Below are 72,089 nucleotides of genomic sequence, written 5' to 3'. Positions count from 1 at the left end.
CAATTGAAATAATTCCAACGAAAGTGGATAACTAGGAACAGCCCAAAGTGGCCAATTCGTCTTCTGACAAATAGGATCACGTCTCAACTGAATTGTTCTCGGGCTCGGCATCACTCTCTAATTCTTGGGCCGACTCATCAGCTAACCTTTCATCTCTAGGGTTTTACTATTAATGAAATAGTAAGCTAGGCAAGCTGACACAGGGGATGAACGTGATGAAATTGATCACCGTCTTCCTCAAGGATAACTACTCTAAATTCACGGAGTTTCTCTAGACTTTTCACGTAGACTTCTCGAATCCACGAGAAAAGAAAGTAAGAAAATAGAAATAAATTCTTATAAATTCGAAATTTAATTGATTGATCCCAAGAAAATAAAAATCAGAAGTAAATTATAACTAAAACTCTCTAAATTTTGTAACTTACTATAAATAGTAAATTTACTTTTATAATTAGTGTCTCACGTGGCTTAACGTAAAAATGGAACTAAACATGGAATTTGGCCGTCGATAGGATGGAATCCCGCAAATTCAGCGTAATTCATTCCGGTTTGCGAGATATGTTTGTTTTAAGGTTCTGATGGTCTTGATGACTTTTGACTTTGATCGGGCCTTCTCTAGTCCATCTTGGACATGAAAGTGTCTGTGACCCGTTCTATATCAGTCCCCTCTACTTCAAAAGAACTCATTCTCGAGTTCTCGTGTTGCTTCGGTTCATGATACTTCGTCTGGTGCGCCGTAATAATACCCAGATCAAAAGTTATGCTCAATTTATGGTCCACCTTCTTTTGGTCTAACCATGCTAGGAATGTATCTGTGACACGTTCTACATTACAAGCTTAGTGAAAAAATTCAACATAATTCATGCACATTAAAATTTAATTATTAAATTGGTGGAAATTTATTGGACGGTTAAGAAAATATACATTAGTGACTCTATACACCACAAAGAAGTATTTATAAATCACATGTTTGGATTGGTAAACCAATCTGACTCTTGGGACGCGATCTACTAACTATATATTATTCAATTTAGTCGGTTTAAAAGTATCTCTTATGAAAAAATGGAACATTGATATATGCCACATGTACAATTTGGTAGGGAACCTAGCCGTTTACAGAGTTGTGCTAAGCAATGCGTAAAACACTCAAGATCGGATGGGCTAAACCAATGGGAATAATGTAAAGTTTCTATGAAAACAGCTAAGTTCACACCGTGGGGCCCGCATGAGTTTTGTATTAGGTTGATTTCTGTATCTTATCTTCGTCATGGTATCTTATAAGGGTGCACATCGAACTGGTAGAATCGTGGAATTGGACCGGAACCGACCAAACGGTCCGGTTCTAAAGTGCACTGGTTTCGGTTCTGGTTCCAAAAGTTAAAGAACAGTTTAGTTTGGTTCAGTTCTCGGTTTGGGGGTATGTATAACTGAACTGAACCATGAATCGATCCATAGAACCGAACCATGGATTCGAACTACGAAACTGAACCTATATTTAAAAAAAAAAAAAAAAACTTAAACCCTAAGTCCCTAACCCCTGTTCACGCTGACTTGACCCTTGTTGCGGTTGCCCTCTCTCTGTCGCTAGTCCTCTCTCTCTCTCTCTGCTCCTCTCTCTCGTCGCCGCCGGTCCTCTCTCTCTCTCTCTCTCTCTCTCTCTCTCTCTCTCTCTCTCTCCGAACCATGGAACTGATTCGGAACCGAACCGGTTTTAACGGTCCGGTTTCGGTTCCCAAAATCCTAGAACCGTTATGAACAGTTCGGTTCCGATTTCACCCCAAAAATCGGACCGAACCGACCCGTGTGCACCCCTAGTATCTTACACCTAATTAATAGTTTGATGAAGATACCATGGTGGCCTCACCACACAAGCCTATGGTTGGCATTGTGGCCCATCTGAGTTGTTGCTCTAATTGATTTTTGGCATTTGAATCTAAAAGTGAAGATAACACTTGATAGACCGAGTGGATTGCATGATGGGCCCCACAATCTTAGGTGTTTTACGCCCTGTGTGAAGCAAGTGTTGCAGACGATTTCAATCCATTTCAGAGTGTTGTATATGAAGTGGCATAGTCCGGGGAGGGCCTCACCCTACGACCAAGGACTAGGGCTGTACACGAGCAGAGTTAGCTCGGTTAGCTCGCTTGACTTGACTTGAACAAGCTAAATTCGACTCGGTTCGAAATTGAGTTCAAGCCAAGTCAAGCTGATTTTTTGAGCTCGAAAATTTTTTGAACCGAGTTTGAGCTTGGCCGAGCTCGACTCGACTCGAATTGAACCCGGCTCGAATCGAACCAGTTTAGTGACTCAGTTACTTTGATATTGATGTTGCTCACAAACAGTGTGATGAAATGACCCAACCAGGAGTTGGCTAGTGGCAAGGAAGGTATGTATGTGAAACAAATACCTCTTTTTCTTGATTTTCATGTTACCAACAAGGTGTTTGCTGCTGTTTTACAAATAGTGAGAACTTGAGATGCAGTCCATCATCGAACTGAGCCAAGCTGGCCAGTCAGGCTTAAGGACCGAACCAAGCCGAGTTCGAACTGGTGTCGCCAAGGGGTCTACTCATGTACACCTCTACCAGGAGCCAAGCCCGTCCTCTCATCGCCAGGAACAAGCCGTTCCTTTTGGACGCAGATTGTGTGTAGGGCTCACCATAATGTATGTGTTTTATCCATGCCATCCATCGGTTTTTTGAGATCACTTTGGTCTATGATCTAAAAAATGAGACAGATTCAAAGTTCAAGTGGGCCACACCACACCAAAACAGTGGGGATAATGACGTCCGTTGAAATCTTGCTGGGGCAGACAGTGATGTTCCAACATGTTCGTAAGGTCACGTTGAACCGGAAGAAGGGAAAACACAAATATCAGCTTGATCCAAAACTTATGTGGCTCAGGAAGTTTTCAACGGTAGCCATTCAATTCCCACTGTTTCCTGTGCCATGGTCCACTTGAGCTTTGGATATGCCTCGTTTCTGGGCTCATGCCCAAAAATCATTTGCAAAAGTGTACGGACAGCCTGGATAAAACACATAAATCACAGTGGACCCACAGATTCGGGTCATCAGGGATATCCATGCTAATCTGGTCTCCAGGCAATCCGCATCCGTTCTTTTTGCTCAAGTGCGGCCCACCTCATGACCTGAATGGTCCGGATTCTTGGGAAGGTCATTTCAACGGTGGGACTTCCCCCGATGAAGGGCTCCAATAAGAACACGTTTCCACGTTCCCATCTCTAACAGCTCTCCATCTGGTCGGATTTCCTGCCAAAGCCTCTCTGGTTGTGTAAGGATTCTGGTTGGGCCTACCGTGATGTTTATGATAAATCTAACCCGTCCATCTGTCTTTCGATATCATTTTAGATCATGAGACAAAAAATAATGAGGATCCAATAATGAAATGGGCCACACGAGAGGAAACAGTGGGGAAAAGAATTCCTATAGTTGAAACCTTCCTAGACTCCACCTTGATGTTTATATGCCATCCAAACCGTTTATAATGTCATTTTCACTGGGATGAAGTGACCCAGAAACTTAGACCGATGCAAAACTTTTGTGGCCATATAAATATTTCAACGGTGGTCACTAAATCCCAACTGTTTCCTCTCGTGTGGCCCATTTGAGTTTTAGATCCACATTATTTTTTGTATCATGGCCTAAAATGATCTCGAAAAACGGATGAACGGGTGGGATTTATCACAAACATCACAGTGGCCCCAGCCAGAATCCTTGTGCAGGAGCTTCCTGCGAAGGGCTTCGGCAGAAAATCCGGGTCCTCTCCATCTGGCCCGTTATTGTCGCTTCAAAAGAACAAAAAAAACTTAAAAAGAGTCAACGAAGTCGGCCAGAAACTCCCACTGCGTACGAAGGGCCAGAAATCCCACTCAGCACGAAGGCAAAACGGTGGGCCCCACAACCGCCTTATAACGCCAGCCTTCTTCTTATACTTCGAATATCACCCATCCAAAGCAAATCCGCTCGACTCCGTTCCGACATTTCACATTCGAAATGTCGGCTCCCGATACTCCCCGACACGTTACTACCCTCCTCTATCTCCTTCTCCTCTTCGCCTCCATCTCCACCGTCCGATCCGACACCGACCTCCAGATCCTCCTCAACATCAAATCCCAGCTCTCCAACCCTCCATCTCTCCAATCCTGGCAATCAAACCTCCCCCTCTGCAACTTCACCGGCATCTCCTGCGATCCAACCGGATCCGTCGCCGAGATCGACCTCACCAGCCAAAATCTCTTCGGACCGCTCCCCCTCGATTCGATCTGCACCCTTCCATCGCTTCGAAAGCTCGCAATCGGGTCGAATTCCCTATCGGGTCCCATAAAACCCGATCTCCGTAACTGCGCCAAGTTACAGTACTTGGATCTGGCCTCTAATCACTTCTCCGGGCCGCTACCCGATTTCTCCAATCTCATCCAATTACAGGTCTTGAATCTCTCTTCTAACAAATTCTCCGGCCCGCTTCCGTCCAATTCGCTCCGGAATCTTTCGAATCTCATCTCGCTCCTCCTCGGCGACAATCCAACATTCGATATCAGTCCGTTTCCGACCGAAGTTCTAAGTCTTGGCAAGCTTTCATGGCTGTACCTGTCGAATTGCAGCATCGAAGGCGAAATCCCACGGTCGATCGGCAACCTGACGGGCCTCATCAACCTTGAACTCTCTTGCAATCATCTTACCGGCGTGATCCCGTCAGAGATTGTGAAACTCAACAACCTCTGGCAGCTGCAATTGTGGAGGAATAATCTCGTCGGAAAGATTCCCGACGGGTTCCGAAATCTCTCCAAATTGGAATATTTTGATGTATCCGACAACAAACTCGAAGGTGATCTCAGAGAATTGAAGTTCCTGACGAATCTCATCTCGCTACAACTCTTCGATAATGGATTTGAGGGTGGAATTCCAGCAGAATTTGGGAATTTCAAGCGCCTCGTTAACCTTTCTCTGTATTCGAATAAGCTATCGGGGCCGCTTCCACCGGAGCTTGGAAGCTGGGCTGAATTCAATTTCATTGACGTCACTGATAACATCTTGGAAGGCCCCATCCCACCCGATATGTGCAAGCAGGGCAAGATGAAGAAGCTCCTCATCTTAAACAACCGACTCTCCGGCGAGATTCCGGCAAGCTATGCAGCCTGCAAGACAATGATCCGTTTCCGGGTCACCAACAATTCGCTTTCAGGGAGAGTACCTTCTGGATTGTGGGGCCTACCGAATGCAGAGATCATCGATCTCGAATTCAACAGCTTCGATGGCCCCGTGACCTCTGACATCGCGAGTGCTGGGAATCTCGGGCAGCTGTTCATCTCGAACAATAAATTCTCCGGTGGATTGCCACAGGAGATCTCGAAAGCCACGTCATTGGTTTCAATTGAAGCTAGCTACAACGAATTCTCCGGCGAGATTCCGTCCGGCATCGGGGAATTAAAGAAGCTAAACAACTTGTTGTTACAGGGGAATGCATTTTCCGGGGACATTCCGGACTCATTAGCTTCTTGTGATTCGCTCCACGTAATCAACTTCGCCGGAAACTCACTCTCGGGTCAGATTCCAGCGAGCTTGGGGTCCATGCAATCCCTCAATTCATTGAATCTCTCAGAAAACAGACTTGTGGGTCAGATTCCGGCGAGCTTCTCGTCTTTGAAGCTTAGCCTTCTAGACCTATCAGAAAACAGACTAACAGGCCGCATACCGGACACTCTTTCCATCGCGGCCTATAACAGCAGCTTCATCGGAAATCCCGGCCTGTGTAGTCAGAACATTCAGAATTTCCGGCGATGTTCGTCTGATTATGATAAGAGCAGCAAACTCAAAACACTGATTTCATGCTTCCTTGCCGGAGCGTCTGTCCTGATTGTCGCTCTGGGCTGTTATCTCTTTGTGAAGAAAGGGAGAAGAGATCGTGACCGTCCAATCAAAGAATCGTGGGACATGAAGTCGTTTCGGATTGTCAGCTTCACTGAGCAAGAGATCTTGGATTCGATCAAGCAGGATAATCTGATTGGGAAGGGTGGGTCGGGGAACGTGTATCGGGTCCCTTTAGATAATGGGAAAGAGCTTGCTGTGAAGCACATATGGAATTTAGATTCCGGCAGCAGCGGCCGGAGGAGCAGCTCGGCGATGCTGATGAAACGATTGGAAATTTCGCCAGAATTTGATGCTGAGGTGGCGACGCTGAGCTCGATCCGGCATGTGAATGTGGTGAAGCTGTATTGCAGCATCACCAGTGAGGATTCAAACCTCTTGGTGTATGAGTACTTGCCTAATGGGAGCTTGTGGGACCGGCTCCACACATGCCAGAAGATGGAGCTTGATTGGGGGACCCGGTACGAGATCGCGGTGGGGTCCGCCAAGGGGCTAGAGTATCTCCACCATGGATGCGACCGGCCGATCATACACCGCGATGTGAAGTCGAGCAACATTCTCTTGGATGAGTTCTTCAAGCCCCGGATTGCTGATTTTGGGCTTGCAAAGATCATGCAGGTGAGTGGGGCCAAGGATTCGACGCATGTGATCGCCGGGACTCACGGATACATTGCCCCAGGTGAGAATTCAGTTACAGATTTCACTTCTTGAATGGACCAAAACGCACAAACTGCAACAATCAAACTATATCATAACCATTTAACCACAGTCCTGATAACTTCTGCGGACTACCCAAAGCCAGATTATCATTGGAAATACAATCCTTGCAGTTTTGGGCTATGTATGGTCCACCAATTGAACATTTTAGATTGATTGATATGATATCTGCATCAACTGATATGTTTTTCTTGTAATTTTTTGTGCTGAAGAATACGCGTACACTTGCAAAGTGACTGAGAAGAGTGATGTATACAGCTTCGGTGTCGTTCTAATGGAACTAGTGACCGGAAAGCGGCCCATCGAGCCCGAATTCGGCAACAACAAGGACATTGTGTACTGGGTTTCATCACAGATGATGAGCAGGGAGAGTGTGATTGGCTTGGTCGATGCGAGGATACCGGAAGCGTCGAAGGAAGACGTCATTCGGGTGCTGCGGATTGCCATTCTCTGCACTGCCCGCCTTCCGGCATTGAGGCCAACGATGAGAACTGTGGTGCAGTTGTTGGAGGATGTAGAGCCTTGCAGGTATATTGCCATTGGTATTAAGGATGAGAAGAAGGGAGGGAATGATGGGTTCAAAACAGAGAAGCTCAATCCCAGCCTTTAATCAATCTAAAGTTCATTGGTGGGGCGATGTCACGTTTGATCATCGATGGGCCGCTGGTACCATTAGCTCAATAGGCCCCTTTCATGTGTTGGTTTTGGTGTCTTTAACCGTAGCTTGTATGTAAACATAGGCCTGCTAAGGCTAATGGCGGGAGTTTTATTTTGAATCCCACGCAGGACGACCTGGGCTGTTCATTTGATGGGCCCCATTAGGAATGCTCGACGGCCCAAAAATAAGGCCCTGTCATGAATGTGGTCGAGCCTTATTAACTGCCCATTTTCTCTGAACCCAAGTGGTCCATCTGATGACTGGACTAGACTAATTTCTAGGCTAGTCATATACACACTGGGCCAGCCTCAAGAACGGCCTGAGTAGCTCACACGTGGGGGAGAGAAGATTCGATTCAAAATCCTACTCTGGCAAGTAGCCTTAGCATGTATCGTGTATATATATCAGTTAGGCGATACTGAATAATGTTGGTAGGGATGAAGATCCAAGGTTCATGAAGCAGACCGGGCCACTTTAGTGGGCCATGGATAGACCTGAAATGTGTTCAACAGATCCAAGTGTGAGAAAGTAGTATAGATTCGGAAATAAAACACAGTTTTCTAGTTTTAAAACGTCCTCCAAGCTGTATCATGTAGCATGGACAATGTAGCGAAATCAGACGGTCTATGTTTCGTGGGTTTAATTTTCCTTTTTGATATTTCTTCTTTGCTATTGAGATCCATCAGTCCATCCATTGCTTCTCATAAAACATTGCACAAACTATGATTAGAAGATTGCAAGTGGGCCACCAACAAACAGTAAAAAATCTTCACGTATTATAGAGTAAACCAAAATATCTAAGGCTGACAATGGGCCTGCTGGCCTAGCAAAATTAGAATTTTGAACAGTCCAACCAGTTCAAAATCCAGGCCCACGCCAGACTGATGTAGAGCGGGTCGTGGACACTTTCATGTCGAGGATGGAGAGAAGGTCTGATTGGAGGCGGAGGTGATTCGGACCGGCAAAACCTTACAATGGGCGTATCTCGCAAACCAAAACGAGTTACTCAATGTACCATATATGATTTTGGGTAGGAGAAGCTACTTTAGCCAACCAACTCAGCTATGCCGGGTTGCCCACATCGAATTTGCGAGATTCCATCATTTCGATAGTCAAAAATCCTTTTGCATCTGTTTTTACTATTTATGGTAAGTTTTAGTTTGATTATATTTCTTCGTCATTTGAGCTTTAGGAGTTGTGTCCAACATGAAAAGTGCTTAGAAAAATTAGGAGAATAACGTGGTTAAGCGAAATAGAACAGACACTATAAATAATTAAATTTACTATTTATATTAGGTTACAAATTTTAGGGCCTGTTTGATTTTCCAAATCCTTACTTCTCCACCCCGTTTGAAAATGCAATTACATTTTAGTTTTGAAAACCGAATAAAAAAGATTAGTTAAAATTTTTGGGCTCCACCCTATTATATAAGATATATCTGCGCTATCCATCCATTTTAGCGTAACATTTTGAGGCATGAGCTAAAAAATGAGGCTGATCCAACACTCAAGTGGCCCACACTAAAGGAAATAGTGGCACTGATAAGTTTTTAACGGTAGATGTTCGATTCCCTAAATCCTGTGATGTGGTCCACTTGAGCTTTGTATCAACCTCATTTTTTTGGTCAAGCATAAATTTAGCTGGCATAACAAATGGACGGTGTGGATAGGCCACATACATCAAGGTAGGCCCCAAATATATTTCGTAGTGTCCTCGGTTTTTAGCTCAAAAAATAACCGCCAAATCAAACATAGGTAACAATGCCGCAATTACGAAAAGAAATAATCATTATTCCTATTTGCAGTATATTTACAATTGGTTTAGAAAATCAAACACACGCTTAAGGAGTTTGAGTTGGAGTTTGATTATGAAACTTATTCCTAGGTTTGGTATCACTATTTAAAGGTTGTAAATTCTTCCTAGTTTTGGTATCACTGTTTAAAGGTTGTAAATTCATTTTTATAATCTATCAATTAAATTTCGCATACACACACACACACACACACACACACGTTGATGCAAAAATCTGGTCCACTTTCCTTAGACCTTTGAATACCTGCACAAGAAGAGGACAAAGGAGACCTTGGCTAGAACAGGGGACCCTCCGATGCCAAAGTCAGGCTAGGAATTTGGGTCTTATAGTATTGAGGGGGTTTGGGAGAGAGTTTTTGCGTACCTTTCACCCTTGAAGTGTCTCTCATTTGTAGGAGAGGGAGGATCCCGCTGTACGGGGATTCTCTCCTCGATTTCTAGGAAATTTGATTTAACCGTAATCTACTTACGGACGCTTCTCGATCCCGAGATCCTCGGGATCGAGAATCCTTTCCCATGATTTTTGGAACGGTATTTAAGCTTACACCATCTCTTCCTCGCTCAGCTCGGTCTTGACCGACTCAAGTAACAGACGAGTCTCGGCCGGCTATAAGGATAAAGCTTTTTGCCTCCTATCAGAAGGAACAGGATCGGTTTACGGCCGACGTTCTTCCTCAATTGGATAACTGACACTTAACCGGCCTTGTATGGGTCGGTTTTATGGTCGGTCGGGTTGCTTTTAGCTTCAAGGGATCAGTTGGCCCCTTTAGACATTGCTGCCTCGTTAACCAAGCCAACTTTATGTGTCTTACTTTGGCTATCGCTCCTAACTCTTAAGGTCTCGGTCGGGATTCGTTTCCCAAGAATCCGAGCTAAGTCTCTCCTCTAGGCTTTGTCTCATACGTTACCTCGAACTCTCGGACAGTGCCGATAGGGTTGGTCCATTCCATAACCGGGTCTCCGGACTTGGTGTTTTTTCCCCAACAATATATATATATATATATATATATATAGGAAAAGGTACTATGTGCTCACCTCACGAGTCCGTCCCATGAGGTCGAGCTATGTGGGCCCCACCGTGATGCGGTTTGAACATCTAACCCATCAGTCAGATGCACCATTCCATCGTGGGCCTAGGTCTCAAAAATCAAGTCAATTCGTGACTTGTGTGGGCCACACCACATACAGAAGCGGGGAGGGGCTGTGCACCATTAAAACATTCATAATCAATTTTTTGGGCCCAACGAGATGTGATTTGCAAATCCAGCCCATCCATTATGTGTGTTACACTTGCATGAGGGTTTAGACCAAGTTTTAGCAGCATTCAAAACTTAGGTGGGCCCTACCAAGTGCTTTTATATGTTTTAACAATGTTTCACATGATTTTAGATGGTATGGCCCACCTGAGTTCCGTATACGGCCGATTTTTGAGATATCCCATAATTTAGAGGGTACGCATCAAATGCACGGTATTGATGGTAGACATGCATCACGGTGGGGCCCACACAGCTCGATCTCATGGGAGCTAATCGTGAGGTCAAGTGCATAGTACCTTTTCCCTATATATATATATATATATATATAAAAGGGATCTATCTGAGGAGTCCAGAAAACTAATTGTTCCTGAGGAAGCCGGTAGTCAACATCATCACGTTCATCCTTGCATCACAGGCCTATGGTTAGAGATAGAAATAATTGCAAAGCCATCCTTAGGGTCGTCAATGGCCGGGATGGCCCAGCAAGCTTCTGGGCCTGGGTCTAAAATTAAGTAAGTTTAAAGCGAAATGGGGTCGGCCATGTCTAAGAGAGCCCGTTGGTCCATACCAGCCCGTTTAGGGTTTTAAGATCATCTTCCCCACATATCAGTCTTGATGGGGCACACTTAATGGACAGACTAGATATTGCACAAAAATGGCTGGCCAGGATCACTTAAATAACTCTAGATCCAATAGTATCACTTTCAAGAACAATCCCAAAATGAGTTCATTAATAAGATGTCTCTTGCACGGAACTCTCTTAAAATGACCCATTTGATTGTTTGAATTTTGTCATTTTCCTCATGCATGGCTACAGTGACAAATCTCCATCATACTAATTACTCAATCTAGAAATTTCTTGAAAGTTGAAAAGTAAAGCTACAGGACGCAGATTAGATACCGACAGGTTGAGTAGCGAGAGATACTGCTGAAGTGGCGTCACCAAGTTCTGTGACCCTCGTCATGTATGCGGTGTATCAACAGCGTCCATTCATTTGGATATATTATTTTAAGGCATGACTCGGAGAACTAGGCAGATCCTAGCTTTAGTAGACGCACAGAGCTGAGCAGTCCTGCTACTCTAACTTGTCGGTAGCCAATCTGCGCCCAAAGCTATGCATGGCTACAGACAAATCTTGGACGCGGATTAGCTACTGAAAGGTTGAGTAGCCAGACTGGCTGCTGAAGTGATGCCAACAACCTCCGTGGCCCTATCATGATGTATGTTTTGTATTCACCTCGTTCATTCAATTAGGGAGTTCATATCAGGGTAAGAATGAGTAAGATCCAAAGCTCGAGAGGACCCACTACACAAAACAGTGGGCAGAGTGACACTCATCGTTAAAAACTTTGAAAGGCCACCGAAGTTTTTTTATCAAGCTGATATTTGTGTTTTCCCTTCTTTTATGTCTTCGTTAACATATGAATAGGTTGGATTTCAAATAAACATCATAGTAGAGCTTGGGTGGATTTAAATGGTGCACATCACTCTTCCCACTGTTTTCTATGGTGGTGTCCACTCCAGATTTGGATCCACCTCATTCTTTGTATCATAGCCTAAAATGATATCTCCTGGTGTCCACTCCAAATTTGGATCCACCTCATTCTTTGTATCATAGCCTAAAATGATATCTCCAAATGGATGAACGGTGTGGATACAACACATGCATTATGGTGAGTTCACCGAACTTAGTGACTTCAGCAGGTCGAGTCTTGCTACTCAACCTGTGCTAATCCACGTCCACAAATGGCCTTTCGAGTAATTACTCAACCCGGAAATTTCTTGGAAGTTGAAAAGTTTTGAGGTTTCTTTTGAGGATATTATTAGGGAAAGCTGGCTGAAATAAAAATATTTATAGTAAAATTAATAAAAATATTTAAAATTTATTATTTAGATTTATAGATTATAACTCATATAAATCAATCTATCCCTGTTAAAGTCCCTCAACAAACATTGATACACCTTCTTCTAATTACTCGAGCAGCAAATATGCCTCAATAATATATTCTCCCAGTCCAATCTGTGAACCCCAGAAATCAAGCCCACTCTGCATGTAAGGAGACTGTTAAAAGTCCCTCAATGTACATTGATACACACTATCCTCTAACTGCGAGAGCTTTTAGAGAAATTAGTTATTTGACAAACCTTATAGATATTTATAATATGTAAAAGTTATATATACATTCCGTATATTCTAATAAAATTTACATATGCCTATGTGGAATGTTTTATTTTTTTAAAATATTTTAAAAGTATTTTTCATTGATTAATACCGTGATATCTCAAAATCTGCCAAGATCTTGAAGTTTCTGATATTATTTTGAGATTTTTAAAGTCCCGCTGATATTTGTCACATTGCTTATGGCTATTGTAAAGCTGCGTGCAGGTCTATGGGCCTCAGGATCTCCTTGCAACATCGGTTGCTTCTGATGTCTAATTTGCTATAAATGGGGAAGTGGATGGCGGAAGTCTACGGGAAACGTGGGTTTCGATAGACCCAACATAAACTTTAAGATGGGTTGGGTTGGGTTGGGCTCAACTAGAGCCTGATTGGCCCAACCTAGACTTTAGGTTATGTTGCCTTGAATTTGGGTTGGGTTTGTGTTAAGGCCTAGGTGATTGACGCTGGGAAGGACATGTAGAGATCAAGCACCGCCTTCCTCTAGGATAACCACTCCGAATCCATGGAGTTTCTATGAACTCCTCATAGAGATTTCTCATATCCATGAGAAAAGAAACAATAAAATAGAAATAAATTCTAAAAAATTCGTTATTTGATTGATATTTGAATAAACGAGTTTACACCCATTTAAATAAGAGTACTAAGCCATTGAAGAAGTTTCGGAGCTAAGCTACAAATAAAACTCTTAGAATTTGCGACTTACTATAAATAGTAAACTACTAGTGCACATGGTTTTCGGCCAAAAACACTAAGTGTCCTATTTGGCTTCACCATGTTGTTCTCCTAATTATTTTAAGCATTTTTCATATTGGATGCAACTCCTAAAGTTCAACGGATGAAGAGTTATACTCAAACTAAAACTTGTTATAAATAGTAAAAATGAAATTAAAACAGGATTCCAACTGTCTGACGGTATTTTGCAATTCGGCGTTGGCAACCCGGCGGAGGAGTTGGGTGGCTAAAGTAGCTCGTCCTATCCTAAAATCATAAATGGTACGTCCGATAGCTCATTTTGATTTGCGAGATATATCCGTTTTAAGTTCTCCTAATTATTTTAAGCAATTTTCATATTGGGTGCAACTCCTAAAGTTCAACAGATGAAGAGTTATACTCAAACTAAAACTTGTTATAAATAGTAAAAAGGATTTCAACTGTCTGATGACATTTTGCAAATTCGGCGTGGGCAACCCGGCGGAGGGGTTGGGTGGCTAAAGTAGCTCGTCCTACCCCAAAATCATAAATGGTACGTCCAATAGCTCATTTTGATTTGCGAGATACATCCGTTTTAAGTTTTGATGGGCCGGATCAATTCTGTCATTGACTGGGCCTTTTTTATCCATCATAGCCATGAAACTGTCAGCGACCCACTCTACATCAGTGATCTAAACCCAACTTCACAGGTTGGGTTTGGGTTAAGGCTTAGGCGACCTAAACCCAACTTTATGCAGAGAGATTTTGCCAATGTCCCCACCTTCATGGGACATTAGCAACGTCTCCAAATCTATTAAATGATACTTGGGATGATCTATCATCGATCCAAAGCATTCCTTCATCCGTACAGCTAGGGGCAAGCGATGGTGCAAAAATTACACCAATCATATGATCTTAAACTTCCGACCAATAGAACAGTTATGGGTGATTAAGATTTCCAACGAGAAATAAAATAGGTCCAATTGTCGTCTTGAAACATATTTTGATACATCTCACTTTATATTGCTTATGATTCATAAGTGATACTTTGGTTTGGTAATTCTAATTCCATTTATGGTTCATAAACAAACGGGTGGAAGTAACAAGTTGAGCCTCAGTTAAAGGGTTAGGGTCATCTGAGCAGGTTGATTCTTTTACCATAGCTTACTCCCAATAATACTATTGAATAACCATCCCATCGATGACTGGGCTTCCCACATGTCATTCAAATGATTTGGGGATGTTGCTATTGTCCCATAATTCTTGTACCATGGCTTGTTATTGTCCCAAGTAAAATCTATATGTATATTTTGTGTATGTGTACTTTTTAAAAAAAAAAAAAATAATAATAATAATTTAACTAGGCACATAAACACTATGGAGTATAGCATGCTGTGAGAGAGAGAGAGAGAGAGAGAGAGAGAGAGAGGGTGTAGCTAGGCTACATGAAGAGAGAATGATATAGGAGTGGTTTAAATACTAGGCATCCCCCTCCTACTGTTTTCAGTGCTTTGATATACTTTAGCTTTAGACTCGTTTCTCTCTCTTTTTTCCATTGTAGATACTTCACCAAAAAAATAATGATAATAAAAATATTATCACTGCTTTTCGACTTCAGTTAAGCTTTGATAAAAATGCCTCCGTAGAAGTCGACACCCATCAAATGACTATGCGAGTTGGGCATTATACGCTTCAGGTAGGTCCCAGGAATAGTTGTCAGACCAGATCAACAGATCAAATGACCAACCAATTCGATTCCGACCAAATCACTAAGATCCTCTGAGAACTTGAAACATTTATCATTCTAATGAGTCTACCTTTAGCTGCTTCAAAAGGCTTTAAAACTCTAGATGGACGGCTCAAAAGGATACTTAGTGCAAACTAGAGATGATCAATGGATTGGATTGATGGGTCCAGAACTTGTTTAAATCAGATATCGACCGATTGTCCAAGGCGTTGAGGAGTTATGTGTCAATCAAAAAGCGTTTACCTAGCGCTGGGAACGGGATGACTCGACTCGAATAACTCGACTTATCCAACTCGATTCGAACTGAATGGGTGAATCGGTACGAACCGAGTAGGCTTCGCCTAACTGAACTCAAACCGAGTCGAGTTACCTAGTAACTCGATCCGGTTAGAGTCGACTTGATCTGAAACTGACTCGACTCGGATTTGGGTATATATATAATAAAAAAATTCTAATTTTTAAGTATCTCTAACCCTATATGCTGCACTCGACCCTACCCTGACCCGATCCAGAGAGAGAGAGAGAGACAGAGACAGAGAGAGAGAGAGAGAGAGAGAGAGGAGGGTGGTGGTGGGCTTGCAAGAGGAAATACCATTTAATTACATTCCGTAAGGAAATACCATTTAATTCATTGGATATACCATTTAAATACATTCCATAAGGAAATACCATTTAATTACATTCCATAAGGAAATACCATTTAATTCTAAGGCAAGGACTTCTTGCATAACATAAAGAAAACAGAGTAATGCATTGGATATATGTGCCTTAACAGTGAACCCTTCAAATTCAGAGTGTCCGGATCACTAGTCCAGGCATCATAGCATCAATGAACGACTAGCCTTAGCATTTTCCCCTTCTAGTTAGATAACAGGCATGCATGTTGCCTCGACGACAAGCATAGGGTCTCCTAAGAGCATACAAGAGTCAAACTATCATCTGAATAAGTAGAAGGGTAAGTTCATACGACTTCCCTTATGACTAACTAGTATCAGGGTATCGAATGCATGACTAAACTTGAATTAGCACAGGGTCATATGGAGATGAGAGTGAAGAGTATTTGTAGAAGTTGAAGTAGCCGACCTTGAACCACCATCAAACCACCATTAGGCTGCCATCGAACTGCCACTAGACTGCCATTGAGTGGTGTTGTACTAATGTGGGATGTTGTGGCCATACCGTCGTTAGGTAGCGTTGCACTATTATAGGCGACCATCATCTGATAGTCGTCAGATGATTCTGCAGTACCATGAGGCTGTGCCTAGATCACCACTGGTGGTGGAGCGCCATTGTCGAGCAGCGACAAGGTTGCCATTAGACCGCCACGGGGAGACTTTAAGCTACTATGGTGCCACAATGGCGATGTTGTTCTACCACCGGGGGTGGTGACGTCGAGGTAATGCCAGTGGATCGCTGTTGAGCCGTCGCTAGACTGTCGTTGCCGAGGTGCGACTAAACCGCTATTAAGCAATCATCAAGCCGTCGCTAAGCGACACTGGACTCAAATATAATATAACTGGCTAGACACTTTGAGTGCTCCTTACAACTGAGTGGAAATTTCTCCCGTCTAACTTAGGGGTAGCTGGCCGATGCCAGGCCACTGCCTCCATGCCACTCTGGGTTGAGGCCGCACTTGCACCATGGTACCTCAAGGCTGTTGTGATTCTAGGTGTGGTATCCTAACATATGTTTACAGATGTATCCTAAGCATCTATGCTGATCATGACTCATTTGTATACTATCATCCATGGAACACAACTCTTCTAGGTGAGTGACTATTGTACTTAATCTTGAATTCCCTATACCAGAGGATATAGTTATTACTACTCATACACCCTCATAACTGTACACTAAACATATTTAAGACTTATAACACATCCGCAAACGACTCATGGTCATCTAGATAAACAGCTGAGATTAACCTATCACGTCCATATGGCCAATGGATCAAGGTGCACACTAATTTTCCTAGGAACTAACTCCAACATTCATAAACCATGTCTATAGCTTAGCCTCAAAATGAAACCAATTAGTAAATGGATTGAGCCTAAGCTGACCCGGCCTTTACTCAACCCAACCAAACTACATACATCATGGACGGCCCACCCTAATGCGGACCAAGTAGCTAGCCGAAAAATAAAAAGTTGGAGATGGCGCGGAGAGTCCAGATGATGTAATGCACTTTTGGGCCATGTTGGGCTTGGACCCATCGATTTAAGACTTGGTTACTCGGGTTTGACTCGTTGGGTCTTGAGTCTAATTGCAACTCAATATATATAATTTATATTACAATATATATTATATTTTTATATATATTAAAAACTATAAAACATAATCTCGCTAATAGGGTTGAACTCGAACTCAACTCGAAAGATTGAGGTTGAGCTGGGCTTTGGTTTCAACTAGTCCAGCTGGGTTAGCTCGAATGATTCGACTGTCAGATTTGTAAAACAATGCACCAGAAGGCCAACATGTGCCATGTAATGAGGTTTTTCTTTTCAAATCTCTATATGCTCTATTCAAAGGGCAAGATCTAAGGGTCAGATAAAGTACCTGAGTGGGCCTGCGATGATGAAGATAATCAACGTGTCTTCTGCTCCATCTCACTGTCCATTCGATGGGGTTTTTCAGTAGCCTGAGTTGGGTGAGTGAAAAGGGACCAAAGCTCTATTTCTATTTTCGGATGGGCGGTGGAGAAGTCCCACCCAGCACAGACTCCTTACCCAACTGCTTATGAGGGAGATACAGTACTCTGGAATGAATGGTGACTATACTCGCCACCCTTTTGTGGACCCCACCTAATGCCACTTTAAACGATTCAAACCGTCTATTTCACTGTGGGGACAGCTAACATGCCATAAACTGCCTGGTCGGAACAGCATGGCCCAGGTTTTAAAACATCGAGTTCAACGGTGTTTTTGGCAAAGGCATCGTGAGAACCAGATGCACCTGATGGACGGCATAGTTCCTGCTCCCACGTGCAACATTGGTACGTGTGGCTGGGTGCAAATGGACTGCCTTATGCACACGTTTGAGATTAGGTAACCTCAGAAGTCCATGTATGTACTAAAACTGAGCCATTCATCAAGTGGGACATCATGAACATGTTGTCATGTTGGTAGACTCTCGGGAGTTTCAACTCCCGGTCAAGGGTTCGAATACCCAAGGTGGTGAAATTTCACTAGCGTGAGTGTGTGGGTGTGTGCGCGCGTGTGTTAAAAAAAAAAAAAAAAAAAAAGAGTCCCAGGCCCACGTACATTCTGAGCAGAATCCAGATCCTCTATTTGTAACGGATGGGCTACTCCCCCTGACACCAGCACATGGCTGGTCGTCGGTGTTATGTGGGCCCCACCATGATGTATGTGTTTCATCCATGCCATCCATCTTTTTTTACATATCATTTTACAGTATGAGTCCAAAAATAAGTTATATCCAAATCTCAAGTGGGCCATATTATGGTTCAGGAAACATATCCAAATCTCAAGTGGACCATTCAGGAAACAGTGTTCAACTAGGGTTGACCATTAAAAACATTTTGGAGGCATAAAAGTTTTGGATCAAGCTGATATTTGTTTTTTCTCTTCATCTGGGCCTGTATGACCTAATCAACAGATTGGATGTCAAATAAACAGAATAGTGGGCCTTAGGAGGATTTTAATGGTTGATATCCAATCACTATTGTTATCATGTGGTGTGGTCCATATGAGATTTATATCCCCATAATTTTTGGGATGAAGCAATAAAATGATCTGTAAAAATGGATGAACGGATTGGATGAAACACATACATCATAGTGGGGCCCATAGAGCACCGACCACGACGGAGGTGGTGTAAGGGGAAGTAGCCAATCCGTTTCCGTTTGTGGCTGTTTTCTTAAGTTATGATTGGTCCACGCCATTACCGATATTGGTAGCACTGCCTCCGAGAGATGATGTGACCCAATAAAATTACAACCAAAGAAGCTCGTTGACTTTTCGAATTTTGGGGCTAACGGGCAACGGGAAACAGATCGGCTACTCCCCCTGCACCAGCTAATGGCTGGTGGTCGGTGCTAGGTGAGCTCCATTATGATATATGTGTTTAATCCGTGCTGTTTGTCTATTTTTCTAGATCATTTTAAGGTATAAAAACAAAAATGAGGTATATGCTAATCTCAAGTGAACCACATTACGGGAAACAGCATTGAATGAATTTCAACCATTAAAAACCTTTTGGGGGCCATAAAAGTTTTGGTTCAAGATGATCTTTGATTTTTCTCTTCATCTAGGCCTGTATGACCTAATCAACAGATTGGATGTCAAATAAACAATATAGCGGGCCTTAGGAGGATTTTAATGATGGATATCTAATCACTATTGTTTTCATGTGGTGTGGCTCATCTGAGATTTATATCCCTATCATCTTTTAGATCAAACATAAAATGATATGTAAAAATGGATGAATGGAATGGATGAAACACATACATCATGGTGGGGCCCGTAGAGCACGACAACCAGCCATAGAGCTGGTGGCATGGGGAGTAGCCAATCCGTTTCCATATCCATGTATGTATTTTATATCCACACCGCCAATCTATTTTTCTAACTCATTTTCACGGTATGCTAAAAAATAAAGCAAATCCAAAGCTCAAGTGTATCACACCATAGGAAACGGTGGAGGTAATGACATCCACCATTAAAACCTTCCTAGGCCCACCATAATGTTTATTTTGTCATCTAAACTGTTGGCAAGGTCACAAAAAAATCTGGACAAAGGGAAAACACAAATATGAAATTGATCCAAAACTCCCATGGTCCTAAGGATAGACAAAAAGGGAAGAAGGGAAGACAAATATTAGCTTGATTCAAAACTTTTGTGGTTCTCAGAAGTTTTTAATCAATCTCCACTTTCCTATGGTGTGATCCACTTGACCTTTTGATCTGCGTCATTTTATTTTATTTTTTATCTCATGCCCTAAGACGAGGTGGAAAAACAAATGAACGGCGTGGATAAAACACATACATCACCAGTTACTCCGGTTCCTTGTATGGGTAGGACTCCGAATGTGATGGTTTCAGCAGAATCTCAATGAGGAGATGCTATGGAATTAATGGGGCCAAAAAAGATGGAATCAGAACCACCTTTGATTTACACGTTTCCATATCATTAAAGTGACATCGGGACCATTTATCTAATGTACAGTACAGATCGAATTTCAATGGGCCTGGATGAAGAATCAAAATAGTGCAAGTGGTGAGCCTTTAAGCAATCGCAATCTCGGATTCGTGTAATAAAGGCTCTGAGGTACACATAAAAGTCAGAATTAAAGGAGATTCTAGCCTTAATTGTTCATGTGGCCGATCTGAAGGACCAAAGAATTTTCTAGTCCAATCCATAACCAATGACCTGAGTCTATGTTCACCCCAGCCCATGAGCTAATCAAGCTAGCTCATCCGTGATGGGGGGGAATCTTCAATGGGATTGAGCAGCTGTTGGATGGCATCGAGCAGCGCTTGATGGTATGGAACAGCCGTTCGATTGAGCAATTATTCGATGGCATCGACCATCGCTTGATGATATGACTTGTGCATTCATGGCATCGACAGACACTGTTGCTGAATTGATTTAAGACATCCAACAACATTGCAATTGTTTTCCATTAGTTTGTTTCGATTTTTAGGCTAGGTCCGTTTAATTCATGTCTTGGGCCATTGATAACCTAGATGGTCGGGTTGAACCCAAGCCGTACACATTTGGTTAAATGAGACAGGTTTTCTAGCCCGAACTGCTACACATTTAGTTTGGCGTAGGCCTTCTTTAGAACTGGGTCGGGCTTGTTGACCCACTGGTCAACCTGTGGGGGTGGCAGTCGTTCTAACTCAACCCATACAGAAGGCCCAAGGACTGATACAGGTCCTAGCACATCAGGCCCAGACCAAGCCCAAAAATTAGTTGGGCTTAATAAGGCTCAAAAATAGATAAAATTTCCATTTCTCACCTTTAAAGTCTCACAATCTATCAAGTGGGTAACACATGCAGAAAGAAATAGGGACTTTTAGAGTAACAAATTCAACACATTCAAAATGAATGGATTACTTAATTAGGGATTAAATGACATATTTGTAGGACAGGCTAAGACGGGTTAGCCAGACCCTGTCAGGCTAAAATGACTAGAGCCTAAGCCTGGCCTAGATGTTGATCGAGCCATGCATGCCAAGCCCAAGCCAAGCACATTGACCAAGCTCTGTCCAAAGCTGGGTCAGAGCCGGAGCAGGGGCTACTTGTCCGGCTTAGTTTATCTTTCGGGTCTAAAATCAAGTTCGGGTCCCACCTGAGACTGTCTTGGGCCAGATAAGCCAATTTGAGACGAGTGCCCATCATCTAAACGGTTTGGATTACTGAATCATATCCCTAAATGTACGGAATCCTGCGTTCTTCGGTATATAGCCCAAGATATATAATGCCCATCGTTTGTTGATCCGAACCGTCGATCTGACGGCAAGGATAAGTGATATCGCCCACAGATCCGAAAGTCCCAACCGTCCACATTCGGTGAGAAATTGATAAAGGTTAGAAACTTCCAATGTGGGATATGTCAAGGGCAGCCGTCATCCATGGTCTGGCATATCAAATGAATGGTTTGGATTATCGAACATGCGACCCGCTTTTGGGAGAACGGATTGGCTACTCCCCCTGCCACCAGCCAGTCGGTGATCTGTGGGCCTCACCATGATGTATGTGTTTCATCCATTCCGTTCATCCATTTTTACATATCATTTTCGTGCTTAATCCCAAAAAAGAGAGAGATATAAATCTCAGGCGGACCATACCATAGGAAACCAATAGTGATTGGATATCCACCATTAAAATCTTCCTAAGGCCCACTGTAATGTTTTTTTGACATCCAATCTGTTGATTAGGTCATACAGACCCAGATGAAGGGAAAAAATAAATATAAGCTTGATCCAAAACTTTTATGTCCCCCAAAAAATTTTTAATGGTCGACGTGCATTCAACACTGTTTCCTGTAATCTGGTCCGCTTAAGATTAGGATATACCTCATTTTTTGTCTCATATCATAAAATGATCTATAAAAATATATCGACGGCATGGATGAAAAACATACATCATGGTGGGGCCCACAGAGCACCGACCACCAGCCATTGGCTGGTGGCAGGGGAAGTAGCCAATCCGTTTCCCTTTTTGGGACAAATGCTTGTGCTGATGAGCAGATCCTCAGCTAGGGGCCCACCGAATCCCTTTTTTGAATAATTAAAAAAGATTTAGAAAATTGGCATACGCCATTTCCACGTCAGTAGAGCCCACATAAGGCAACCTATTTATCATACAAGGAATTATTTGATACTCTGGCAGAACACAACGCTTAATACACAGGCACTTAGAAATTGAACACATGGCATGCTCTAACTTAATTGTGGAACAATCCTAATCACTGATTGACTACACTTGTTTGCCCACCAATCTGATAATCAGATCATCAAATAGAAATTAGGTTTCGTTAATGATCCATCTAAGCTGGGACTTGTAATCTGGACAGTTTAATTTGAATTACTTATTTTATAAGTGCCTGCATATCATCGCCCCACTTTACCAGAGCATCAAAGTTTTTCTTTAATAATATTTCCTCATCATAAAATATGATTAATCAATAAAAGAACAGCACCAGAATATGTTAGAACCATCTCTCCACAGCAAAAGTTGCAGAGTAACATATCAATCAGGACCGTTCATCTAGTTTCCCATGCTGTGGATGGAAAGTGGTTTAAAACAAACTTCCATCAGACAATCACATCAATCTGATCAGTGACATTGAAATCAACGGTGGAAAACAAAAAATAGCTTACAGTCAACGTATAGTTCGGAAATTGAAAAGGAAAATGATGCATAGGAGTACTGAAAGATAGGCCATCCATGATACATATGGATGGCTCTGATCTGTCCAATGCATCAGCCTGACACGTGTCAAGAGATGGCAGTACTATATCAGGATCCTTCCTATGTAACGATGATTTGTCCTTGATGACAAGATTTCCACCGTTGTTAGCATCTAATGATCAATGGAAGTGGGCCATCAAAAAGAAAAGGCACTAAGATGATGGAGCGACCACATCGAGTTTCCAATTCCCAAAATACCCCCATCAGCACCGTTACTTTATTCGGCATCTTGCTTTGCATAACAAGGATACGGTATTCGAACCTTGAAGTGGAATGGCGTGTGTACTCGCTCAAGTGCACTCACCTCACACGTGTAGGAAATGCAAACGTGTGTATCATCGGGTCCGCTTATCAGGCGATTCCTACTGTAAGTTAAATATTGGGCGGGTTTCGATTATCAGGTGGGCCACCATGTGCATCAAATTTGGACCGTTGGTCAATTTCTATTGACCGTTTAATTGTTGTGCACGTTTCCTGCCTGATGATTCTGCTCTCCTGATTTTGTAGATGAGGTAAGTAAATAACGGGAATTTACTGATGGTGGATCTGAGATCACACGTGTGCTTCAGTCTCCGCGTGTGAGGAGAGTGCAATTAACCGTGCTCTGCAAAGCTAGCCATGGTCACGTGCCATTTCGAATTTCGTACTCGCGGAGTACCAACTGCCCTGATTGGCTACGGAACGAACAAAACATTCATACACCGGTGGGGGATGGAATGTCCACATCATACACCCAGAAAAATATACACTTCGTAGAAGTAGCTCAATCCAAACCGTTCGAATCGTGCAATCTAATGTAGATGGGCTATACTGCAGAATTCACAATGTAAATATGGCCCTAATTGTCTGAATTACAGTCATGAAACTGATCGTTAAAATGAAAAGTAGTGAACGGTAGGGATTCAACAAAATTTTCCATTATTCAGAGATCAGATGGGTCCAATCAATCAAAATTTGTCTTTATAATCAATAGTGGGGCCCACCATTTGGACAGTTTGGGAACAGATGCTGTGTGCCGGCAAGCACATACATGTTCTATTTTACATATATGGCAATTCAATCATCAATTGGCAACTCATCACAGTCACAGCATCTTGCTGATAGACCTTTGGGTTTTATATTTTCAATATTCTAAAAATGTCGTTTTATTTTTTTCATGCCCATGTAACGAAGGAATGGCTTTGGAATGCTCTTGCTGGCAAATAGAGTGTCTTGACCTATTTTTGGTTTGAGTGAGGTCGAGTCCAGCCCTAGGATGTCTTTTTTGGCTAACATGTCTTTTTTGGCTTGGTTTGCCATGCTCTGGATAGACAGGGCTCCAATAGACTTGAGCCTAGGCTTTTTTGGGCTCAGTTTATAACTCTTAAATTGTCTTTAGGTTGGAACCTTCCTCTTGCTCCGGTGGTAGACTCTCAGGGGTTTCAGGTTTCAACACCCGGTCAAGGGGTCGAGTATCCATAGGTGGTGAAATCCCACTTCGGCATGTGTGTGCATGTGTAAGAAAAAAATAATAATAATAATTGTCTTTAGATAACACTTTCGTGGCAAGGATGGTACGGACTTTAAATTAGTCGTATCTTGCAAACTGAAATAAGCTACCAACCCTGCTACACCGAGTTGCCCGTGCCGGATTTGTATTGACGGTCAAATGTCCCATTTGATTTTATTTTTTCTATAACTAATAAGTTTTAGTTTGATTATAACTTTTGATCATTTAAGTTGTAGGAGTGGTGCCGGACATGAAAAGGGCTTAGAAAAGTTAGGAGAATAACATGATTAGGCCAAATTGGAGACTTACTATTTTTGGCCGAAAACCATGAAGTTTAGTAGGAATGGAGGTTGTTTATAAATAGTAAGTTTACTATTTATAGTAAGTCATGCTTTTAGGGTGTTTGAGTTGGAGTTTAAGTTTAAAATTTTGTCATAGGTTTGAGCTCATTATTTAAAGAGTTGTATTTATTTATTTATTTATTTATTTTATTATCAATCAAATTATTTCGAATTTATTAAGAATTATTTCTGCTTTTATTCCTCGTGGATTCAAGAAAGCTCTATGAGAAGTCCAGAGAGCTCCATAAATTCAGAGTAGTTATTCACTAAGGAAGACAGTGATCGACCTCATCATGTCACTCCCTGCATTAAGGGTGCAATCGAATGCAAGTGTGAGCTATGTGCTGAGAGAAAAAGCAAAGGGCACTATTGTTAAGTCCCTTGATATATATTGATACACTATCTTCTAAAGGCTCGAGCTTTTAGAGCAAGTAGTTGTTTGACATGGTATTAAAGCGAAATACCCTTTGTTGAAAATCACTTGACATCAATTTTCTTTTAATTTGAAATTTTTTTTATCAACTAACGGTAGGGTATTATGTGAAAAATGACCAAGACCATCGATTTTATCAAAAATCGACGGACATTGGGGTCGAAAACAACCGTCGAAAATGAAATTTAATGGTTCTAAATTGCCTTCTATTTTTCATCGGTTCAGTAGAGCAGTCAAATACGAATTTTGACGAAGAATAAATTTGGTGCATATGAACCGTTGACCAACACGCCAATTGTTTTTGATGGTTCTAAGCCATCGTTTTGGAAAATTATTTGGCAACACGGAATTGTCATTTTGGCCTCAGATTTTTATGCATTCAATGACAAATGCGGTTAATTTGATTTTGATATAGAAAAAAATAGCTAAAATTTGGAGCTTTAGTCTATAATTATGCCCGTACACTCGATAAACACATTTTATATTATCTATAATCACAATAATTCACCATACACTTAATAAACACATTTTATACAATCTAAATTCACTGTTTTTTCTTTTCAAATTAAATAAAATATGATACAAATTACATGTGATATGAGAACCAAATTACAAAAGTAAATAATTATGACCCATTTACAACTGTTTACGATTGTAATTAGAAAATCATACAAGCCCTAAATGTAAAGAGTCCAATAATGAGAATGCTTAAAGAATTATAGTTTAGCCAATTTCATAAATTAATTAATGCAATTCAATCCAAATAATGCATCCAAATGCAACTGAAAAGATTGACGGTTTCACTGTAACTAGTTCATAATGAGGCTTTTAAGTTTTTGTTTTTTATTTTGACCGAACTCTCTGTAACCGACAAGAGAGTTTCCTACATACTTATCATCGTGATAAAATTAGGTTATTGTAGTTCATTTTTTCCTTTTTCGGATGTTCCTACAGATTTTTTTATTACCGTTTTAAAGACGGATTTAGTTTGTGGCGACGTTGGTCACCTTCTAGTAATGATAAGCACTATTATCATGCAGGCCGTTAGTGGAAGATGATCAATATCATTAACCATACATTTATTAACAAAATACATTATACCCGACTTCGAAATGATGGCTTAAAACTCAAAGACACATTTGGTAAAAGAAAAAGTAAAAATTGAAAAAGTATCTAATCAGAAAATCATTAATCTATAATCTATTATATAGTTGATAAACACATTTTATATAATCTAAAATCACCATAATTCATTATTTTTTTTCTTTTTCAAATCAAATAAAATACAATATAATTAAAGCATATCAAAATTATGATAGGCTTTTTTTTTTCTTCAACGGACTTAAAGGTGCATGTGTATGGTGTTCTTTCTGAACCATCTTTGGTCCATTCATATAGGTCAATATTCATTGGACAAGGTCCAATAGACTCGAAGATGCCGTGAAGTAATCCTTCAGTGACTGATTGAGCAAAATCAGCAACGAATTATATATATTGTTTTCCGATCTTCCTAGCCCTGACAATGAACAACCATATTATGTTATTAATGGCTTGAATTATCATAACATTAAACACAAATATATAAAATTTCATATAATCAAGGTGATGCAGGACATGAAATTTAAATATGATATGCAAGAATTCAGGCTTAGATCAAACTAATGCAGAACAATCACATAATAATTTCACATCCCACACAAAAGTTCAAATATTCAAGTAAAGGAAAATTTTCACGGGTCTAGGCCTACACAGGCTAGGACTGGATCAATAAAAATTATGGACCAAACAATGCTCAAAGGGAAATAGAAATCAACCACACAAGCATAATAATCAGCCCAAACCCAATGAATTCACTAATTCCAATTCAGAGAACCCTAGAGTGAGAAAAGGGATAGAAATTAGAGATTTAGGACAACATAAGGTTAGGGTTTACGAAAAACAAGTATGAGAGAGTAATAAAAGAAGAGAACTTGAACCAGAGGCAGCTTTTGCATACGGATAGCAAGCCAGGGCCTGGTGCACATGCGCTGGTGGCCGGCCGCACGTGTGTGGGGCCCAGTTCCCAAAAATCGCCTTCTTGGGGTTGGTCAGCTAGGCCTGGGCTGTAAAACCCAAAAGTGCACGCACACCACCCCCCCTATGCACAAACATATGAAGAAGGAGGGCCCCACCATCGATCTGGCTCCATGACGATGTCCAGGGAGGACCTCTTATTTAGAAGACAAAGTTTTGATTTAAAAGAGAGGGCCCGATAGTCAAGAAATGCCCATCATGGGATCTCATGATCGTGACCAACTAATCGCATTAAGGTCATATTTTAGATTTTGCTTATTTATGTTATTTAGAACATTATGAACGCTTTAGATTTCTTTTATTAGTTTTTATTTTGGTTTACTTCATCGCCAAGTAATAGGTTGTGCACAAGGCATGAGTTTTAGGGGTATATGGTGTTCCTATAAATAGGCACCCCTTGTAGTTCTTTTGATTCATTGAAGTTGAATAAAAATTCATGCATGTTTTTTTGCTCTCTGAGTTCTGAGTTGTGGAAAAATTAAAGTGGGTGAGAAGCCCTCCCTTTTTGAAGGGCTAACTACCGTAATGCGAAGCTACATTTATCCCAACTCGCCCCTCCATCTTATTTCATCTATCCTACGATTATCTTCGCTTCAAATTTGTTTGTTTTGCAGTTGTTCATCTCTCTACAATCAGTTTCAAAAATCCGGCCCTGCAGGAGGGCTGAAACTTCGGAGGAGCACCACGCACAGCCTGTAGTTCTGATCGACGCGCCACTTTGGGGTTTTGCAGCCTAGGCTTGACTGAATAATTCTAAGAAGGCAATTTTTGGGAACATAGGCCCCACACACGTGTAGCCGGCCACCAGTACACGTGAGCGAGGCCCTGGCCTGCTGTCCGCACGCAGAAGCTGCCTCTGGTTCAGGTTCTCTTCTTCTTTTACTCTCTTATACTTATTTTTCATAAACCCTAACCCTATGTTGTCTTAAATCCCCAATTTCTATCTCTTTTCTCACTCTAGGGTTTTCTGAATTGGAATTAGTGAATTCCTTGGGTTAGGGCTGATTGTTTTGTTTGTGTGGTTAATTTCTATTTCCCTTTGAGTATTGTTTGGTCCATAATTTTTAATGATATAGTCCTAGCCTATGTAGGCCTAGACTTGTGCAGATTTCTCTTTACTTGAATGTTTGAACTTTTGTATGGGATGTGGAATTATTATATGATTGTTCTGCATTAGTTTGATCTAAGCCTAAATTCTTTCATATCATATTTACATTTCATGTTCTGCATCAAAAGATCTAATAAAGTACAATTGAACTTACTCTCCAAGATTGTTGTTGCAACAAAAGTGAACAGAAAATAATAACATCAGCTTTTTCGAGTTTATTTTTTCTAATGCCACTCATTCCAAATAATTTTCTTTAAAAAAAAAGAAAAAATCTTTAGAATCGTTTTATGTATAAACAATAAAAATAAGTAGATAAGACATGTATTCATATCAATAATATATGAATTAATATAATGATTCAAGTAGTAATGGTCTAAGTTTTTTTTTTTTTTTTTTAATGGGACTCTTCGTAACCAATAAGAGAGCTACCAACATACTTATAACCGTGATAAGATTAGGTTATTGTATTTCATCTTCATTCCTCTATCCCTCTTTTATCTAAATTCTATAACTCTTTTGATGCAATACACTACATTTCATTATTGTCTTATATGATATCTTCTCATAATGCTGATATTAAAGGGTTTGCAGTCACCATTACCACAAAAACTAACGGATCTTTTTAAGCATCGACATCCCAGTTCAATTTTTTTAGAGCTTCTAAACTACATGCCAACCAATTGCAGGCTTACTATGATCTTTGCAATAGAAGATTTGAGTTGCTTGCGATGCAAGAATAAAAGGTTTGTCATCTTTTTTATTGTTTCTCATTAACCTCTCTATGTTAACATGTATTAGATTCATGGTTGGATCAACAAAACACCAATTCAAGTCTTCTATACGTACCCAATCACAATACATGACCATCCCTTTGAAGTAAATGTAGTCCAACTCAAGTATTTATTTGACAATTCCATAATAAGTGACTTTTTCATTCACCATATTGGTATCCCTAACTGTAACATCCCATCCAACCAGCATAGTATCCTGGAGCGTCCACGTAGGATTTTTCGCATGACCATTCGTTTAAACCACTCGCGGTGGGGTACCATGAGTTAAATTAATCTAGGATTATCCCATTAGAGTAGACCAGACAGGTCATGATAGGGCCTAGTGCAGGCCACCAAGCCAGATGGCCGGATACACTTAGCATCAGCCCATATGGGCTATACCGCGACGCAGGAAGGTCGAAAAATTATAAAAGTTTAGGGAACCATATATCTCACAGGGCTTGTGGTCCATCGCGGACCACAAACTCATCAGACACCCAGAAGTTAATTATTCATGCGGTTCCATCAGCACTTGTCAACCCACCCAAGGCCAGAGTTGAAATCTGGCACTGGTAAATGAAACTGAGACTCCAAGCTTTTCAGCCATCAGTTTTCTTTTAAATTTTTGGTGAAGGCCTAATGTACTGTCCTTCGCCCATCCACAAAATCTGGGACCCGATCGTGGTACGGTGACCGTTGATTACAAATCAGACCTGTGCGACCAAACCCCATATTCGATCGTTCCCAAATTTTGCATGGCCCTTCATCAAGCCATGGAGCACCTATCCTATAAATTTCATGGCCAGAGGGCCACCAGGACTGCTCCAATCCCCAGAATGGACCCCATAAGGCCATTTAAAGATCAAACCGTTTACTCAAACCCCATAACCGTTCGTCCGTTTGTTCCCAAATTTATGTGGCCCCTTATTGGGTTATAAGGCACCTACACACTAAATTTGGTGGCCAAGGGAGTGTTAGGGCCACCCCAACACCAATAGGGAGTCCTAGAGGACTATTTTGGAAAATTGTGGAAACTTAAGGCCAAGGGGCCCAAGTCTAGGAAATAAATCCCTAACCCTTATCTCATAACTCCCATCACAACTACCATTGTCAAGGGATTAAAGGGAGAGCAAAGAGGAGAAAGAGAGAGTGAAGGAGAGCTAAGGTGGACCTTAGATCGAGGTGGGACCCAGGGAAATCAACCCTTTCAACTCCCTATCCTTTCCCCAAGGGAAACTCTACACCATAACCTCAACAATCATCCGTGAGTTGTCTAGGTAAGATCCTTTACCCCTTCTTCTTGAAAGTTCATGTATTAAAAAGAGATTGTCATGGAATTCTAACATGCAAAGGCTTGTTCTAGGGATTCCGACCGGTCGACTCAAAGGCTCTCATTCCTTGGTCGTTTTCCAAACGTCCAACGATCCATAGGTGTAGACTATTGTTCTTAGGTGGCCTAGTACCAATTTTAGTATGAGCTTAATGATTTTGATTGCTTGGATGATATATTTGAAATTCTAGAGAGACCCTAGGAATCATATGTTTGTTGGAATTGTATGGATGTGCATGCTTAGCTCTCAAATTTGGTGTTGATCTTGCCTCTCACATGATATTGAGTATGGATGATAGTATGCTCATGTTTGCTTAATTCATTTCCCTCATATGTGGTACTTCATTGCGTTTATGATTTATTACCCTTGTGCTCGTGATTTCTTAAGATGGAGGAAGTGCTTATCTTCCTTACGAACCCACATACTCACACGCACCTTGTTTCTTGATAATGTTGCTTACTTGGTAGGAATATTCATTTTGTATGGTTGAGATGCATGAGGACATGACATTGATATGTTAGTTGATAACCTGGACAGTTGGCAGGTTATGGATTATCCTCACACTCTTGGGTTGGTCAGGAACATGAGGAGAGACGGTAGTCCCATCAGTAGGACTATGCTAGGGTTAGATCCATGGGTTTGGGCGGGTGTGATCGGGTGACTGTAGTTCGACTACATGGGTCCCTTGTGTCTGATGTCACTCTTCTCACGCTCGCCTGACCCGTGCGGTCTAGCCTACTGTCTGCCCAACCTTATTTGTCAACCCTGTTTGCTCACACCTGTATGGAACCTGAAACACCCTACACCCGTAAGTGGCCCACCAATAACCGATTGCAACTGGTCTACAGCCTCGTGAGCCGGGCATGGTGGAATGAGACACTGTGTCCGGGCTATCGGCCTGCGCTGGGGTGCCGCGCTTCTCCGTAGTGACCGTGAGCGATCCCTTTCCTCGGCACTCCTCATGTGCTTGAAGTTGGGGATGAGGAATCCAACGGGATCATGGACCGCGGGGTCTCGGCCCTACACATTGGGGGGTCTTGGCCTCACAACCAGTTTAGGGCATTGATACGTGGGGTGTATCAGATTTCTCAACTTGCTGGATGAATGGACTTAACTAATAACTCGGCTAACACGATCGCATTGCATCGCATTAGTTAGGGTGGCAACTCGAAAGTCGAGGTCGCTTTGAGGGAGTGTGGTCATACGCGATCGTTAGATGGAGTCACTCGAGGGAGCGTTGTGGCGAGGGCATGCATCATATCACCCTGCATGCATGCATTTTAATAAGTATTGCTAAGTGTTGATGATTGATTGCTTTTCATTAAGTTCATATTATAATTGATGCCAGTTATAACTTGAGACTAATAGCACCTACTAAGTTGATGACTCACTCCCACTCTGGGACGGTGTTTTAAAACACCAACCAGACCCGTTCACAGATGCAAGTGGCTTAGGGCTTGAGGAGCCTGGTAAGGCGAGCTTCGAGGAGGAGGACGAGCTGTCTTACTTCCAGTTGATGGACGGTTCTCCACCAGCTTGAGAGGCGGGATTGGATCGCTGAGCAGGGGGCTCAATTCTATTTTTTTTGGACTTACTATTCTTTTGCGATTTTATTAGGTAGCGTCATGTGCGACCCATTCATTCTTTTGGACATGTATATATATATATATATATATTTGTATTTGGTCTCTTTCATTTAAGTGGACTTGTGTGGATGTACTTCATGTTCCAGGAGATTCCAGGCTGCGCATTTAGACTAGATCGCATATTAATGAAAACCGGCATAAGTGACCCCGGGAACTCTGGAGTCGAGTATATACACAACCCCCAATTTCTAGGGCGTTACACTAACATTTGCCTTGAAACTAATTACAACCTTCATAAAGACCCTAGAGTTTTGTGTTAACGGATTCATCTCAAATTCCGATTTATAGAAAACATATTTATTAACCGCATAAGCGTTATATGAAATGACATTAATATTGGGGTCATAGGTAAGCCATTTTATAATCAAAGTACTGGATTCATTTTCGAATGATTGTCTAACCCATAGAACATAATTCATTAGCTTCTCCAATCGTGAAGTGGCCTTCCGATTATAACCTCTTGATGTGTAGCTTTGAAACACATGACTTTGAACGTATTCTTGATACTTCTTGTGAATCATAATGTGAATGTAGTTTAGAGACTTAAGCATACATATGTGTAAGTGTAAATTAAATATAAATTGGAAAGATTACATGATAACATACTTCTCTCAATTGGAATTGGAAAGAGACTGTCTGAGTACACATTTGCGCACTTGTCGGGTACTACACTAGAATAAGAACGTATGGTTTTTCATTTTTATCGAAAGGGTTTGTAAGTTCACTATCGGCATCCATAAACCCTCCATGGCCTTGCTGGTGACTTCTTAATACATAATGAGAAATATCAAAAGTTGTCGGTCGAATAGCAAGATGCAATGACTTCTGCTTAAGTTAAAAGCATGTATTAGCAATACAGTAGTAGTTGTTACATTAGTATGTAATAATCATGTGACTTTAAGTTTTTCAATTGAAGTTCATGTAAGCTCAAATTATGTTTTTAGTTTGAACTATACCGGATAGAAACTTTTAAATTATGCAAGGTTTTACAAACCATTTCCTTTTCCGGTTAAGACAATTTATAAAGAGTTTTGTGTAAAACTTCAGTACCGCTTCTATCATCCAGCCACAATTGTCTCTTTAACTTCATTTCTTTCAGATATATGTGGACTTTACGACCATATTTAGTTTTATACTTTGTATTAATGACTGTTGTAATGAAGTTTTTTAATCACATTGTTTTCAATATGCTTCACATGTGGATTGTGACGAATAAACAAATCTTATAAAATTGATATGATATATACTTGTTAGAGAATTATATATATTATATATATATATATATATATATATATATATATATATATATATAAAATAAGTGTTATGTATAAAAATAGATTGACCAAGGAGAAGAGGCCGGCTCAGATGTCTATGCTCGTCGCATGATCAGTTAGCGCCAGTCATGACCAAGGATCTTTTAAACGATCAAAAAGCAGTAATCCACTGTTAGAAAACCCGCCTATTCCTCGAGCTCGACCATCAGAAGATGAAATGTCTCTGCTTTTATCGAACACCGAACTCTTCCACGGTCTTATCCAATTTCGAGTTGTTGCTCTGATCATCCATCAATAAGAGCCTTCGAGGTATGACTCAGTACGAGGCAAGACGTTGAGCTGCTACACTCGGGGAAGCCCTACATCAAGGATGGTCATTCCTGACTTCGTATATATTCTACTAAGGAAGAAAGCTCGACCTCAATGCTCGGATATGACGCCCAATGGCAAGTCAACAGGTCGGTGATATGCTCAACGATAAGGAAAAACTTAACCACGACTCACTAGAGGATTCAGGTCGGCAAACTAATCCTTGGGATAGCTATATAGGCCACCTCGAATGCTCGACCTCAGCATCCTACTACACGTTTCTTTTGATTTCGACCTCTTATTAAAGAGATCTGTACGAGATCTCAACCGGAGATCTCGAAAGATCACCACGACACACTCGGGATACGATTTCCTCTACAAAACGCGCGCACTTACTAAATAAGGATATTGCCATCTATGTCACCGCCCCTTTCAACTATAAATAAGAGTATTTTCAATGGTAAAAAGTACGCATACATTACACCAAAAAACCCCACATTCTACCAGACGTAGCTTGTCTGTCTGACTTTAATATTGAAAGGTCCCCTGTTGCAATTAGAGTTTTCATTTTCGTCTCCTCTTGCAGGTCTCAAGTGGTCTAAGGAGGACGCCTAGATTTCTACACCAGTAATAAGTAAGATAGCGTATAGTAAGTATATTATCCACACTGTAGGTTAAAAGAACATCAATTTTTTTCATCACAAAGTTTCGGTTATTCTATTAAATAAAAGTGGAGTCCATCGTATACCTATCGTTCCAAGTGCCGCTTCACATTCACAGCTTACCCTTGAATGATTGCATATACGAATCAAATCATATTCGAATCCAGTACCTCCTCCTGGATAGGACTCTTGTCCTTTGCTCGAGGGACTGAAACTGAGTTCTTTTATTCGGGTTGGCATATGGGTATTGTCAATATCCAACTGGACCCGAACCCATGGACCAGTTCCAATCCTCGTTTCATCATAGGGTGACCTCAAAGGAGGCCATCTGGTCTTTGGGCCCGGTCCATCACGAGCTGAGGTGGGGCCCCCACCGCAAGTCCCGTTGGGTCCTGTTGGATCCTAATGTTCAGACCCGATTATTAATTAGCCTCAGCTCTGATCAAAGTCGGATGAAGTATGCACACTCATCACAGTCACACAACAGCAGTGTACATTTCTAACCTATGTAACATCAGGCTCGACGTACCAGGACCCATGGATGGTAGAAGTTATGGTGCTCCTTGTTGCACCAGTTCACTTAGAACAGTCCAATCAATTGATCTGAACCATCCATTAGGTTCAGAACACATTTCATACACTATCCCAAAAAATATCACTGATCAGATGATCTAATCCATACTTAATTTGGCCTTATTTTCCGTAGCCGTCCCTTTTCTAAGCCACAGATGGGATGGTTTGGATTGCCTAACAAAAGTAACTCTATAGAATCAAAAGCAATCCATGATTGCCCCTAGCAAATAGCTGGATCAAATTGTTGATTGGACTTATTTATTTGTAAATAATCCTAACCGTCAATATTTAACATTATTGATTAAACGGTTAATAATTGTCAGATTAGTGTGATCTTTTAATGGCAACCCATGAAATATCGTTGGACCTAATGAACAGTCTAGATCAATAGCTTGAACTGTATGTGTGATCAATAGCTTGGACTGATCATGTAAATGCCCTAATTGTGTCTGAAGACCCGGTGGGTACCCGATGAGTACCTTAACCTAATCAGATCCGGGTCGATGAACTCTAACCGGGTCCATTGACATCCTCACGTAAAAAAAAAAAATGCTCCTTTTCCCAAATATATAATGCGATCCCTCCATGCACCTCCACACTCCTCTCCCTCACACATCTTCTCTTCATATCTCTCTCTCTCTCTCTCTCTCTCTCTCTCTCTATCATGGCTCTCCTTGCAATCCTCCTCTCATTTCTCTCCCTCCTCACTCTCTCTTTCCAAACACCCACACTCCAAAACCAATCCCATTTCTTCACTCTCATCAAAACCTCCCTCTCTGGTCCTTCCTTATCCCACTGGAACTCAATCTCCCACACCCAAACTCGTTACTGTGGTTACACTGGCATCACCTGCGATGGAAGCAGCAACGTTGTTGAAATCGACATCTCAGCATGGCGGCTAGTAGGCCGCCTCCCTTCCAACATCTTCTCATACCTTCCCAATCTCCGCATTCTCCGTCTAGGCTACAACAACTTCCACGGTCCGCTCCCGCCCAGCCTACTCAACTGCTCTCTACTTGAAGAGCTCAACATGACCACTTCCAATCTCATCGGAACTCTCCCCGATTTCTCGCCGTTGAAGTATCTTCGACTCCTTGATCTGTCATACAATCTCTTCCACGGAGAATTCCCGTTGTCCATAACTAACCTCAGTCGCCTAGAGGTGCTGAATTTAAACGAGAACGTCGGGCTTTCGCTATGGCAGCTCCCGGCTGAGATTGATCACCTGACCAAGCTGACGCAGTTGATACTATCCACCTCCTCGCTGAACGGCCCGATTCCAGCTTCGATCGGAAACATGACCTCTCTCATTGATCTTGAACTGTGTGGGAATTCTCTCACAGGTCAGATTCCAGTGGAAATAGGGAAGCTGAAGAGCTTGCAATTTCTGGAGCTTTACTACAACCGTCTCTCTGGAGAAATCCCCATTGAGCTTGGAAATCTGACACAGCTGAAGGATGTTGATATTTCCGTCAATCGGTTAACTGGTACTATACCGGAGAATCTTTGTACACTTCCGAGACTCGGAACATTGCAGATGTACAACAACAGTCTCACCGGAGGAATTCCGCCAGTGATCGGTAATTCCACTTCGTTGTATCTGCTATCGCTGTATGAGAATTCACTAACTGGCATAGTTCCACCCAATCTTGGGAAATTCTCAGATTTTATTGGGTTGGATTTATCAGAAAACCGTCTCTCGGGTGGATTGCCACCTGAGATTTGCAAGGGTGGGAAATTGCAGTATCTTCTTCTATTGGACAATCAGTTCTCTGGTGGGCTGCCAGAGAATTACACAAATTGCAATTCTGTGGTTCGGTTTCGAGTTAGTTCTAACCGTTTGGACGGTCCAATTCCAGATGGGATTTTGGGGCTACCACATGCTTCGATTATCGATCTGGGCTACAATCGTTTCGTGGGACCGGTTCCAAAATCGATCGCAAATGCTACGAACTTATCGGAGCTTTATATACAGAGTAATTGGCTTACGGGTTCTTTACCACCTGAAATCTCGTGGGCTAGCAATCTGGTGAAAGTTGATCTCAGTAACAATCTTTTGTCGGGTCCAATTCCATCTGAAATTGGCAATTTAAGGAAGCTGAATCTATTACTGTTGCAAGGTAATGGACTAGTTTCTTCCATTCCAGAATCTCTTTCTTCATTGAAATCTCTCAATGTTCTCAATCTCTCAAACAATCTCCTTACTGGGAAAATCCCTGAAAGCATCTGTAACTTGCTTCCAAGTTCGCTTGATTTCTCAAACAATCAGCTTTCGGGTCCCGTCCCAATTCAGCTGATTAAAGAAGGATTAGCAGAAAGCATCTCGGGCAATCCAGGACTCTGCACCCTCGTTGATTTGAACTCTTCACTCCCATCTCTCCCCCCATGTCGACTGCCCAATACCCAGAAAAAGCATAACAGCATTTGGGCGGTCGCTGTTTCAGCTGCAGTCGTGATTCTTGGGTTTCTCTTATTCTTAAAACGCTGGTTTGGTAGGGAGAGAGTGGGGATGGAGCAGAAACTGTCCTCTGCTTCGCCGTCCTTCTTCTATGATGTCCAAAGCTTCCACAAGCTGAGCTTCAACCAGCATGAGATTATTGAGGCCTTGGATGAGAACAACGTGGTGGGCCATGGTGGATCAGGGACCGTCTACAAGATTGAATTGAGCAATCGGCAAGCCGTTGCTGTGAAGAAGCTGTGGACTAGAAAGACAAAGGACCAGTCACCAGATCACCTGTCCGTAGACAGGGAGCTGAAGGCAGAGGTCGAGACGCTGGGGAATATCCGTCACAGGAACATTGTCAAGCTCTATTGTTGCTTCTCGAATTCAGACTCGAATCTGTTGGTTTATGAGTACATGCCAAATGGAAATCTATGGGATGCGCTTCATCAAGCGAAGGGATTTCTCGATTGGCCCACTCGGCATAGGATCGCGCTTGGGATTGCACAAGGCCTAGCTTACCTACACCACGATCTGTTGCCGCCGATCATTCATCGGGATATCAAGTCGACCAACATACTCCTCGATGAGGATTTTCATCCCAAAGTTGCAGATTTCGGAGTTGCTAAGGTCTTACAAGGAAGAGGAAGAATGGATTCTACAACCACTGTCATCGCTGGGACATACGGCTACTTGGCACCTGGTAATTAAAATCTTGACTCGATCAAATTTTAATTTAAATTGCAATTCATTTGGGTTGGATTTGGTTGAAGTTTTTGTGCAAATCTCCTATATCATTTAGGTAATATTGATCATCTTTGGACTGAATTCTCATTTCAAAGCTTCTAAGATTCAACCAAATTGATATTCTTTAAATGCTGAATCTTTCATTTAAATTCCCAAATAATCTCAATCTCGGTACTAAATTTCGGGTGCGTTTGGACGTGACCCAAATCGTGAGTGAAACAGATATTTTAGTTTCAGGCCTTCCATGATTCAACCAAAGTGATATTCCTTACATACTGTATTAACTTTTACTTCAAATCCCACTTAATCTCAATCCGAAATTTGGGGCGCGTTTGGGCATGACCCAAATGGTGAGCCTAACAGATTTTAGTTTCATGGCTTCCATGGTTCAATCAAATTGATATTCTTTACATCTTTCATTTCAAATCTTGATTGATCTCAGTTCAAATCATTTGGCCGTGACGCAAATCGTGAGCTGAACAAATATTTTAGTTTCAGAGTTCCTGAGATATATCCAAATTAATATTCTTCATATGCTGTATCTTTCATTTCAAATTCCAATTGATCTGAGTCGTCTGAAATTTGGGGTGCGTGTCGGGCCGACCCAAATCCCAAGCAGAACAGATATTTGATATTCTTTGCGTCTTTGATTTGGGGCGCGTTCAGGTCCAATTAGGATATTGATTTGGGCAGAAAAACATCTCTCCTGTCTAAATTCTTTTCGATTCCAAGAGCAGTTGATATCGATCTTTCTTAAGTTTAGCCATTTTCATTTGAATGTTGATTTAGTTCACTTATGACAGCGATGTCAATGAAAGTCCAATACTTATGACAGAGTAATACTTGTAATTTCACTGCAATTGACGAAATTTCATTGTATTGTTGTATAATCCATCTAACCAATTTAAAATTGGATCGGTTTCATGCAAATTTTCACAACAGAATATGCATATTCATCCAAGGCGACAACCAAATGCGATGTCTACAGCTACGGAGTCGTGCTAATGGAGCTAATAACCGGGAAAAAACCCATCGAGGCAGAATTCGGCGAGAACAAGAACATCATTTTCTGGATATCTAAGAAGGTTCTGACCAAAGAAGGGGCAATGGAAGTCTTAGACAAGCGATTATCGGCCCTGTTCAAGGATGAGATGATCCAAGTGCTCCGGATTGCAAACCGTTGCACTTGCAGCACGCCCGCTCACCGCCCAACAATGAAGGAAGTAGTCCAGCTACTGATCGAGGCGGACCCCAGCAGGTTCGACGCGTTCAAATCGTGGGACATGGTCCAAGAATCATCACCCACCATTAAGGCCAAGAACCCATCTGATCTTTGATCAGATGATGAGGTTTTTGTGGGGTTTTAGGATAAGTAACATATAAACAGTATGTTTCTACACTAAGTACTGGGAAATTCTGTTAAACAGCTCCTCTAGCATATGAATATATCAATCTAGACTGTCCAGACTGTGGGAACCAATGTGGCCTGGAAAATGCACTAATAGGGCGATCTAAACCGTAAAATCAATTGTATTATCGGTCTGATTTACTCACTATGATCAGAGAATGGGGCCCATGGTTCGGACGATCTGGATTGACATAAACGTTGAAAAGTAGTTGAAAGATGCTAGCTATCTATTCGATCCTTTTCTTTCTTTTTTTTTTCTTTTTTTCTTTTTAAAGAACTCTTGTCTGAATTTGATAGAATATGGCTGTAGCTGCTTTGTACTCACGCGCAGCATATATACTTCTGAGGCCCACCAACATATCATTCACATGCTTTTGGGAATTATATTTCTGCCTTTTTTTCTGTCTTTTTTCATGAGAGTGATAAAAAGATGGGTGTGACGGTGTGATTTGCAACGGGTATCTTTTGCATTGAGGTGGATACCTGATTTTTGAATTTTAAAGTTAGGTGGGATTCTGGTGGGCCCACCACAAGTGGGTTTTCGTGGAGTGTTCTTATGAGCCTTTTGTCTCCATTCCAGCTGCTTGATATTTTGGCAGAGTTGATGATTTAGCTATACACATCAATTCAAGCCGTCCAAACCATGGGATCCATGGTAGATTGGTCCTAACCGAAATTTCATACTGGACTGATGATTTTGTCTGATAGATGGCCATGAGATTTTGGGGTTAAGATTGGACTGAGTGATCAGGCAAGTTTGATAAACAAGTGCATGTTAATGTGAGAATAGGAAATAACACTATCCAATCTCTGTTATTTAGACCCTGTCATACCGCCAGCAGGATCCAATCATTTGGACGGGTTGGATAATTTCCTATGTAATGCAAAGTAAATGTGCCGTCATTACGATTTTAAAGTACAATTTTAAGGTGGTTATTTAAAGAGCTCAAAGAGCTAAATCTAAAATTCATAATCATTATATTTTTACATTATAAAACCATTATTTTGCCATTGATGTTTAGGAGAAACAAATAATGATAGCAAACTCATCATTGCATAATGTCATCACGAAATTATTAGTGTAAGTAATCCATAAATGGTAATTGGAAAACCAAACACACTAAGTCACCGTGGAATACTTGGGTTATATGGGCCCAACTTTGTTCTTAAGGGGTGGCATCCCTTTCTTTAATTAGGTGAGACTCCTTATTTCCATACATCCCAAAAATCAGTTCCTAATGATTTATGAGCTTCCGTTGCATTAGAAGTTGGAATGCATAATTGTGTTGGTTCCAATTGTGCCCATGTTTTGGCCATCCAAACTGTTGATATAATGAGGAGAGAGGAAGAGAGAGATTACAGTAAAAAAACAATATTATGCATTTAAGTGTTAGAAACCATGGAATTATATAGAGCGGAATCAAGCAAAGTACACACAATCACATGAACAAACTCAAACAAGAACAATTTGATTTTTTTGTAAAAAAAATAAAAATAAAAATCATCGTGGAAAAAAACCACAGCACAAAGCGATGAGTAATCCACTATTGAAGCAGAATTACAAGAGATAAATGATTTTACTGATTCAAATAAGCATCGAATCTCCTTCAAACCCCATCTATGCCCTTGAACCTTAGGAATGTTTTCGAAAGTCCTAATACACGTTAGGAATGCCCTAATCCCAATTACACTCGGTATATATACTACCCAACCACTTATGCAATTTTGCGCATGCGCTCAATGGGACCTTCGATTGCATCGATAGATATCGATGACATTGAAGCTCCTTCAATGCCATCGAGTAACAACTCTAAAATAGTCCAGCAAACAAATAGGTTTTTTTTTCAAATTTTCTCGATGAGATAGAGCAAACTATTGATGGCATCGACATCTACTTGATGGGATCGAGTGGTCTATCAATGACAATGACAGACCCTATTACAGACAAATTTAAGACATCAACAACATTAAGTACAACACGTTCAACCACATTAGAAAAACTATCATCAATTATGAAACTGTGACTACCGTATTGTCACATATTACACGTGTACAGTATTGTTTGGCCACATTAGAAAAATGTCAATAGCTAGAAAACTACTAACCATCACATCCCTAGAAGTGTTTGGGAGAATTTCTTTATTACTTCCGCTCAAATTAGGCTGAGCAACGAGGCTAAATTTTACTAAAATACTATGAAACACATCACGTCCAAGTTAGGAAACTAATAACCACCACATCTCCCTTTTCGCGATGAATACAGAATGATCATCGAACATCGCTAAAATCTAAGTTGAAGGATAGATGCACTAAAGCACTCTAATCAAGCACGTGGAGGTTGTCAGAGGCTATAGAATGCTTTCTTTACTTGACAAACATTTTTCTCAAGGCGGTTGAGCAACTCAAGCAAACTGACAAGAAAGCCTCTTGGCTACACTGTACTGTCCGCCTCCAACGATTCTTCCATTTTGGCTCGATGGAGCTGAGCCGGGTTCCACTCAGATGGAAATGCATAGGGAGTCCACACAGCAAACTGAGGCCCTACATGCGCCGGACTGGCCACAAATAATAGGTACCCCCACCCCAAGCGGAGTTAGTGAGGAGAGGCAAGGGGCGAACATCTCTATCATATAACATCGGGCCAGCAGCCCCGATGTGAGGGCTAGGAGAGTCACTTTCCTTTGGCAAGGCAAGCCTATCTATTATCAAAATAGAACGGGGCTTTTACAACCAGCCTTGGAAGGTTTTGATATAAGGAGGAGGAATTCGCAAATCCTCCCGACGCAAAGCTCTCCGAAGGCAAAATTCGAGAGAAATACCTACAGATAATCATATATAATATAAAATATATAATATATATACTATATCCTATATATTTTTATATGATATAAAACAACCACGTCCAGGCCATCCATGGCCTGGACAGTCACGTGGATCAAGGGGGGCACCACACGTGGGGTGTGTCCCACCGTCTGATGGACGGTGGTCACAGCACATGCATCATGGTAGGACCATCTTATACGAATGGACGGCATGGATACAACACATACAGTGGTGTGGCCCACCGGAATGGATGGGCGCCCATGCCCGTACACCCATGTCAGCCACCTCCACAGGATCGATACCAAGACCTCAAGTGTTGAAACGAGGCATCTTTCACTCGGTCTGCCACCTGAGCTATGGACTGGGTGGGTCCCAGCATTAAAACGGGGTATCTCTCACTCAGTCTACCACGTGAGCTATGGATGGGTCCCACCGTCCTTGGACGGTGGATGCACCACACGTGTGTGAGGGTGTGGCCTACCAAAATGGATGGATGATGTGGGTGGGTCCCATGGACCCCACCGCCTGCACACACTTCACGTCAGAACACACCCAATGTCAGTGCACCCACTGTCATTCCACACTACCACTGTTAGCACGTCCCCTGACAGTTGACACTTCAATGTCAGCCTCACCCTCCTTCATTTGCGTCCAGCACCCCTGGACGGATGGTGTGGATGAATACTTCATCAAGGTGGGTCCCACATGGCCCACCTGTTTTGGATTAGCCTGATTTTTGGTGTTGTGCCCATGGCACATACCAGCCATGAAAACAGTGGGGTCCACATCAATGGATGGCGTGGAGCATGCATCAAGTGGCCCATAGGCCATCATACAAAAAAAAAAACAATGGAAAGAGAGAGAGAGAGAGAGAGAGAGAGAGAGAGCGGAGAGGGTGGAGGGGGCCCGCCACTATGGGCCCCTCTTTGATACAAAGCCTACATCAAGATCGGTCCCACATATGTGGACTATTAAATAAAAAAAGGATAAAAGACAAACATCCAAGATCACCCACCGGCTTCTTCTTGCACCTTAAGCCTCCTTAGCTCCTTAACTTTGGTTCCAACGGAGGAGATGAGGTTTGGATGGTTGAGATGGGAGATGAAAGGGTAGGAAAGGTGGGCCACATTTGTTGCTTGGGAGAGCTTGGATAGGCTTAGATGTATGATGCTTGGTTGCTTGGAATGAGTTGAAGAAAAAAAAAAGGGAGAGAGGGTTGTAAAGAGAGAGGGATGGGTGATGGATGTGGTGGTGATGGGTGTGTAAGAGCTTTTTGACTTTATGGGATAAATGTTGTAAGAAAAGCATGGGTTTGTAAGAAACTTTTTGACTTTGGGGATTGCTTGGGGATGGGTGAGAGGTGATGTGTACTTGACATGTACTTGACATGATGGGATTGATTGAGGTGACATCTCGTAGAGATTCTCTCAGAATTTGCACGCGCGGCGTTTTCCTCGCACCGAACACTGGCCCACATCTCTTGCCAGAGTATCGCCTCGATACACGAGACGCGGCATCGGAACCGCGGCGACGGCGCGGTCGCTAGGGTACAAGTCTCGGTTTGAGTCGAATCGGGAATACGGGATACGACTCGGAGTCGCGCGCAACCACCGATAAAAGATCGCGGGTCGCCAGAATTCTACCGGAAGGACAGCGGAAGCCTACGGGACGGTACGGGCTTGGATACGGGTCTTACACAAGGCAAGCCTATCTATTATCAAAATAGAATGGGGCTTCTACGACGAGCCTTGGAAGGTTTTGATATAAGGAGGAATTCGCAAATCCTCCCGACGTAGAGCTCTCCGAAGGTGAAATTCGAGAGAGATACCTACGGATATCTTCATGAAGGTTTTTATAGAGTTGCATTATTGACATCTACCTGGTGAAGCGGTCGATATCAATGATCAACAATAAAGAGAATAATTCCAATGGAGTTAATCTTGACAATAGGGAAGAATGTATCATGATAATCAATTCATGATCGTTATGTGAAGCCTTTCATAACTAAACAAGCATACTTTGTGTCGATCAATAGTTTCGTTTCATCATGGTTGTATTGATGGTGTAAACCCACAGTATAACATCCCTCGAGGAGAGAAGCTAGCTTCTAAGTGCCTTGCTGTTTGAGAGCTTGAATGGAGGAGAGGCAATTAAAATTGTCACAAAAAATAAGAGAGGAGAATACAATTACCCCTAATTTTAAATATAAAACCTTAGTACAAAATGCATTAATTAATAAAATATAAAACCTTAGTACAAAATGCATTAATTAATCAAATATAAGAGCTTAGTACAAAATGCATTAATTAATAAAATATAAACACTCATTAAAACCCAATTTGGTGTTTTTACTTTTTCTTTTTTGAAAATTCAAAAAGAAATCAATGGTAACATGCTTCCCAATGAATGGACTAAGAAATGTAATCTTAGTTCACTCAATTGCTTTGCAAGTCAACGCGACAAGTTTTTAAACTATGGTAAAACAGCTAGACATCATGACACCATTCACATTCTAATGTATCATAACAGCCTCAATTTCACCTCTTTCTAATTCTTTATGAGTGTGATGATTTTGTTGAAAGAGAAGAGAGGGGAAGGAGGGGTAAGCACTAGCTTCATTCACCACATAAGGTGCCATTGAATCCACTTGGAAAAAGGAAACCTTAGTTTTATAGGTTTTGGTGGATAGAAAAGCTTTGTTTATTGAAGGGGATTAGGATATGATAAAGGTTTCTATGATTGATAAAAGAATGGAAAGAAAACATAAAAAAATAAAAATAAATAAGCATTTGTCTGCATGCATCATCTCATCATTAGCTTGCACTTGGACCGGATGGTTAGACGGCTCTCCTTAACCCAAAACTCTTGTGGGCTCACCATTATGTTTGTACTATATCCACTCCGTCCATCCGTTTTGTCTGCTTATTTTAGCACATTAGCACAAACATGAGGGAATTTCAAAACTTGAGTGGGCCACATGAGTGAAGATTGAACGTTGTGAAACATTAGTGGGGATCACAAAGGGTTATATTTGTATTTTCCCTTCACCCAGGTGGGTCACCTTATGACAGGGTTGGACGGAACCTGAGCATCACTGTGGGGCCCCAGAAGTTTTCAACGGTGGATAACTCCATCCCCACTGTTTCCTGTGGTATGGCCCACTTGAGTTTTGGGTCTCCATCATGTTTGGGATCATGTCCTAAAATGAGCTAATTAAACTGATGGACGGAGTGGATATAACAGAAACATCGTTTTGGGCCCCACATAAAGCTGATTAAAGAACAATTAGTAGAAAGCATCTCGGACGAACAGGGACTCTGCGTCCCGATCTTTCTGAACTCTCCAATCCCTTCTCTCCCTCTCTGTCAACCGCCCAACGACCTGGAAAAAAAAAAAACAGAACAGAACAACATTTGGGTAGTCGTGGTTTCTGCTGTGGCCGTGATTCTTGGGTTTTTCATGTTCTTAAAATGCTGATTCAGTAGAGAGAGAGAGAGAGAGAGAGAGAGAGAGAGAGGGAAAGAGGTGATGAAGCAGGAACTGTCCTCTGCTTTGCCTTCCTTCTACGAAGTCCAAAGCTTCCACAAGCAGAGCTTTGACCAGAGCAAGATTGTCGAGGCCCTCAATGAGAACAACATGGTGGGGCATGGAAGATCAGGGACCATCTACAAGATTCAATTGAGCAATGGTCAAGTCATTTCCGTGAAGAAGCTCGAAACCAGAAAGACAAAGGACTAGTCACCAGATCATCTGTCTGTAGAAAGGGAACTGAAGGCAGAGGAAGAGACGCTGGGGATTATCCAGCACAGGAACATTTTCAAGCTCTACTGTTACTTCTCGAATTCAAACTCGAATATGTTGGTTTATGAGTACATGCCAAATGGGAATCCATGGGATGCGCTTCATCATTGGGAGAGATTTCCTGATTGGCCCATTCGGCATAGGATCACGCTCGGGATTGCACAAGGCCTAGCTTACCTACACCATGATCTGTTGCCGCTGACTAACATACTCCGTGATGAGAATTTTCAGCCCAAGGTTGCAGAATTTGGAGATGCTAAGGTCTTGCAAGCAACATGACCAATGGATTCTAAAACCACTGCCATTGCTGGGACATATGGCTACTTGGCACCTGGTAATTAAAATCTCGACCCGATTGAATTTGAATTTAAATTACCATTCTTTTGGATTTGGTTTTGTTGAAGTTTTTGTGCAATCTCCTATATCATGTAGGTAATCTTGATTGTCTTTGGACTGAGTTCTCATTTCAAAGTTTCTAATATTCAACCAAATTGATATTCTTTAAATGATGAATCTTTCGTTTAAGTTCCTGACTAACCTTAATCGCAGTCCTCAATTTGGGTGTTTTTGGACATGACCCAAACCGTGAAAGGAATAGATATTTTAGTTTCAGGCCTTCCATGATTCAACCAAATTGATATTATTTAAATGTTGTATCTTTCATTTCAAATCCCACTTAATATCAGTCCCAAATTTGGGGCGTGTTTGGGCATGACCCAAATGGTGAGCTTAACAGATTTTAGTTTCAGAGTTCCCAAGTTATAACCAAATTGAAATTCTTTTATATGCTGTATCGTTCATTTCAAATCCCAATTGATCTCAGTCCAAAATTTGAGGCACGTTTCGGTGCGACCCAAATCGCAAGCAGAACAGATATTTTAGTTCCTGGTGAAACAAGGATATCGATTTGGGTGGAAAAGCATCTCGCCCATCTGAATTCTTTTTCAAATCCAAGAGTGGTTGACATCGATCTTTCGTAGTTTCAGCCATTTTCTATTGAATGTTGATTTAGTTTGTTTATGATAGTGATGTCAATGAAAGTTCAATGCTTATGACAGAGTAATACTTGTAAAATTTCTGCAGTTGACGAAATTTCATTGGATTGTTGTATAATCCATCTAACCAATTTAAAATTCGATTGATTTCATCCAATTTTTCACAACAGAATGCTCATATTCATCCAATGCGACAACCTAATGCAATGTCTACAGCTACAGAGTCATGCTAATGGAGATTATAACCAGGAAAAAACTGGTCGAGGCAGAATTTGGCGAGAACCAGCACATCATTTTCTGGATATTGCAGAAGGTTGTGACCAAAGAAGGGGCAATGGACATCTTAGACAAGCGATTATCCGCCCTCTTCAAGGACGAGATGATCCAAGTGCCCACTCTCCGCCCAACCATGAAGTTATCCAGCTGATGATTGAGGCAGACCCCAGCAGGTTCGACGCGTTCAAATCGTGGGACACAATCAAAGAATTATCACCTACCATTAAGGCCAAAAACCCATCTGATCTGTGGTAAGATGATGAGGTTTTTGTGGGGTTTTAGGATAAGTAACATATGAACAGTATGTCTCTGCATTTAGTACTGGGAAACTGTTGAACAGGTCATCTAGCATATGAATATATCAATACAGACAGTCCAAATTGCAGGAACCAACGTGGATGGAAGGTGGCCCAGAAAATGCAGTGATCCGGGGATTGAAATTGTAACATCGGTGGCCATCAAACGACCAGTTAAATCATCCTATCAGCTTGATTTACGCACTATGATCTGAGAATGGGGCCCATGGATCGAATGATCTTGATTGACATAGACACACACCTTAGTCTAGCTCTTTTTTGAAAAGTAGTTGAAAGATGCTAGCTCTCCATTCGATCCTTTTCTTTTCCATTATTTTTTAGAACTCTGCTCTGAATATATGTAGCTGCTTTGGACTCACGCACAGCATATGTACTACTTTCTTTTGGGAATTCTATCTCTGGCTCTATTTTTTTCTTCTTTTCTAGTCTTTTTTTTTCATGAGAGTGATAGAATAGACGGATGGAGGGCTGTGATTTGCAATGGGTTTCTTTTGCATTGAGGTGGATACCTGATTTTTGAATTTAAAAGTTCGGTGGGATTCTGGTGGGCCCACCCTAAGTGGGGTTCCTGTAGTGTTCTTGTCTCCATTCCAGCTGCTTGATATTTTGGTAGAGTATGATGATTTATCCATACACCTTGATCCAAGCCGTCCAAACCATGGGATCCGTGGTAGATGGGATATGGCCAAAAGTCATCAGACCAAGTTGGACAAGCAAATGCATGTTAATCACAGATTACGAAATAAGATCATCAATCGATCTGTTTGTTAGACTATGTCCCACCCATAGTAGGATCTGATCATTTGAACGGTTTGTATTGAGGTGCATCCATGACAAAAGCAGGTGAGGATTAGTGCATGCATATGGGATTTTCATAATCTACTAGAGTTTCTCATGACTCTTATGAGAGTAGTGATTTTATTATTGCCATATCATTTCACGTCCTACTAAAGAAACTTGTAATCTTTATACTTTTTCATATAATTATTGTGAAAATTTTAAATTAAACAACAGCATTAGTAACAATCTCAAAATATTTTAATGATGATTTCACATAAAATAATGTAAAAATGTCATCATTATAATTTTAGATAAAACTAACGCAGAAATCAATGGTCAAATACAATTGATGTCGCTTTTTGAAGATTAACGAGAGCCTATTGCATTAGAAGCCATGATGTAGAATTGTACTATTGTACTTATGTTTTGGCCATTCAAACTGTTGATATAATGGGTCCCATAAAGAGAAATGATCTTAGTGGGCAAAGTGCATATGGGAAGTTGGTGGGCTCATGAAAGGTTTCAATAGTTGGTGTCATTATAACTGCTCCTCTTTTTGAAGTGGCTCACTTGAGCCTTGGATCTGACTCATTTTTGGACTCATACCCTAAAATGAATGAAAAATAAATAAATAAATAATGGAGGGACAACATAGATAAAACCCATACATCACAGAGGATCCCAAAGAACCTCTCCTAAAAGCACACTAATGCAGGCCATAGAATTGTTGCGTAAATCAGATCATGGGCCCTACTTGTACAAACCATGGTTCTAAAACCATGTATGGCCAGATTTGAAGTCCATCATATCAGGTGTACTCTATCACTCATCTAAAAACTCAAAAGAAAACATGATAGTGATTATATTTGGAGAATTTCATAAGAATTTAGATTTTGCCAAATAATACTTTCAGCAAATACCTTAGTTTATTTTCTTTTTTAAAATGTAGTGAGGTAAAGAATTGTAGAGTCCATGTGGTATGTATATGGCATCCAATCCATTGAACAACTGCATTACAACATGATGATCAGACCAACTAAAAATCTATTCCATCTAATCATAAGGTAGGACACACCATAAAAAAAGGAATATACACCACTTAGAGTTGTACACGAGTTGAACGAGTCGAGCTTGGCACAGCTTAGCTCGGCTTGGCTAGAAGCTAACCCTATCTCAAACTCAACTCGGCTCAGTCCTCAAGCCTGTCTTGCTAGCTCGACTCGGTTCTGTCAGCAGTTCGGGTCGAGTTTGAGCCTATTCGGCATTTTCTCAAACAGGTATAATATATGCTCGAATTCTCGCGTAAGGTAAAACAGTAACAATATTTTACAAGTATTTCATCAAACACCTAGAGAGCAGTATCAAAATCAAACACCCGGGCGAGCAACATCAAAATCAAATAGCCGACCTATCCATTCCTTTCTCGCCAACACTTCGTTGAGTCATTTTATCAAACACTCGGTGAGCAACATTCATATCAAAATAACTGAGTCACCAGCTAATTCGATCCGAGTCGGTTTGAGTTTAGGTTCGATCCGAGTGAGTCGAGCTTGGGCAAGCTCGAACTCAGAAACCAGCTCGACTCAATCCGAATCTAATTTCGAGCCAAGGCAAGTTGAGCTTTTCTGAGTCGAATGGAGCGAGCTAACCGAGCTAACTTAACTCGTGTACAACTCTAACACCAATCTAATCTTTTGATCAGTTAGATTTTTTATGGGTTTTATATCTTGGATGGGCTGAAGTCATGCACATACCACATGGGCCCTATAATTCTTAGTTAGATTATTATTATTATTATTATTATTATTGGGTTTTATATCTTGGATGGGCTGAAGTCATGCACATACCACATGGCCCTACAATTCTTTACCACTTTTAGAAGAAAAAATAATGAAGGCATTTTTGTAATTCCTCCCTTATAATTCTCTATCTAGTAATTTTGATTCCTCCAGGCATGAATTTGTAAAATCTTAATTTTTGAGGAATTTTATAGTAAATAACTTTTTTTGGTAAGGTTTCACACCTACCTCCCCTCACTTATATGATAATTATACATTCCTTCCATTGAGACCGTTACAAATACCTTCCCTCTATTTCAAAGATTGTCGTAGATTTGAGGGTGCAAGGAAACAAGGATAATGCAACTTGGTGGGTCGGGTTTGGTTCAGGGTTAGCCCAAACCCAACTTCGCATGACATTGGGTCAGCCCATGGCCTGACCCAACCCAATGCGCCAGATCGGGTTGAGCTACGCAAAACACTCTAAATTAGAATTTTGGTATGTTATATTGCATGTACATTAATTATAATCATTTATACTACATATGTAATATAGCCAACCCTAATTAGTTAGGATAGGGATTAGATGATTATGATACTATATAGGTAATATACGGTTGGGTTCGAGATGGTTAGGGTTGACCGTGGCCTCGACTAAGGTTGGGTTAGGATCTCTAACCTTGCCCAACTTAGCCTCAATGCAACCCAACTCGACCCAACTAAAATTTTAGATTGGGCCAATTAAGTTCGCCTCGAGCAATTGACCATTTTACCCTTATCTCATACACAACTAGTTGTAGATGTGTGTGGGCCACTTATTGCATATATGTCATCGAATCTGTTAAGCATGGTCACTACCTTATGAAAATGGGACACTCAAAAATCAAACTGATCCAATCACAAGGGTTCCCACCCATAAATTTGGAGATTTTTGGATGGTTATCTATTGTTGTTTATGGTGTGGCCCATTTGATGATTGTATTATTCCACTCCATATGTGGGCAAAATGAGCTCATCAAATGACTCCACTTCATCATTTGGTATAAATTACTCCAGTGCCTCTAATGGATCCAAATGGAGGGTGGTTTTTGCAATAACCCAAAAATGAAAACCTAGGAAAGGTTTTTATCATTGTCAAAAAAATAAGGGGAGGAGCATACAGCTACTCCTGATTTTAAGTACAAAAGCCTAGTATATAATGCATTGATTAATAAAAGAGGTCTCAAGTCCAACTAGTCAGACCATAATTTACAGTCTACCCAACAAATAATTGCCAATCTTTCATGTGCATAACACATCCAACTCATAGAATAAGTTGCCCCAGTTATTTGGATTATTTTTGGTAAAAATCAGCCATATCCACTTTCCCAGTCGGCCACACTTATATTTTTTAATTTATCAATAGTTAAAAGTTATTTTCGATAGTGTGTCCTACCTAATGAGTGGATGGGGCTGATTTTTCCACAAGGTGATACTCATGGTGGAAAAAACATATTGGAAGGGTTGGATTTTGAGCTAACATGTTAGGTTGGAAGTTACTTTCTAAGTGGACCGTAAATGATGGTCCAACCAGTTGGACTCAAAACCTCCCCATAATGAAATATGAACCCTCACAAAAACCCAACTGGTTCAATTTTTTAAATTTTATTTTTTCCTTTATATGAAAAGAAATCAATGGTAACAGGCTTCACATTGAATGGATTAGAAATCTAATCGAGTTTAGTCGACTCGACTGCTTTTCGAGTCAGCTGTGATAAGTTTTTAAACTATGGTAAATAGCTAAACATCAGGACACCATTCACACTTTGATGTATCATCATAACCCCAATTTCATCTCTTTCTAATTCTTTATGAGTGTGATGATTTTGTTGAAAGAGGAGAAGGGAAGGAGGGGTAAGCACTAGCTTCATTCACCACAGATAGTGCCATGGAATCCACTTAGAAGTAGGAAACCTTAGTTTTATAGGTTTTGGTGGATAAAAAGGCTTTGTTTATTAAAGGAGATTAGGGTGTTACAAAGCTTTCTTTGATTAATAAAATAATAGAAAGGAAAAAATAAATAAAATAAGCATTTGTCTATATGCATCTAATCATTAGCTTGTACTAGGACCTAACTCAGGGTTAGGTGGCTCCCTTGACCCAAATCTTTATGGGCCCACCATGATGTTTGTGTTATATCCACTCCATCCATCAATTTTTTCGGGCTCATTTTAGGACATGAGGACAAACGTGAGGAAAATTAACAACTTAAGTGGGCCACATGAGTGAGGATTAAACAATCACAGTTGAAACCTTAGTGAGGACCACAACAAGTTTGGATCAAGGTTATGTTTGTATTTTCCCTTCATCCCAGTGGGAATCACCTTATGAACGGGTTGGATGGAATCTAAACATCTCAACGGGCCTTAGGAATGTTTCAACAGTGGGTGACTTCACTCCTTTCTATTCTGTGGTAGTAGCCCGAGCAAGTTTAGAATGAGCTCCTTAAAAAGTTGATGTAAATAAATAAATTTTTGTTCGACATCTCCCAGCTATATATCCTCATCTAAATCATGTCACTAAATTAAATTAAGCTTTAATGAATAATTAATCAATTTCTTTTCTTTTAGTTATTCTTTTACCCTCTCCTAGTTTATTAATAGCAAAATAGATTCTTTCAGTGTATAAAATAAAATTTCCAATAACTTTTGCAACTATAACCGTCTTAACCATGATATTTTATTTCTTTCATATATTTATTCCACCTCAAAATGTAAAATTGTACCTGTTGATGCAGGAATCTAGACTGCCCTCTTTAGACCTCTGAGCACCTGCGAAGGAGAAGAACCAAAGAGGCCCTGACTAGAGCAAGGGACCCTCCGATGCCAAAGTCAGGCTAGGAATCAAGATCTGGTTGTGTAGAAGGGTTTTGGGCGAGAGATTTTGTGTACCCTTTCATGTAGATGGGCCCCTTATTTATAGTGTTCGTAAGATGGGGTAGTCCATAATCTTAAGCACGATCTTAGCCGTAGGGCGAGATGTGTGCGAGTGGTGAGTGTGGGTAGTTACCCTGGAATCACACGGTGGATAGTTACATAAGTGATGGGTGTCAATGGTTACCTGGAGTCGTGCATAGTTGAGGAAGATCATCCGCCCAACTGAGAAGGTAAGTCGACACGATATGGATCCCTTATCTCGTCCGATGTGGATTCGTATATGAATAATCCAATGAGATTATCAGGACTCATGAAGAATTTAAATGCTACAGAAATTGGTCATTATAAAGATTCGAGCTGAATCTTCGTTTATTTGTGTCAGGGCCAAGCTGATCCAATCGGTTTACCGGATGAAGCAGATCTACACTAAAGCCAAGCTGAACCAGTCGATCGACCAGGAATGGGCCGAGCGCTACACTGAGGAGCTCGAAAATTTTGCATTGGTAGTCCAGACTATTGGTTTTTTCGGGCTGAAGGTTGGACCTATCTTCTCATCAATCTCATCTTTCCTTGATGAGCTCTTTCTCAACTTCACTGAGCCGATCAACCCCTTGGGCCTATCTTGAGCTGAGCTGGACTGACTAGTGCACTTCAAGACAATCCTTGTGAGGTACATATATAGGTGGAAGCTCGGGGACGTGCGCTGCCGAAGGCTGCGCTTGGGGAAGTGAACTCTAACTTCTCTGGGTGAGATGGCGCAGGAGTACATGCTCGTTAGTACGAGCCGACCCTGAGGATGGTCAGATTATATTTCCCCATAACAGTACTGATAATTGGTATAAAACAAATAAGTAGTAAATGTAAATAGATAAACAAATAAATAGTGGATTCCTTCATTTTTATGGTTACTTCTTAAGTGGTGAGGTCCTCGCCCATTTTCTCATTTAATCAATGTCATTGACAACTTGTGTAGTCCACGCTATTTAGCTACACCCAAAAATCATTCAGTGATTGGTATGCTAACATTAAACTCCCTTATAGTTTTGGATCTTCCTTGTGTTTGGTTGTCTAGACTCATTAGATTGTTGGGATTTGTTATGCGGAATCACACAGAGATGGATCTAAGATAGCAATCCAAGAGCACCAAGCACATACAAGAGAACAAAAAGATTTAACGTAAAAAACCCTTTTCGGAAAAAAACCAGCACAAAGCGACATAATTTCACTATGAAAGCATACATTACAAAGGGAAAGGACTTACCCGATTCGAACAACCTCAAATCTCACCCTTGTTACACCCTTTGATAACCCTATAACCATTTTAGAAACTCTTAGAATACTCTTAGAATGCCTTAGCATATCTTAGAATGACCCTAGGAACTCCTATTTATAGATTGAGAACTCCCACTTACGCACATTCCTAGAAACCGCCTCGAATTTATGCAGTCCATGCACAAACCGCACACCATCTGCGTAACCCTCGACTAGTCGAGCCAGTCCCTCAACTGTTCGAGAATCTTAGACATCCAAGATTTAAGACACCTTTTTAACAACAGTGTGGTCCCACGTTCTCCTTTTGCTCATATATTAGGCCAATCCAAAACTCACATGGATTGTACATTCATACGGTAAAAGAAAAAGAAAAATCTACCAAACCCCACGCAAAACATGAAAGATTTTCTAGGGAGGGTGTTCCAATCCCAACTGTTCTCTGTAGTGTAGTGTGACCCACCTGAATTTTAAATCCACATGATAATTTATCGCCTAAGAGAGCATGAAGCCCGCATGTGATGGACGGATTGGATGTCAGTCACTCATCATGGTGGGCCAACACATCACATTGTAGTTTCAGCGTAATTTACAGAGCTCTGTAGTGGATCCGGTGGGTCGAAGTCGGTCTCATTTAAAAGACTCGTGATTCGGATCGACACGTAATACTGAACCGGATCAGGTACCTGAGTCGACTCAGAAAAGTCGTAAAGGACTCGTCCGTGTTTTAAAACCAGGGTCGGGCTTACCATGTGGTTTTCTCACCAACGTGTACGTCCAGGTAGTATAAGAAATAGCATTCCACCGTAGATGAGATCAGAACCGTTCATTCATTAGATCCATAATGAGTGGTCGATAATTAAAAATTTTCCATTGTTTAAACGATCCTAACCCTTTAATTAGAACAAACTCACGGTACATCATTTGTTTTGTGGTAGGCAGTACAACTGCAGGTTATCCTCGCGTGCAATGAGTTCGTTTTCGATCCCCAGCACGTGTTGCCCCATTGGACCTACATCTAGAGATGGTCCAATGATCAGAACCGTCCATATTCTAAACTCGATCCCAAAAGGTCCAGACCTGCCACCTTTTTTCGCTCTTCTAGTCATTTTCCACCTTTTTTTTTTTTTGGCAGCGTCATGGAAATATGTCATACCTCCAAAACCACTGGATCAGCGGACGCGGATTTCCTGCAAAAGCCATTGCAGGAAGTTCCGGCGCAAGGATGCTGGGTGGGGCCCACCGTCATGTTTATGGGAAATCTACCCCGTTCATCCGTTTTGAGAGCTCATTTTAGGACATTTGACCAAAAATCAGATGGATCCAAAACTAAAGTGGGCCACACAAGAGGAAACAGTGGGGATTCAGTGAAAACCGTTGAAGCATTCTTGTGGCCATAAAAGCTTTTTGTCAGGATAAATTTTTTATATTTTCACTTCATCCCATTCCCAGTGGCAATGACCTTATAAACGGTTTGGATGGCATATAAACATCAAGGTGGATCCCAAAAAAGTTTCAACGGTGGGTATTTCTTTCCCTAATTTTCCATCTTGTGGGGCCCACTTGAGTTTTGGATCGACCTAATTTTTGGTTGCGTGTCCTAAAATGAGCTCTAAAAACGGATTAACGGGGTAGATTTCCTACAAACATGTCGATGGGCCCCACCCAGCATCCTTGAGCAGGAAGAAAGGCTTTGGCAGGAAATCCTTCCTGGATCAGCCGTAGTCCTCTACAACGTTTGTAGCATAAGCATATTCTACAAACGTTCGAAGGTGGGGCCACCACAGTGTATGTGTGGCATCACTACCCCATGGATGGTTGGATTCCTTGAAAACATCACAGTGGGGGCCACAAGCAAGACTGTAAATGGGCCTTAATCCATAGTAGACTAGGCCCGGCCCGCATAATCATAATCCAGGCCCGACCCATTTATAGCTCTAGCTGTAGAATAAGCTCATTCCATAGACCTTGCAGAGGATCCTACCTACTCATTTATACCCCTAGTGGCCCCACTAGGATGTCCGAGGGCTGGATTTAAGTCCATGTCATTCTAACCTAAACTGAAGAGTTGAAGGCATTGGGCCAAGGCCGATCCAATCCTGAAACGGGCCCACCCTACATGTATTTTAATGGTATGGATTACATCGATATACGGTTAATTAGCATTTATATCATGTTCAAGGTTAGGCCTGGCCCAACCCGACCTGATAGATCAAGCAGGTTGACTGAGCCCAGACCAGTTATTGTTGGGCCGAAGTCCGATCCAATCTGACAGGCTTGAGCCAGACCTGTGATGGGCCAGGCCAAAAGACCCAACGGACCATCCCTTAATGGTCCAATATTATTTTCCTTGGCTTAATATTGAAGTTAAGCTAACAGCTATCCTATGAAAACAAAAATCTACTAATTAGATAGATAGGACTGAACTGATTGAGGCGATCTCAAGTGGTACTCGTACTGGGCTAATGTGGGGCCCACCTGATGCATGCAAAATATTCAACCCATTTATCATATGTAGAGCGGGGCATTGAGTCAGACCGAGTTAGGGTTGACCCAACTCGATCCAGTTTTGAATTAGACCTAACCCGAACTTGACCCGACTCGGTACCGAGTCCAACATGCCTAACCTAATCCAAGTCCAAGTTTGGCCTGGACTAATCTAGACCGAGTCCAACCCAATCACAAGTTCTGAGTTGGGCCGAATTAGCATTGAGTCAGTTGGATACAATAGGTATTCATATGCTAAAATCACAACTCAAAACCTAGGTGCACTTGTCAGAATTGCAACCTTTCCATCCGCTACACGGTGTCTCATATCTGAAATGTGAGTCAGTGTGTGTCTATATATATATATATATATATATATATATATAAGGAAAAGGTACTATGCGCTTGACCTCACGATAAGCTCCCATGAGGTTGAGCTGTGTGGGCCCCACCGTGATGCGTGTCAACCATCAACACCGTGCATTTGATGGGTCCCCTTTAAATTGATGGGATATCCCAAAAATCAGCTGTATACGGAACTCAGGTGGGCCATACCATCTAAAATCATGTCAAGACACCGTTAAAACATATAAAAGCACTTGGTGGGGCCCACCTGAAATTTTAATGCGTCTGAAACTTGGTATGAACCCTCATCCAAGTGGGCCACATAATGGATGGGCTAGATTTGCAAACCACATCTCGGTGGGCCCAAAAAATGGTTAGGAATGTTTTAATGGTGCACGGCCCTCTACACTTCTGTATGTGGTGTGGCCCGCACAAGTCACGGATTGACTTGATTTTTGAGACCTAGGCCCACGATGGAATGGTGCATCTGACTGATGGGGTAGATGTTCGAAACGCATCACGGTGGGGCCCACACAACTCGACCTCATGGGACGGACTCATGAGGTCGAGCGCATAGTACCTTTTCCCATATATATATATATATATATATATATATATATATATAGAGAGAGAGAGAGAGAGAGAGAGAGAGAGAGAGAGAGAGGAGTCGAATTTCGGATTGAGTTGAGTCAGTACTGAGTTGAATTTTGGGTTGAGTCGAATCGAGTTACTGGGTGAACTGGGTGACCCGAAGTCAGCTCAATTTGAGTTCGGAATAGACGAATTTTACTCTATTGGTTTCGACTCACCCACTCGGCTTGAATTGAGTCAAGTCTAAACGACTCGTACAAGTCAAGTTTGCCTAGTCGAGTTGTCTAGTGCCGCCTCTAATAATATGTATCAGTGAATGTTGCCCCCAAGGGCCCAACATCAGGCTGATGACCCCTGAATCAGGTGGGCCAAACCCCATGAGAATAATTCAGAAGGGAATGTCCATCCTGGATTTGCATGGAGGATTGTATATATGAAATCCAGGCCATTCAGACCCTGTTTTCAAATTCAGATGACCCCTATGTAAATCAAGGGTGGGTATCCCCTCTCATATTGTTCCCTTTGTTGTGGCCCACTTGAGTGTTGGATCGGGCTGATATTTCTCACCTAGGATTAATATGAGGTGATGCATCTGATGTACAGGTTGGATGGCCTTCATACGTCATCTGGACCTTACATCTGCCTAATACCACCATAAGCTCAGCGGTACTAGTACCATTCAAGTGTCAACTGGAATTGATTATGATCTGATAGCATGTCGACTAATACATGCTTTATATGTGACTACACCTATGGCCCTTTTAGTCTATTTGGCCTGCGGCTTGCTTTGAGTAGACATTTCAAATCCGATGGTGATCTGATAGCATCAATATGATTCTGACATCCGATATTTTCCAGGTTGGCCAGAAAAAAAAAACTATTGTGATGATTTATATTTTATTACTGTGTCATTTTTTCATGGTGTGGTCCACTTCATAAGTGAACGCTGCAACTTTTCAACTAAATCTAAAGAGTGGCCTACTTAGGACTCGTTCTTGTATTTAGCATGAATTGCAGTTCAAATCACAATTACTTTAAGATGGATGTGAATTGAAATCTTCAGTTGTGCAATAGCTGGTAGTTGAAATTCATGGTAAAAAAGAAAAAACTATGTTTAGTATTTTATAATTGAAATGTATTGGAATTCTATAATATATTTATACAGGAATTTAAATTTAATTAAGTAAATAAAATTTAATACTTTAAATAAGAGTATATTTGACATAACGATTGTAATACACATTGAAATATATGCTTCCGTAAAATTAAAATAATAAAAATAAAAATATTAATAATAAAAGAGAAAATTTCAAGTCTTAAGCGGGACACAAACATAAGGATCTCAAACAAAGTAATTTGCCATAACGATTGTAATACCTATTGAAATATATGCTTTGGTTTAAAAATTAAAAAAATTAAGAAGCCTCAAGTGGGACACAAATATAAAGATCCTAAACAAAGCAACTTACCAGTACTTTTTAATTGTGTGTTCTGCGTCTTATTTAGAAAGGGACGTACAAATCAGTCCCAAAGAAAATCAAAGTATTAAATTCTTACTCATGATAAATGGCCAACATTTGGATAGTTTGGATTAGTCTATTAATGCGATTTTGGTGATGCAACCTTTAACGCCCCCAGTTTTTGTTAATAAAATTTAAATTTTAAAATTTTAAGTTTTAAATTTTAGGTGGGAAAGAGATCCATCGATCTCATCATCCTTCCTCTTATCTCTTTTTATACAAAAATTTTCTCATATCTCGTAGTTTTCCAACGAACATTCTTTCTTAAAAAAGGAATGTAGGAGAGCCTATCAAAACTGAAAGAACTAAAAAAAAAAAACTCGTAGAAAAAAAAAACGGAAAGAAGTGGGAATGAGGATTTTTGGAATTCACTTATTCATGTAAGTATTTATTTTATTTTTCTTTATTTTATTTAAGCAATAATTAATTTGACATAATCTATACATTGGATGGATTGTATCAATCAAACATCCATTGTATAGGTTTAATTCATTCATATAAAAAGGTATGCGCATGACTTTAAGGCTAAAAGTATAGAACGTGAGATTTTAAGGTATGCACATGGCTTTAAGGCTAATGTGTAGAATGTGAGGTTATTTTATGATAGACAGTGATCAGTATAATCTGTATTATTCATGGGTGTTATAAGACTTAATTATGTAATATTTTTAAGAATCAGATCAATTTGACACCTCAATGGACCATACTGATCATAAATCTACCAATTTTTTCTTTAATCTAACGAAATTGAATAAACACTGGAAGAGTAATTCTCTGCACAAGATACAACTTGGCGTAGAGAATTATATGATATAATTTGAAATGTATGATTAGATCATCACCATTCATTAATTCCTTAAGATTAAAATAAATCAAAATCTTAAATTCTAAACAGATTAGACCATTGGATGAACAACATTGATCTAAATAAATGATAAGTAATAAATCATACGTTTTATTCATTATGTGTAATCATAAGATTAAAGAAAATTCTTATTTATGTGATTTTAAGAAGTCTTAATTCAATTCAAATCGTTAATTCACGGAATCATCTCCACCACATCGAGATGAGTGATCCCGATCGATGTGTTTCTCATCCATTAAGTTAAAATAGATGGATTGTTTGATGTGTTTTATTATTATCATGATTTAATCGTCATGATTTAGTTGACATGTACTCTTAATTGATTTAGAAGACTGTGCGATTTTTGTATTAATATAATAATAATGATATGAATTGACTAATGTGTTATATTATATTGATTCAAATGTTATAATCGAAATAATTTTTGCAATACATGATTTATTATTACTTGGTGCATCTATCAATTGCATGCACAACATGTGCTGGATTCTTGGGGGACCTCTCTGGATGGTATATCATGGTGGAATCGTTACCAAAAGCCCATTATACTAGTGGAAGCCTACTCAAGGAGTAGATGCGAGTCTTGCCTATGCCTACCAGATGATGGAAGCCTGCCAAGAGATAAATGTGGGTTAACGAGTTTCCAAATCAAACAAGTGGATGAATTTTCACTTGATGCATTGATACATTGCATTTGCATTTTAAAAAAAAATTATATTGTGTATGATTAATAGGATTCTATTATAATTTAATGTAAAGAACCATGTCAGGAATTCTCACTAGACCCGGTTACTTTATCATTTATTGATGTAAAACCATACAAATGTGAATGAGGGTGAGCCGGTGGCTCAAGAACAAGAATACGTGGCCGAGTCGGAAGAGGATTTAAGAGACACATGGCCCTACTTGGCAGAGGAAGAAGTTGCTACCTTAGAGTAGTTATGATTTTTTTTTACTTTAATTATATTTGATTTTCTTAGATTGTTAATCAATTCTTTTAAGTTGTTGGACATACTTATTTCATTCAGAAGATCATGAATGGGAGGATCCTTAACTATGTTTATAATCGATTATTGGATTGAATGATCGTTTCTCCTTTATAAGATATTGCTGAGTATGGATGAAACTTAGATATATGGTAGAGATAGTAAGTAGATAAATAATCGTATAATGGAATAAAATTAGTACACTTTGTGTACGAGTTACGACTTGAAATTCGGGTCTAAGGGTGCATACTCTGCACTCGAATTTCAGGGCGTGACAGAATGATATCAGAGATTAGTTTTTTTTAAAACTTAGAGTGACTTGTAGGTTATGTACCCCACTAGATTTCATAAATTGTAAACCCTTAAAATTAGAAACATTTCATCAGAATTTCTCTCTTGATTGATATATGAAATGAGGTATATAGAGACTCGAAATTAAGTTTCTATTCATTTTTTAACGTACAAATAAAAAGATTAGATTTCCTGCACTCCTATTTGAATATAATTTAAATTAATATGGGTTAGTGTGGACTAAAATTAATTTTAAAGATATTTAATCCACAAAATTCTGCTGGACAGCAATGGGTAGTAAGAATTACTCAACTTGTAAAATTTGTAACTATAAAAGTATTATTCTAATTTAGCCGATCCAAAAACTTGATTGAAAGAAAAGTCTAAATTAGTGTAAAATTTAAAAAAAAAAAATTCGAATCTCAGAGTCACTATACTGATTCAGTGAGTTAGTGTAGATTGGTTAGAATTCATCAAATTCTGGACAAGTCTAATTGCAGGAATTTAAAAAAAAAAATGTAATTAGAATTTTTAGCTAATATTTCACAGAGACATATTAAACTTATAATAAGATCTTTAGAAAAATTTAGAATCTAATCTGAAATTTGAAGTATAAGAAAATGTGATAGAAACAAATTTAATCTATGTTCATAATCGATTATTAGATTGAATGATCATTTCTTATTTATGAGATATTGTTGAGTATGAATGAAACTTAGATCTATGGTAGATATAATAAGTAAATGAATAATCATATAATAGAATGAAATTAGTACATTTTGTGTAGAGTTACGACTCGAAACTCGGGTCTAGAGTGCACACTTTGTATTCGAATTTCAGGGCGTGAAAGAATGGTATCAAAGATTAGTCTTTCTAAAACCTAGAGTGACCTTTAGGTTATGTACCCCACTAAATTTCATAAATTATAGACCCTTAAAATTAAAAACATTTCATCAGAATTTTCCTCTTGATTTATCTATAAAATAAGGTATATAGAGATCCAAAACTAAGTTTCTATTCATTTTTAAACGTACAAATAAAAAGATTAGATTCCCTACACTCCTATTTAAATATAATTTAAATTAATATGGATTAATGTAAACCAAAATTAATTTTAAAGATATTTTATCCACAAAATTCTGTTGGACAGCAATGGGCAGCAAGAATTACCCAACTTGTAAAATTCATAACTATAAAAGTATTATTCCGATTGAGGCAATTTAAAAACCTGATCAAAGTTAGAAAAGTGTGAATTAATATAAAATTTGAATCTCAAAGTCACTATACTGATTCGGTGAGTTAGTATAGGTTGGTTAAAATTCATCAAATTCTGGATAGGTCTGACTGCAGGAATTTTAAAAAATTTTGTGGTTGAAATTTTTAGCAAACATTTCACAGAGCTATATTAAACTTATAATAAAATTTTCAGAAAAATTTAGAATCTAATATGAAATTTTGAAGTATAAGAAAATGTGATAGAAACAAATTTAATATATGTTCATAATCGATTATTTTATTTTAAACAATAAAGATTCCAAATGGGAGGATTCTTAACTATGTTCATAATCGATTATTGGATTGAATGATCGTGTCTTATTTATGAGATATTGCTGAGTATAGATGGAACTTAGATATACGGTAGAGATAGTAGGTAGATGAATAATCGTATAATAGAATGAAATTAGTATACTTTGTGTACGAGTTACAACTCGAAACTCAGGTCTGAGGGTGCACACTCTATACTTGAATTTCGGGGCGTGACACAACCAATGAGTATTTCGAGGTATCATCAGCGTACTATATATATGGAAGATTGGTAACCTAATGACGCTTTTGTTATTTATGGGACTCTTTTACTTTTAAAAGGGAGCCAACAAAGGCATTTCATACCAAACTAAATAAATTCACATCAAAACTGTTTACAACCATTTTCGACTCCTTAACGTGAACAAACAGGAGGATGCCATGTAGGGACATTACGTGTTTGGGACAATTAGAATCGTACTTGTACCCTAGAGAAGATATGCATCTAATCTTCTTTCGGCGTTACACATTATATCATTTTTATGACGGTACAGACTCTTATCAAGTTATCTAAAGGGACGAACTACTACATGCCATGTGACTAAGATTAATGCAACCTTTAAATGAGGGACGTACCTGACACGACTGTAAAAGCCTCATTGGACGAGCATATATAATCTCACAATTATATGTGATCTCATCCGCGAGACCGTCTCTTACAATCATTTTAAAATGGAAGATTTTCCTAAAGACGTTCAAAGAACCAGTAACGATCCAAAAGATTTTGAAGACTAATGGGATGAATTAACATCCCAGTCAACCTGGACATAGTCCCAGGCCCAAATCATAAAGGGGTGGTCAAACATATATCAGGTCATGTTCTACATGATGATCAAAATAAAGAGAATAAGAGATCTGGTATGTCCAAATGATATATCAATATCATGGGTCAAATCTCGCCAACACTCTAAACATCACCGTTTTAGGTGATTAAATGAAGGAGGTAATTTGATCCAGATTGTCCAACTCCTAGAAGTTGACAAGGTAGGCCATCAAAAAATGTTGAGTGGCCATGTTCGATAAAGATCAACCCTTGAGGTCCCCGCAACTTGGCCTAGTTATCTTTATCAGAGGAACTTTGGCGGTCCCAAGCTAGATCTTTAGTGGGCCACAAAGATCTCTACAAATGATCGGCTACGAAAATAAGATCCGAAAAGCTAGCAAGTCTACAATCATTTCTTTCCAAAATAAGCCCCGGTTTACTATGGAAGAAATTACGTATCCGGAAAGTCTTCATAAAGGATTCAGAAGCCCCAGAGGGGGGCTTTCACCACCTTGAGAAAGCTATAAAAGGAACACCCGAAGAAGAGCTCATGGCCCCATACCAAATACATCTATCTACTACATATATACTTTACATTCATACATATTTTACTTTTCCTAGTATAGTTCACTTATGTCCAATGCAGTACATTTATTTTATGAGTCTATTAAATATCTGCAAACTTAAGTTGTCAGATCCTTAAGTTCCGTTGAATTCTAATTCAGTTATTCATACTTCGGTCATATCCCGTTGACCATCTTCCTCAATTGATGGTCATGTCCAATGTATTAATAAAAATCGATGGTGTCTATGCTAACCTTCATTCTGTTATATGCAAATTGCACTGGTGAAATAGAAAGTCCTTAAACCAACCGATCTCGTAATGACTGGAACAAGGAAAAAAAGAACTCATTCATGAGGGCTAACCCCTTCCCTTGCTCAAGTCGCCAGAGTACGACGTGCATTAAATTAATCAATAAGTGATTGAAAGGACTCTAAGTCCAGATCCAATCTCTAATTTGTCTATGTCGGTGTAGGGGTATTGACCAATTCATTCAATATCCTTTAGTCAAGCAAACTCTGGCACTCCAACACAATCCTACACACACACACACACACACTTTCGATCCGGGCCCTTAGAGACACAAGTGGCCTTAACTGACTGAATTGATAGCAACACTTCTTTTTTGGCATGTCCGATGAGATCCAATAGCATGTGTATTTTTCAATCAAGATAAGATTATTGGAATTATGGGCCACACATGGCATAATTCCATATGGCGATGCAATGATCAGATTAGATCAATTGTGTTAACATTGGGATGGGACATGCATACTTGTTGGGTGTATACAAGTTTCATGGGTGTGAAGTACATTAATGGACAACTTTCAATAAAATTGTGTGGGGATATGGCTTCTCCAGTGGTCAGATTGAGGAGACATGGGCTTGGAATAATCCTTCAATTGGGGGATTTCCTCCCAGCCTAATTTATATAAAGATGTGTCTGGTCTCCGAATCTATACAGCTTTACATTGCACAATCTCTTCCCATTGGAGTGTGCTACCAAATGTAGGTATGGTAGAGGCATAAGACTAATAGGCACGCCACCATATTCAATCACCCTGACAGACGGTGCGATGGCTGATCAAGGTATGCATTCAAAACACAGTCAAACTCCCTGTATTGATGATAGTAAAAGTCTTAGAATTCACTACAGAGTTTTCTTCAAAGATGCTACCAAAAATCGAAGAAGACTAGTCTCATGATCGATGTTGTTGAGGAGCAATAAGAGCCGCCTCAGCATCATGAGCACGTGGTCGACGTTAATGCAAGAACATCCTCCCAGTACACCTATACGACTTTGTTGCATTCCTTTATCAAATCACGAAGTTTATGCAATAGGTAACTAGATATGCCGAGTCACGATTAAAAAAAATGAGAGAGAAATGCTGAGATATATCTTGGAAACTCAAAGTGCTTAAAAGACATTCTCCAATTTTCCATGCCGGTGCACATGAGGCAGAGCAGCTAGTTGAGTTCTCAAACAGAGTCCGTTAGGATAAGCCACAAGTTTAGCTTCTACCATCTTCATTGGCAGTAGAAAGAATAAAACGACCGCAACTTTAATTTTTCAGAAGTTTCCATTTTATTCAAGAAGTTTTTAACGATAAATTACCATGGCTACATGTGATATGGTACACCTGAGATTTGAAAATGCTTTATTTTTTATCACGCCCTAAAATGATCCGTGAAAACGGATGGACGGCGTGGATGTAATGCACGTACATGAACGTGGCCCCACGTTCAGATATCCATCCAAAACCGCGCCCCATGAAAAATAATAATTTGTATTGGGCCCACCTTTTGAGTAGAATCCTGCCGTGTGAAGCCAAACCGATAATGGCGTCAGATGATAAGGGTCATATGAAAACATGACACATGGGCTTCACAAATAAAGGCAGATATTTTATGATGAGTGAAGAAGTAGTGCATCACGAGGCACCGAACGTACCCAGTGCATCTGGACATGCCACATGCTTAGACTAGATCTAAACCATTCATTTGATAACTGAAGTAGTAGATGTGCCTCAGTCCAGAAATCACAATGTTTTAACAATCTTAACTTTTTAATCGGTGGCATACAGATGGACAATACAAGACAACGTTCCCAACGGCTCATATTTAGGGAGACAAGTTTCATTCATTAGATGGCCCAGATAGTCCTCATCAACGATAGTTCCGACAGGATGCGTGGTTTAGATCATGATACACGTGGCAATGGGAAGTGTATAGTGCACCAAAGCTCCTTGGTCGCGAGGTATTTGGGATGTTAGGGTCCCTTCTATCCAAAGCATCTGAGGTGTATGGTCACTTCATATGCAGACAAGGTTGTCAATGGGCTGGGTGTGGGCCAGGGCTGGTAATTACGCAAAAAGCCCAGCCATGTCAAAATCCGAGCCGTGGCAAACTAGATCTAAGCCATTGATAGACTCTTTCTACAATCGGTTTAGCACCAGATTATGTGCATGTGGGACCCATTTTTTTCAGTGATCTAGTGGTCAGGTATGGATAGATGTCCCACTAAAGTCTCCCAGATTGAAAGATTGTGATTCTTTGATCCCAACAGATGGAAGTGGTCCACATTTTGAGTGGAAGGTGGGATAAAGATCCAATTGCTAGCATTTTTCCAAAGTGGGAAAAATCTGGGGCAACCCGATCCATGATGGGATTATCAGATCAACGATCCAGACCATCGAAACATCAGCCACATGGCCTACATCCGTCGATAACTGGCTTTGGCTGATTTTGAACCGTAGAACTGGGCCTAATCAAAGTTCTGTAATGTTGGAATATCCTAGACATGCAATTTATGGGAGCGGAGTAGCTGTTACCCGGGTGGGTGTTACCCTTATCGTGGGGCCCACCTTGATGATTTGTTGTATATCCATGCCGTCTGTACGTTTCTACAGCCCATTTTAGGGTCTTGATCCAAAAATTATGAGATCCAAATATCAGGTGGACCACACCACAGGAAACAGTGTTGATTGAGTGCCTTACCGTTAAAAATTCCAAAGGGCCCATCGTAAGGCTTTCATAATGTTTATTTTCAATCCAACCTGTTGATAATGTCAAGAATATCTCGATGAAGGAAAATTTCAAAAATCAGCTTGATCCAAAACTTTTGTGGGCTATAAAAGGTTTTTAATGGTTATTCATCACTATTTCTAGTGGCTTTCATAATGTTTATTTTCAATCCAACCTGTTGATAATGTCAAGAATATCTCGATGAAGGAAAATTTCAAAAATCAGCTTGATCCAAAACTTTTGTGGGCTATAAAAGGTTTTTAATGGTTATTCATCACTGTTTATAGTGGTATGGTCCACCTGAGATTTGGATCTTCTTAAGGTTTTGGATCGAGTCCTAAAATGATATCGAAAAACAGATGGACCGCGTCGATATACAAAAAATACATTAATGTGGGCCCCACGGTTAGTTACTCGGGTAACAGCTAATCCGCTCTATTACCGAATCAGCAGCTCACCTGTCCGAAATCAAAGCGGGGGGACACCATACATATCCTCTAGCCGAGAAATATAATTCACTGGATTCATTCATTCAAACGTAGTGCACAATCAAGGGTGGTGGATGGGCCAGATTCTACTTCAACTGGACAGATCCTGCCGTTTATTGATTGGGCCCACAATACCGATGTGCTAGCCTGGCATCCCAGGCACGTAGCCAACGCACGTAGTGCAAAACCCTACCACTCCCTCGTCCGCGGATAGAGACCGTTGCTCGAATTTGAATTTCCTATGACACGATTGTATGAAACGCATGCGACAAAAAGATATATGAGGCCCACCAATCGATGTCTATATTGCATCCACTCCGTCCATCAGTTGAGTGAGGTCATGTTAATGTATGATCCTCAAGATCAGGTAGATCTAGAACTCAAGCAGGGTTAAAGACAGGAAAAAAAGTGGAAATCGAGACTCACACCATCAAAACCCTCATGGGGCCTACCTTCATGTTTAGATGCCATCCGACACGTTCATAAGGTTATTCCCACGTGGATGAATGGAAAATACAAATATCAGCTTGATCCAAAATTAGGTGATCCCAAAAATGTTTCAACGGTGAGGATTCCCATATCCAATTTTTCTGTGTTGCGGCTCACATGAGTATTGGATCTTAATGATTTATCTATAAACTACACAAAATAAACCGGAGAAACTAATGGACGGTTGGATTTCATAAAGATATCAAGGTGGGCCCCACAGAGCTTTTTTAGTTGCGAAGCTCCGTGCAACGTGTTGTACAAAATTCCGCTCCGTCGCCGAATGGCATTTTCGTCATTTTCAAAAATAGGAGAGACCCGTTACCAAATCAAATCGAAATCGGGCGGCAAAATCACATTACCTAACCAGAGGTGGTTAGGGTTCTTCGCTGGCATGGCCGTCCCCAACCCTAGTTAACTAACCACGGTTAAGACCAGATCTTTCCCCAACCCTCCTATAAATACCAGACCGAAATTGCCGTCGGAGAGCATTCGAAGGCGTCTTCATACACGCCCAATCTCTATTTGCTTTTCTTCTCTTTCTTTTCTTTCATCAGTTCCGTTTCTATCCTTCCTGCGAAAATGAGAGAGTGCATTTCCATCCACATCGGTCAGGCCGGTATTCAGGTCGGCAATGCCTGCTGGGAACTTTACTGCCTCGAGCACGGCATTCAGGTCAGTCATCTTCCTCAGATCTGATGCTTTTCCTTTCAATATCTGCCTTTCCTTTCGATTTTTTGGAATTTTTCTTTAGATCTGCTTGTTTTTCTGTGTTTTTTTATTGATCTCTGGCCAGATCTAGGGTTTTGTTTGAATAATGCTTTTACGTTTTCAATGATGCTGTGTGCGTTGTTGCAATTGATAGATCTAGGGTTTTCACATCAGAAGCCATTAGATCTGTTCGTTTCTGTTGTTTTCTTTGCCTGATTTGGATCGATCTGCTAGCATTTATATCTGCTTATGCATTTCATCTGATTTTTATCAGATTTATGGATTTTCATACAGATCTGATGATTTCCTAAGCGATTTGTCGCTGTTTTGAGTTTTTTCAGCATTTTCTTTCGTTTTTTACTAGATCCGGCGATTTTATATGTGATCTATGAATGCATGGAGATTTTCTGCATTTTTGTTAAGATCTGATGTCTTTGGTTCTTGAAATCTCGGATCTGATCTCGTCCAAAATATTTAATGGATTTTCCTAGATCATTGTAACCTCTGGCTTCTGTTTTTTGATATCTTAAGGTTTCTTCTTTTGCAGCCTGATGGCCAAATGCCAAGTGACAAGACCGTTGGAGGAGGTGATGATGCATTCAACACCTTCTTCAGTGAAACCGGAGCTGGAAAGCATGTTCCTCGTGCTGTCTTTGTCGATCTTGAACCCACTGTCATTGATGAAGTTAGGACCGGGACCTACCGACAGCTCTTCCACCCTGAGCAGCTAATCAGCGGCAAGGAAGATGCTGCCAACAACTTTGCCCGTGGTCACTACACCATTGGGAAGGAGATTGTCGATCTCTGCCTTGATCGCATCCGGAAACTTGCCGACAACTGCACTGGTCTTCAGGGATTCCTTGTTTTCAATGCTGTTGGTGGCGGCACTGGTTCCGGTCTTGGCTCACTCCTCCTTGAGCGCCTCTCTGTTGATTATGGAAAGAAGTCAAAGCTCGGCTTCACCGTCTACCCCTCTCCACAGGTCTCAACATCCGTTGTTGAGCCCTACAACAGTGTCCTCTCCACCCACTCCCTCCTTGAGCACACAGATGTTGCTGTGCTTCTTGACAATGAGGCCATCTACGATATCTGCAGGCGATCACTTGACATTGAGCGGCCCACCTACACCAATCTGAACCGCCTTGTCTCTCAGGTGATCTCATCACTGACCGCCTCCCTGAGGTTTGATGGTGCATTGAACGTTGATGTTACAGAATTCCAGACCAACCTTGTCCCATACCCAAGAATCCACTTCATGTTGTCATCGTATGCCCCAGTCATCTCGGCTGAGAAGGCTTACCATGAGCAGCTCTCAGTGGCTGAGATCACCAACAGTGCATTTGAGCCATCGTCCATGATGGCGAAGTGTGACCCACGCCATGGCAAGTACATGGCTTGCTGCCTGATGTATCGCGGTGATGTTGTGCCAAAGGATGTCAATGCTGCTGTGGCCACCATCAAGACGAAGCGAACAATCCAGTTCGTTGATTGGTGCCCAACTGGATTCAAGTGTGGTATCAACTACCAGCCACCAACAGTTGTTCCAGGTGGAGATCTGGCCAAGGTGCAGAGGGCAGTTTGCATGATCTCCAACTCCACGAGTGTTGCAGAGGTGTTCTCTCGCATTGATCATAAGTTTGATCTCATGTATGCAAAGCGTGCCTTTGTGCATTGGTATGTGGGTGAGGGCATGGAGGAGGGAGAGTTCTCGGAGGCGCGTGAGGATCTGGCTGCGCTTGAGAAGGATTATGAGGAGGTTGGGGCAGAGTCTGCTGAAGGTGAGGATGGTGATGAGGGAGATGAGTACTGAGAAGAGTGAAGAAGGGGTTCTTATCTTGATGCTGTCTTTCTTCTCTGTTGCTTGTTATTTTTCTTTATATTAGGGTTTATGTTGGTTGGTATGTAGTGCTTTCGAATTTGGAGACTTTCAGTTGTGCATCATCCCTATTGATGCTTCTGTTACTGGTGATATATGCTATCCTCTATGGTTTTATATCCACACCCTCTTATGTGAATGCTCTTGCTGTTAATTGTTCTATATGTTGTTTTGTTATATTATCTGTTCATCTAACAGGCCCTTGGATGGTTAGGATGGATCTAGTAAAAAACATGTTTTTACATTTCTGAGTGATGGTAGTTGGTACCATGCCACAATTCAGTGGTTGGGATGACCCTGGATGGGCAAATGGCCCAAATCTGGTAGTACCATTCAGTGGAGGTTTTCCCCTGTGTATATGATTGGTATTTGGACGGGCAAAAATGACCTAAATTTAGAGTGTGATACTTGCCACTCTCTCTAGATTGGAACAATCCTGTCTGCATCAATGGGCAAAATGAGAACTAAGTTACTGAATGTTTCACAAACTGGGGCTGGCTCAGCTCAGAGGTTATCAATTTGGAGGGGTGGTGTCTTATTTTGCAATGGTCTGTTCTAATATGTGCCATGTGTGATAGGAGGGATGTCCAGTGAACATTATGAGAAGGTTGTTAAGCACCACCACCCATTGGAATGGCATTGGGAAATATTCCCAGATTAAAACATAGAAGATTGAAAATGTTTGGAGGACTTGTCTCACTGTGTGTTAGATTATTGAGCCACATAGTCCTGTTGGACACAGCACAAGTTAGGAGAATGAACCAATTTGTGATTACCTTGTTTACATGACAAGCAAGCAGCGCTAAAATTCCAGTCAAATTCATTTCTCGTTCAAATTGGAAGTGATGTAATTGCATTTCTGATTCAAAATCTAGCCCCAATATGAATAACAGAAGGTAATTGCAATTTGGTCATACCTGCTTTATTGAACTGAACATTGCAATTCATCTCAATTGTGCATCCAATCACAAACCTTGGGTTTGATGGCTGCTGAAGGTCATCATCTTTTCAATGGTGATGGAAGTTTGATCATTGATGCTGCAGCATGAATTTTGTCTCAGATTGTGG

The 72,089-nt window shown here is 40.7% G+C and overlaps 3 protein-coding genes across 4 annotated transcripts; all 3 read left to right on the top strand.

Annotated features, from left to right (window-relative positions):
• Nucleotides 1-3,898: 3,898 nt before the first annotated feature.
• Nucleotides 3,899-7,903, top strand: LOC131229877 (receptor-like protein kinase 7). The gene is made up of 2 exons (XM_058225923.1): nucleotides 3,899-6,564; nucleotides 6,815-7,903. The coding sequence occupies exons 1-2, from the start codon at nucleotides 4,014-4,016 to the stop codon at nucleotides 7,210-7,212; spliced, it is 2,949 nt and encodes a 982-aa protein (XP_058081906.1). The 5' UTR covers nucleotides 3,899-4,013; the 3' UTR covers nucleotides 7,213-7,903.
• Nucleotides 7,904-35,507: 27,604 nt separating this feature from the next.
• Nucleotides 35,508-48,088, top strand: LOC131229223 (receptor protein-tyrosine kinase CEPR1-like). The gene is made up of 3 exons (XM_058225117.1): nucleotides 35,508-38,036; nucleotides 39,023-39,696; nucleotides 47,947-48,088. Exons 1-2 carry the CDS (start codon nucleotides 35,558-35,560, stop codon nucleotides 39,415-39,417), a joined length of 2,874 nt encoding a protein of 957 aa, XP_058081100.1. The 5' UTR covers nucleotides 35,508-35,557; the 3' UTR covers nucleotides 39,418-39,696; nucleotides 47,947-48,088.
• Nucleotides 48,089-68,913: 20,825 nt separating this feature from the next.
• On the top strand, nucleotides 68,914-71,140 carry LOC131228635 (tubulin alpha chain). 2 transcript variants are annotated; one of them, XM_058224429.1, is made up of 3 exons: nucleotides 68,914-69,109; nucleotides 69,693-70,759; nucleotides 70,845-71,140. In XM_058224429.1, the coding sequence occupies exons 1-3, from the start codon at nucleotides 69,017-69,019 to the stop codon at nucleotides 71,026-71,028; spliced, it is 1,344 nt and encodes a 447-aa protein (XP_058080412.1). In that variant the 5' UTR covers nucleotides 68,914-69,016; the 3' UTR covers nucleotides 71,029-71,140. The 2 variants fall into 2 exon arrangements, with proteins under 2 accessions (XP_058080412.1, XP_058080411.1); XM_058224428.1 differs by having other exon boundaries at nucleotides 68,915-69,109; nucleotides 69,693-71,140.
• Nucleotides 71,141-72,089: the final 949 nt, after the last annotated feature.

This window comes from Magnolia sinica, chromosome 16, assembly GCF_029962835.1.
Source record: "Magnolia sinica isolate HGM2019 chromosome 16, MsV1, whole genome shotgun sequence".
Taxonomy (NCBI): Eukaryota; Viridiplantae; Streptophyta; class Magnoliopsida; order Magnoliales; family Magnoliaceae; genus Magnolia; species Magnolia sinica.
The sequence above is the reverse complement of the archived record's forward strand: the minus strand, read 5'-3'. Positions and strand labels throughout refer to the sequence as shown.

What these genes read in the sequence shown, in the direction of transcription:
- LOC131229877 (XM_058225923.1), top strand. Translation starts at nt 4,014, where the DNA reads ATGTCGGCTCCCGATACTCCCCGACACGTTACTACCCTCCTCTATCTC. An exon ending in TCACGGATACATTGCCCCAG is followed by an intron (nt 6,565 to 6,814) that starts GTGAGAATTCAG and finishes TTTGTGCTGAAG; the next exon opens with AATACGCGTACACTTGCAAA.
- LOC131229223 (XM_058225117.1), top strand. Translation starts at nt 35,558, where the DNA reads ATGGCTCTCCTTGCAATCCTCCTCTCATTTCTCTCCCTCCTCACTCTC. An exon ending in ATACGGCTACTTGGCACCTG is followed by an intron (nt 38,037 to 39,022) that starts GTAATTAAAATC and finishes TTTTCACAACAG; the next exon opens with AATATGCATATTCATCCAAG.
- LOC131228635 (XM_058224428.1), top strand. Translation starts at nt 69,017, where the DNA reads ATGAGAGAGTGCATTTCCATCCACATCGGTCAGGCCGGTATTCAGGTC. An exon ending in GCCTCGAGCACGGCATTCAG is followed by an intron (nt 69,110 to 69,692) that starts GTCAGTCATCTT and finishes CTTCTTTTGCAG; the next exon opens with CCTGATGGCCAAATGCCAAG.